Raw genomic sequence first — 72,089 nt, 5'->3', positions numbered from 1 at the left:
TCGATACATAGTTACCTAGTCCTTCGACCATGAGATCATGTAAATCACTTATACCGGAAGGGTACTTTGATTACATCAAACACCACTGCGTAAATGGGTGGTTATAAAGGTGGGATTAAGTATTCGGAAAGTATGAGTTGAGGCATATGGATCAAGAGTGGGATATTGTCCATCCCGATGATGGATAGATATACTCTGGGCCCTCTCGGTGGAATGTCGTCTGATTAGCTTGCAAGCATGTGACTTGGTCACAAGAGATGACATGCCACGGTACGAGTAAAGAGTACTTGTCGGAGACGAGGTTGAACAAGGTATGGAGATACCGATGATCAAACCTCGGACAAGTAAAATATCGCGTGACAAAGGGAATCGGTATCATATGTAAAATGGTTCAATCGATCAATAAGTTATCGTTGAATACGTGGGAGCCATTATGGATCTCCAGATCCCGCTATTGGTTATTGGTCGGAGAAGAGTCTCGACCATGTCAGCATAGTTCACGAACCGTAGGGTGACACACTTAAGGTTTGATGTCGTTTAAGTAGATATGGAATATGGAATGGAGTTCGAATGTTTGTTCGGAGTCTCGGATGGGATCCAGGACATCACGAGGAGGTCCGGAGAATAAGATTCATATATAGGAAGTCATTTTCTAAGTTTGGAAATGATCCGGTATTTTTCTGGAAGGTTCTAGAAGGTTCTAGAAGAGTCCGGAAGAAATCACCATGGAAGGTGGAGTCCCAGAGGGACTCCACCCACCTTGGCCGGCCAGCCTAAGGGAGGAGGAGTCCCAGGTGGACTCCTCCCATGGTGGCCGGCCAGCCCCACCAAAGGAAAGGGGGAGTCCCACTCCCCCTAGGTTTGGCCATATGGAAGGTTTTGGTGTTGGGGTCTTATTCGAAGACTTTTGACCTAACCCTTGGGGATCCACCTATATAATGAGGGAGAGAGGGAGGGGGGCAGCACACCTTGGCCGCACCACCCCTGCCCCCCTTGAGGCCGGCGCCCAAGCCTCTCCCTCTCTCAAACCCTAGCCGCCCCCCTTCCTCCGGCTACTCCCGCAGCGCTTAGGCGAAGCCCTGCCGGAGATCTCCACCACCTCCGCCACCACGCCATCGTGCTGTCGGGATTCCGAGGAGGATCTACTACTTCCGCTGCCCGCTGGAACGGGGAGGAGGACGTCGTCATCAACACCGAACGTGTGACCGAGTACGGAGGAGCTGCCCGTTCGTGGCACCGTCAAGATCTTCTACGCGCTTTTGCAAGCGGCAAGTGATCGTCTACATCCACCATGAGATCTGATCTCGTTAACGCTTTGCGATCTTCAAGGGTATGTTGATCTTCACCTCGTTGCTACCATCTTCTTGATTGGATCTTGGCTTGTTCTTCGTTCTTGCGATAAGAAATTTTTTGTTTTCTATGCTACGAATCCTAACAGAAACGAAGCCTGCTCGGTGGCGAGCTCCTGTACACCAGAGCCATTTGTGCGAAAATGGTGTTGTGGTAGGTGATGCACTGCAACGACGCAAAGGGTGTGGTATGCACCTCTTTTGGATGGGAAGAGACAGCTCTTCATCGTTTCTGGTGGGGCCTACACTTAGTACATGCATGTGAAGCTATGCCACTGGTGTCTGTTTCAGCTTTCCCCCGGACATCAGAACCCATGAGCTGCAATGAGGATCCAAAGTGGTGGTTGCTGGATTGTTTCATGATGATGAACTCTAAAGTGGTTCAATTTCTCCAGGCCATCATTCATACTTTATCAGCTCCAGACAACTAATCTAGATCACCGATAATGTCTGAACAAATTCTTAGGAAGATCTCGGAGCAAAAGTTCAAAAAGGGCACATAATGCGTTGGACCAAAATTGTATATATACATCAAAAGTTCCCGAGCTCACTGGGGCCCTTTTCTTCCAAACAAAATTACATTTTCAAGTCTTCAAAACTTCTAAATAAAGATTACGAGTTCATCTTAATACCTATTATGCACGACACCAATTTCGTCAAAATATATTATCCCGCATGATCTACATAGAAAAGCAAAATGTGTGGATAAAATCTAGTGGGGTTTCTTCTTTTAAGAAAACCACTTTATTATTATTTTGTACCCTACAATAGTACATATTTTGTAGGGTATCATTGAATATATGGAGGTCATATATGTGTGCATCCAGATACAAAATTTCTAAATTACGGAGAATATATTTTTTCTCTTTCCTTATAGGTCTTAAATTTGCACCTGCTCTGAACTTCTAACAACAAAGAAGCTGCCAGCATGCAACGATCTTTGGCGGGAAAATAGTGGATCAGGATCTACAACGTGTCGATCAGACACCATCATTTTCATTCAGTCTGCGGCACACCACCGCGGCTCTCTCACTCGCCATCGTCTTAGCCCAGGTGTTTATTATAGTCACCGATGCTCCGAGCAAGATTTTTCTTCTGATGAGCTTCAGAGTCTTTGACTTGACTGAACATTTTAGAGGATCTTCTGAGTTGTATGTACTAAGATCTGATATGGCACCACTAGTGTCGAAGATCCGACTCAACTAGTTAAAAGATGCGCATGGTCAATATTTCCATATCAAATCATTCTGTTAAACAAGGCCATCAAGTACACCATTTTGTGACAGTAGCTAGGGCTGGCGTGGCGGCACGCAACACCCGTTGGTAGCTTGAAAGTCAAAGGAAGCCATGATTACTAACACAAGAACCTTCCAGCTAAGCGTGTTCAAAATACTAGAGGCTGGTTGCATAGCTGATTGGGTGTTGTACTGTGACTTGACCCCTAGAGCACACCCATGATAGAACCACAGAGAACTACCAAGACGTTAACCTTTGGGCAATCAAGCCCAACCCAAAGAATCGATGCACGTATTGTGAAGCGCGTGAAGCGCATCAATAGCTCTGATGCACAAAATGTACAGGTAAGCACAACCTAGTCTCGCAAAGTAGAGACGAGTTTGTCCTACCGCGTCTGCATACAACACAAAGTGAGGAATTGATGGTAAAGACGGCCCTATAGCCGGTAGTGTGCACATTCGCGTGGCTCTCCTTGCAGCGGACCATAAACCCTTGAAAGAAATAGGCATTAGCTATGGACTGTAATAATTGTGCACATAAAACCGCAATTTCTTATGAAACTAGTACAACCTCCCATCGCATCACAAATCACCTAGCGTGGCAACCACTGGTGGAAAAACAGGCTTCGGGTGAGCCCCATAAGTCGCGATGCTGCAGGAACCGCGACTAATGGTACCTTTAGTCGCGGTTCGGGAGGAGAACCGCGACCAAAGGCCTGGGCCCAGGGCGCTCGGTGGCCAGCCGGTGCACGTGGGGGGTCTTTAGTCGCGGTTGGCCAGGCCAACCGCGACTAAAGGTGCCCGAAGGCCTTTAGTCGCGGTTGGCCAGGCCAACCGGGACTAAAGCCCCTCCCCTATATATACCCATCCAGCAGCCAACACTTAGCCATTTGGTGCCATTCTCTTCACAAGCTTCACAAGTGGGTGTTAGGTTTGCTTTTGGTTCCTCTTATGCACATAAGGTGTTTGATGAAATGCCCCAAGAGCATGAAACAAACATGATATGAAGTGTTGGAGCCACACTTGAGCTTTCTCATTTATTTTTTCCTCCTCGATCGCGGTTAGCAACTTGAACCTTTGATGTGTCGTTGATAAAATGTGCATGTGTGTGTAGTTCATTGTTTAATTTATATTGTTTGTAGCTAGTTAGTTTAACAAATGCATGATGGTTAATTATATATTTTATATTATAATAATGCAGATGAATCGACAATGGATGTACGGTAACCGACTCTCCGGCGAGTTCAGTGCGGGTTTGAAAGATTTCCTCGTAGTGGCCAATGCGAACAAGCAGGGGGGTTTTGTTATCTGTCCATGTGTTAAATGTAAGAATCAGAATGGTTACTCTTCCTCAAGAGATGTTCACATGCACCTGCTTCGGCACGGTTTCATGCCAAGCTATAATTGTTGGACCAAGCATGGAGAAAGAGGGGTTATAATGGAAGAAGATGAAGAAGGGGATGATTTCAATGATGAAAGCTATCTTGCTCATTTCGGTGATACTTTCATGGAGGATGCTGAAGGTGAAGGGGAAGGTGAAGGGGAAGGTGAAGAAGAGGCACGTGATGATCCCGTTGATGATCTTGGTTGGACCATTGCTGATGCACGGAGACGCTGCGAAACTGAAAAAGAGAGGGAGAATTTGGATCGCATGTTAGAGGATCACAGGAAGGCGCTGTACCCCGGATGCGATGATGGTCTGAAAAAGCTGGGCTGCACACTGGATTTGCTGAGATGGAAGGCACAGGCAGGTGTAGCTGACTCGGCATTTGAAAACTTGCTGAAAATGTTGAAGAATATGTTTCCAAAGAATAACGAGTTGCCCGCCACTACGTACGAAGCAAAGAAGGTTGTCTGCCCTCTAGGTTTAGAGGTTCTGAAGATACATGCATGCATCAACGATCGCATCCTCTACCGCGGTGAATACGAGAATTTGAATGAATGCCGTATGCACCTTGCATTGCGTTATAAGATCAGAGGCGATGACCCTGGTGACGATGTTGAGGGCCAGAAACCCAGGAAGAGGGTTCCCGCCAAGGTGATGTGGTATGCTCCTATAATACCACGGTTGAAACGTCTGTTCAGGAACAAAGAGCATGCCAAGTTGTTGCGATGGCACAAAGAGGACCGTAAGTCGGACGGGGAGTTGAGACACCCCGCAGATGGAACGCAATGGAGAAAGATCGACAGAGAGTTCAAAGATTTTGCAGCTGACGCAAGGAACATAAGATTTGGTCTAAGTACGGATGGCATGAATCCTTTTGGCGAGCAGAGCTCCAGCCATAGTACCTGGCCCGTGACTCTATGCATCTACAACCTTCCTCCTTGGTTGTGCATGAAGCGGAAGTTCATTATGATGCCAGTGCTCATCCAAGGTCCGAAGCAACCCGGCAACGATATCGATGTGTACCTAAGGCCATTAGTTGATGAACTTTTACAGCTGTGGGGCAGACCTGGTGTCCGTGTGTGGGATGAGCACAAAGAAGAGGAATTTGACCTACGAGCGTTGCTTTTCGTAACCATCAACGATTGGCCTGCTCTTAGTAACCTTTCGGGACTGTCAAATAAGGGATACAATGCATGCACGCACTGCTTACATGAGACTGAAAGTATACATTTGCCAAATTGTAAGAAGAACGTGTACCTTGGGCATCGTCGACTTCTTCCGAAAGGTCATCCGAAGAAAGAAAGGCAAGCATTACAATGGCAAGGCAGATCACCGGCCGAAGCTGTGGAACACACTGGTGCTGAGGTATTTGATATGGTCAAGGGTTTGAAAGTCATCTTTGGAAAGGGTCCTGGCGGACAATCAGTTCCGAAGGGAGCTGACGGGCACGTAGCCATGTGGAAGAAGAAATCTATATTATGGGAGCTAGAATATTGGAAAGTCCTAGAAGTCCGCTCTGCAATCGACGTGATGCACGTTACGAAGAATATTTGCGTGAACATCCTAAGCTTCTTGGGCATGTATGGGAAGTCAAATGATACAAAGGAAGCACGGCAGGACCAGCAAAGTTTGAAAGACCCTGATGACCGGCATCCGGAACGGTTTCAAGGTCGTGCCAGCTACGCTCTGACCAAAGAAGAGAAGGTCATCTTTTTTGAATGCCTGAGCAGTATGAAGGTCCCGTCAGGATTCTCGTCCAATATAAAGGGAATAATAAACATGGCGGAGAAAAAGTTCCAAAACCTGAAGTCTCACGACTGCCACGTGATTATGACGCAATTGCTTCCGATTGCTTTGAGGGGGCTCCTGCCGGAAAATGTTCGAGTAGCCATTGTGAAGCTATGTGCATTCCTCAATGCAATCTCTCAGAAGGTAATCAATCCAGAAGTTCTACCACGGTTACAGAACGATGTGATCCAATGTCTTGTCAGTTTCGAGTTGGTGTTCCCGCCATCCTTCTTCAATATTATGACGCACCTCCTGGTTCACCTAGTCGATGAGATTTCCATTCTCGGTCCTGTATTTCTACACAATATGTTCCCCTTCGAGAGGTTCATGGGAGTATTAAAGAAATATGTTCGTAACCGTGCTAGGCCAGAAGGAAGCATCGCCAAGGGCTATGGAAATGAGGAGGTAATTGAGTTTTGTGTTGACTTTGTTCCTGACCTTAAGCCGATTGGTCTTCCTCAATCGCGGCACGAGGGGAGACTAAGTGGAAAAGGCACGATCGGAAGGAAATCAATGATATGTATGGACGGCCATTCTCTGACTGAAGCACACCACACAGTTCTGACCAATTCCAGCTTGGTGGCTCCGTACTTTGAGAAACACAAGAATATTTTACGCTCGGACAACCCTGGGAGATATGGGAACTTGACTATGGACCCTCCTTTAGGGTCCCTTTGTTCCGGTGCAAATGGTTCAACCTAACAGGAGGTGGGGTAAAGGTGGACCAGCAATACGGAATGACAATGGTGGATTTCAACAATCTTGGTTACCTTGACGAACCATTCGTCCTAGCGAAAGATGTCGCTCAGGTTTTCTATGTGAAGGACATGAGTAGCAAACCGAGGAAACGGAAAGATAAGAAAACGATCAGTACATCATGCGATGATCCAAAGCGCCACATTGTTCTTTCAGGGAAAAGAAACATCGTGGGAGTGGAGGACAAGACAGACATGTCAGAAGATTATAATATGTTTGCTGAAATTCCGCCCTTCAAAGTGAACACCGACCCAAGCATTAAGTTAAATGATGAGGATGCTCCATGGATACGGCACAATCGTAAGCAAGCAGGGACACAAGGGAAGAAATGATGTGTAATAATTTATTGTACCAAACTTTGTTGAATGAATCATGTGAATTATATTACCCGTGATGTGTTTGGTGTCCATTTTCGAATGATTCAATTGACTCGAGATAGCACTGATGATACATGAAATTTGGAGTGACTAAGTCATACTCCTGCATACATGAAATTTGGAGTGACTAAGTCATACTCCTGCATATAGGAAATTTGGAGTGACTAAGTCATACTCCTGCATACATGAAATTTGGAGTGACTAAGTCATACTCCTGCATATAGGAAATTTGGAGTGACTAAGTCATACTCCTGCATACATGAAATTTGGAGTGATTTAGTCATACTCCTGCCTAGGCGTATAATATGCATACTCGTAGTCTTCATAGCCGCCGCCGTTGTACTGGTAGTCGTCGCCTTCTAAGTTGCCGGCGTCGTCGTCGCTCTTTATCGTCGCTGTCGTCGGGCGGCGCTCGTGGCTCGAACTGAGGGTAGCGCAGGCGGGGGATATCGCCGGCCGTGATGTAGTCCATGACGCTCTGCAGAGTCCGGCCGTACCACCATAGCCGACGGCCGGCCTCGTGGAAGTTTCCAGGAGGCGCACCGTCCTCCTCATACAGCGAGCGCCCTCTCACGCCGATTGATGAAGAAGGCGTCCCAAGTATGCTGGTTATCGGGATGCCAGCGGGGATTCATCCGCTGCTCCGGTGTGAGGTCGAGGTAGTAGTGGTTCGTGATGGCCGCCCGGCGCGCAGTACCCTGAGGGACGGGAGGGACCGGCACGCCGCCGGCGCTTAGGCTCCAGCCGGCAGGGACGCGGTAGCCGGAGGGCAAGGGTAGTTCGAGGCGCAAAGCTCCTCCACCTGCCGGTAGGTTAGAGTGGGTGCGGTGGAAGCCATGAGAGAGTGATGAGAGATTGTAGAGATGATAATGCTGGCCAAGCCGGGCTACCTATATGTAGTGACAAATGGCGGGAAAAATGGGAGCGGGAAGACAGGAGGCGGGAAGAAAGAGGCGGGGAGAAAGTGGCGGGAAGAAATTGGCGGGAAAAAATTGGCGGGAAGAAAGAGGCCGGAAGAAATTGGCGGGAAACAATTGGCGGGAAGAAAGAGGCGGGAAGACAGGGAAGAAATGGCGGGAAGACGAGGAGGGACGAGGGGTCGGCGGAAAGAGGCGGGAAGAGGGGGCCAACGAACTTTTGAATTGAATTAGTTTTATTTTTATGAATTTTTGATAATTTGTATTTTTAAAATTTTGAATTGAATTAGTTTTATTTTTATGAATTTTTTGGTATATTATTTGTATTTTTAAGATTTTGAATTGAATTAGTTTTATTTTTCTGAATTTTTTGATATATTATTTGTATTATTAACATTTTGAATTGAATTAGTTTTATTTTTCTGATTTTTTTGGTATATTATTTGTATTTTCAACATTTTGAATTGAATTAGTTCTATTTTTCTGAATTTTTTGATATATTATTTATATTTTTAACATTTTGAAATGAATTAGTTTTATTTTTCTAAATTTTTTGATATATTATTTGTATTTTTAAGATTTTGAATTGAATTAGTTTTGTTTTTCTGATTTTTTGATATATTATTTGTATTTTTAACATTTTGAATTGAAAAGAAAATTGAAAAGAAATTTGAAAAAGACCTTTAGTCGCGGTTGGCCACACCAACCGCGACTAAAGGGTCTTTCCGCGAGAACCGCTCAAATCCCGCGAAAAGACCCTTTAGTCGCGGTTGGTGTGGCCAAAACCGCGACTAAAGGGTACTTTTAGTCGCGGTTGGCCACACCAACCGCGACTAAAGGTGCCTCCCTATGAATATCGCGCGGCGCGGCAGCGCGATTCAGTTCCTTCTTCCTCCTCGAAACCGCCAGGCTGCGCGCTGCGCCCTCGACGACGCCTCGCTTAACGACGCCGCCTCCGTCGTCGTCCGCCCGGCCGCCTCTCTCGCCCGTACGTCCCGCCGCGCCGCCGCCGTGTATCTTTCCGTCATCCGCCGTGACCGCCGGCGCCGCGCCGTGTCCCAAAACGACCCAGCGCGCCGCCGTGCGCGCGTTGACCGCCGCGCGCGCCGTGACCGCGCGGCACCGGCCGGGCCGCGCCACCGTGTCGCACGCACCGTACGTCGTCACCGCCGCCGCTCGCCGTTGAGAGAGAGAGACGTACGCGCGCCGCGCGGGTGACCCCCGCCGGCCGTCGCGTTGCAGTGCCGCCGCCGGCAGCGCGCGTTGAGAGAGAGAGAGAGGCCGGAAGGAGAGGCCGACCCTTATTTTTTTTAATTAACTCGCAATTTGTTAATCAAAATTGTAAATCTAAAATTTTGTTAACTTAAATTTTTGTAAACTTAAAATTTGTTAATTACAATAGTGCTAAGTAATTAATTAACTTTTCTTTTAAATGTGTTGAAGTTTGTGTAAACAAACACCGTTAAGACCTTAGCCGGTCGATAACTTTATTAACTTAAAATCGGGCTCTTTGAGCTAGCTTATATTATCTAAAAACAAAATTTTGACATAACAAAAATTTAACTTAACAAAAAATTTACTTAACAAATTTTTGACTTAACAAAATCTTGACTTAACAAAATTTTGACATAACAAAATTTTAACTTAACAAAAAATTTACTTAACAAAATTTTGACTTAAGAAAAATTTTACTTAACAAAATTTAGACTTAACAAAATTTTAACTTAACAAAAAAATTAAATTAATTAACAAGAATTATTTTATTTTGGGATCGAGAGGGGGCGGCGAGGGTTATGTGTCCTCGGCACCGCCACCGCCCTTTCGCCACCGCCACCGGTCTCTCGGTCACGCGGTCACTACGCCCCCCCTCTCGCCTCCCTCGTCGCCCTCTCTCTTTATATGTAGAAGAGATGTGATATATAATGCATATACACAATTAATTTGTTTTGACTACATGTTTCGGGATCGACATATGGCGGACGATAGAGCTGACCCGATTCTCGGACAACTATGATCCGGACGTCGAAGACCATATGTTCGGCATCATAAAAGGCGATATTCCATATGTGCCGACCGGAGAAGAAGAAGATGATATCTCTTCTTATCTGAACCTTGAGTGTGAAGATGAAGGGCGCCGTCAGCAAGCAGATGATGCCGAAGAAACGTCGATAAACGACGATCTTCAATTGGAAGTAGCAACCACCTCCGGCGCCGAGGTATATATATATACATATTGAGCGTCTGGTGATACAAACTAACTGATTTGAATAAATGTGTGTGTACTAACGCGCGCGACTCTCTTTCTTATTTTAGCCCTCGGCCGGATCGTCGAAAAAATCGAGTACGTCGTCAAAGCGTGGCGCAACCAAGACGATGAAAGCAGGAGAAACATGCACCATCGATGTTGTCGACGAAGCAACCGGCAGGCCGCTGGAGCCCAGCAAGAACGCCACCAAGTTTGTCAGCCAATGCGGAGCCGTTGTTAGAGACAACGTCTCGATCACCCGCCAGGAGTGGAATGAGCCAAAGAAGGCACGTGTTGGTTTCACTTTTGTCGATAAGAGAGAAAAAAAAGATTGCTTCAACAAGCTTATGGAACATTTCGTTCTACCTCCGGAATACCGCAAATACGATGAGGAGGGTAACAAGATTGCGGAAAACAAGGAGAGGCGCAAGCTAGTCAAACAGTTCGCTCTTTCTAGGATGGCCAACGCATTCCGGAAATACAAGCAAAATCTAGCCCATAACTTTGTCAACCAGGGCAAGACTCCGGATTTCAAAGGACAATATGAGAAAGCGCAACATGATTGGCCAGAATTTGTGAAGCAAAAGAAATCGGAGCAGTTCCTTGAACTATCGAAAAAAATAAGGAAAATGCGGCCAAGAAGGAGTACAATCATAAAATGGGGCCAGGAGGGTATCGCTTTTGGCAGCCTAAGTGGGAGAAGATGGAGAACGAGCTGAGGGCGCGAGGAATCCGTCCAGGTACGGAGGGATGGGACCCAAGGGCCAAAAGCTGGTGGTACGGGCATGGGGGATCGCTGAACCCGGAGACAGGGGAGTGTGTTTATCAGGGCAAAATAATTACACCCACCCAAAAGCTTATTGAGGCAATGAGGGAGGCTCAAGAGGGGAGGATCAGGTTCAACAGAGAACGATGCCACGACAAAAGCCCTCGGGAATCCTGAACACGGAGGACGTATACGAGGCATGGGGCCCATTCCGTGGAAAATAGGGTTCCCCGAACGATGACCCGTACGGTTACGAAGCCGTAAGAGAAAGATGGATCGGGATGCAGATGTTGTGGCGAAGTTGGTAACGGAAATGGATGTGATGAAGAAAACCGTGAGTGTACTAGTCGCCGAAAGAGATGCAGCTCGGGCGCAGCATGCTGAAGATCATCCAATGGATCTCGGAAGCCAGCAGCGGAGAAGAAGCAGCGTGGCTTCCACGGAGGCCTCACCGGCTGGTGCACCGACGATCGAAATTACTGCACCGGAGCCTCTGGTGGTCGAAATTACTGCACCGGAGCCTCCTCGCTACCCCGTGGACGATATAAAGGAGATGAAAGCATGTCATCTGTATTATCCTATCGGGAACATGTCCATGAAGGTAGCCATCGGCAGTGCTTTGCCACCTGGAGCACTCCACCACAACAACCCCATTCAAGATGGCTATGCTCGTGTGACGGTGGAGGAGATAGTCCAAGGGTTTGAGGACCTGGACATTGACATTGCTACACCTGAAGGGGTGAAAAGACTTGGAGATGTCAAGCGCCAGTTCATTCTATGGCAGAAGAAGTTTATCAAGTTTCCAGGCGAGGCGCCAACAAGTCCACCCCCCTACGGTGGTGGTGGTGGCGGTGGCGGTGGCGGTGGCGGTGACGGTGGCGGTGGCGGCGGTGGTGGTGGTGCTTCACCTAATACACCTCCTTCACGTCAGCCGACGCCGCCCCCCAGTCCTCGTCCGGCGGGTAAGCAGACGCCGCCCCCTAGTCCTCGTCCGGCGGGTGATCAGCAGACACCGCCCCCCAATCCACCTCCGGCGAAGAAGCAGAAGCAGTCCTGGGTTATTAACCCGGACCCTTATGTACCTAAGAAAACAAAGATACCAGAGCCATCACTGAAGCCTCTCATCCCGAGGCCTTGGGAACTTAGTGTCGAGGAAAATGCAGCGGCCGTGGCTGCTCAGCATGAGAAATGGAAGGAGGAGTGCAAGAAGAAAAGAGAGGGCGAGCCCAAGCCAGTATATTCTGACAAGCAAAAGCAGTGGGCTAAGTCATTTTTGAACACACCGTCCCAAGCCGCGAAGAATCTGCCTGACGACTATTTACGTGAACTTCGTAGGCAAGCACTCGCGTTCAAGAGGAACCAAGAGTTGGCGGAGAAGAAAGCCTTGGAGGACGAGGCCGAGTCAAAATTAGAAAAGGGGAAAGAAGTTGCCCAGCTCGGGGAACAAAGTAAACAATCGATCGCCCCGCTCATAGTGCAAGCCGCCGATCCGGATGCCCCCGATATCATAGCAGCTGCGGCAGCACATGGATTGACTGTAACGAGTGCCAGAGAACAAGCGGCCGAGTTAGGTATCACTCTTCGTGCACTGCTAGGCCTTGATGAGGCGCCAATGAAGGACGTAGTATTTACATATGTGAAGAATGGCCCTCTCGTCGAGCCTGCGCAGGAAGAGGATCTACCTCGACAAATGAAAGGTCTGCTAAATTGGTACAAGGGTTACATAAAACATAAAAACGCCAAAGAGTATATCTATGCGGAAGTTAGATATGAGCATCACTTCAAACATTACTGGGTACAAATTCATCTGAGTGAATTGTTCCAGCTGTTCAATCTGCGCGACCTCGACAAATCTATCATCAGTTGCTACGTTCTGTAAGTGATTTATTAATTTCTACCCCATCTCGTTCATTGCCTGCACTGTCCTAACTATCTTGTTGTGTACGCTATTATGCAGAATGAAGAAGCGAGAAATGCGAATAAGGAACATCCATGATGTTGGGTTCATTGACCCACACATCGTTAATTCACATGTGTTAGAACACCACCCCGCCGACGTGGAGGATGACCTGTGGCGGTTTATTAGAAAACAGCAACAGAAAAGTGATATTCTATTTCCTTACCATTTTGGGTGAGTGTTTCTGTCTTGAGCACATTCTCTTTTGTTTACTCCATGCATGGTATGTGGCTAATCGATGAGTTATGCATGACTGTGCATGTATCGTGTCCGCAGGTTCCACTGGATTCTTATGGTAATTAAAGTTCAGACCTCCTCAGTTCTCGTCCACGACTCTCTGAATATGGATCCGGCGCTTTGGGGCGACATGAGAAAAATGATGCAAAAGTAATTATTTTCATTCATTTGCGCTCTATATCGATCGGCCTATTTCGTTCATCATTTCCTAATATCAAGTAACTAATTAATAACTCTCTTGTTTATTTAATTTTCTTTGCCTCGTAGGGTTTGGAGACGGTTCGTAGATACCAAGGTCGGTGAATTCAAAAAAGAGCTACATTTTAAAATGGCAGTGCGGACGACTGGGGATATTCAGCCACCGGGGACCAATCTATGTGGATACTATGTTTGTGAGAGGATCCGGAGATACTGCAATGAGCGGGACCAGACGTGTGAGAACAACATCATGAGGAATAACCTCCGGAAGACGCTTAGTCCAGAAGCTCGCTTCCGACCACTTCAAGAGGAACTAGCTGGATGGTTGGCGAGGGAAGTCATCGATCCTAGAGGAGAACACTATTACGATGACGTAGAACTTTATATGCACCAGAATTTGTAACTAACTTGTTCAAAATTGTATATGGTCATCCGATATTGAATATATATTGTATATGGTCATCCGATATTGAATATATATTGTATATTCCTCTTGAATTCTTTTTGGTTCTAATTTCAAATTTGTTTGAAATTGTACATTCATATGCATGTATGTATACAGTACCGTAGAATATGTGAAACTCCTTCAAAATTAAAACCCAAAAGAAATAAAACAATACAAATTAAAAAGAAACCAGATTTAGGGGGAGGGGGGCTAAAACCCTAAACCCTGCGGAGGCCTTTAGTCGCGGTTGGCCAGAAGAACCGCGACTAAAGGTCCTCCGCCCTGGCGCTCGCCTGCGGCCCACGTGGACGGGCCTTTAGTCGCGGTTCGTAAGGAACCGCGACTAAAGGGGGGGCCTTTAGTCGCGCTGCTTTGGTCGCGGTTGCGCCACCGCGACTAATGGCAGTTGCCAACCGCGACCAAAGCCCTTTTTTCCACCAGTGAACCGCAGCTAAACCGCTGAGAAGGTGGCTAGAGATACCCTATAAGGATTTGTTTGGTTTGTGCGAATGAAAAGGTGGCTATCGGTACCCCCGACCACGTGGTTAGGGTTAACCACTTAATATGTTTAGTTGAGTGGGTTGGAAAAGTGGTTAACTACAACTATATTTGTCTTTGACTTCGGGGGCGAAAGATGGCTAGAGTGATATGATCACCTCTTTTTTATGATGGTGAGAATATATGAGCTATGGTGCTGCCTCCATTGAGTGGTTTGTGATTGTGGGAGAAAATAAGGAGGACGCTGGATAGCGTTGCATGGTGTTTTCTTGTTTAGGAGGGAAGGTGACCGACAGAAAAAATCTCGCGGATGATTCTAGCTGCTCGCACACACGTGCTTAGCCTCAACCAGCTTTTGACCGTAATTTGGCTAGCCTCAACCATCCTACCTCCTAACTGAACATAGCATATGTTAATCATCCAAAAGATGACTACCTATAGCTATGGGGGATATCCACACATCCAAACACATCCAAAGGGCCTGCTTGAATTTTCGTATGAAATGCCGGCTGGAGCAGTGCAATATGGAGCATATCTGTGTTTTAGCATGGCCTCCGGTGGTTTGTGAAAAACATCTCCGTTTTTAGCTAAAAAACAGCAAAACCAGCGGGGCCTAAGACTCTCGCAAGGTCTTGTTTCTTGAGATGCCGTTAGAGCATCTCCAGCCGTCTCCCCGACGAGGCCCCCGGTAGCCCTTTTTTTTCTCGTCCGGACGGCGTTATTCGGACCAGCCGCGCCCCCGGCTCCTCGTTTTCCCCCCGGATTTGGCCTTTAATCCATCCGGAGAGCACAGGCCATCCCCGGCTTCCCGAGGCCCGGTCGGGGACTACGGACGAAACAAAAACGCGTGAAACGTCGGGCGGGCCCGTGTTGTCGGCGACAGAACGGGTAGTTCCCTCCATTTATTTCGTTTTCCCTCCAAAATGCGCCGCATAGAACCATTTTCCCCACCAAATTTCGGAGGAGCTACCGCCATTCCCCCCCACAGTTGCAGCTCCTCCTCTTCCCTTCCACCACCATGCCGCCGAAGAAGCTCGCCGCCGATGGCGCGCCGAAGCCAAGGAAGCCGCGGGCGCCAAAAGAGAGGCCAGCGGGCATGACAAACGCAATGTGGGCGGCGGATGTGGAGCGGCGGCGGAACGAAACTCGCGGCAGGGCGGAGAGGGAGAAGAAGCTTAATGCGAAGAAGGTGTTGGCGGCGGCGGTGGACGAACAGGCGAGGCTGGTCTCCATGAACTTCTCCCAGCCGCGCGTCGGCCAATTCCCCGTGCCATGGCCGACCCAAGGTACGACCGGATCTCCTTCCACCTTCTCGCCGGCGTCACCAGCCACGGCCATGTTCCAGGACACCTACGCCGCCGGCATGGCGGGTTTACGCCGTCACCGCCGGAGTACGACGGTCCATTCAGGCGGCGTGCATCAAGTGGCACGGCATACAGGAGGAGATCGACGAACGCCCGGTGAGCGGCGCCAACTTTGAAGACAAGGTATGCTCACTCGCCGTGGCTCCTCCGTCGACCCTGGATCGCCGATGTTTAATCTTGATTCGCCGGCCTGTATTTGCAGATGCAGCGGGCGTTCGACATGTACGCGGAAGACACCGACGGCCAGACGTTCAAGTATCTCAACATCTTCGCCTGCATCGAGAAGTGCGAGAAGTGGAAGGAGGTGCGCAAGAATCGATAACAAGGGCGAGCAGTACAACCCCGACGATCCAGCCCCTGCCGCGTCGGCCGGCCGCCCCGAGCTCGGCCAGAAGAAGCTGTAAGAGCTGAAGAAGGCGGGCCATCCAGCCGAAAGGTTGCAGGCGTCCTTCGACAAGTGCTGGGCCGACGCGAGGGCGCACGCCGCTGGGAGGGACGACAAGCACGACGTGCGGTGGAAGGAGATGCTCGCCAACCAGGGCGTCCGGATAGCCTTGCTGAAGGAAACCTCCGCGGCGAAGAAGAGGAACACCGACATGGCGTTCCTGATCGGCGGCAACGACGACAAGATGGACGAGGAGACGAGGGCTTGGTACGACGCCCATCGCAAAGACATCCTCCGGCCCCCGTCGGTTGCTTCGTCCTCCGCTTCGACGTCTACTCCCGCCTCTGCGACACCCGCCGCTGATGCTTCGCCGGTCGATGCCGCGCCAGACGAGGCTCAGGAAGGGACCGCCGATGAGCCTGTTATCCTCTAACTTCTGTTTCGATCGCTGGAATGTGGCTGATCCGATCGCCGAACTTTCGCGATGCTTTTGTGTAGCGGGAAGACGATTTTTTGAAACTATCTCCGCTGATGGGCGAATGCCGGAGTGCGACTGGAAAAATGTTGCCTCCCACGCTCTTTTTACATCTAATCCGGCGTTTGTTATTTTCGGATTTTCGCCCGGGGGCCTACGGCTGGAGATGGTCTTAGTCGAGAGGCTCATGGTCGCCTTGAACCATGTGGGTCAAGGGCCCAACTTGTGAGGTCTTGCGCTAGCTTCGTTCTGGTACATGTCGCCGGTCGACCAAAACTGGAATCAGCTGGGTTGTACTATCACATGGATAGTATCATGCTCCCTTAAATAAAAAATAAAAAAGGGATATAGGAACACACACGCATACATATGGGTTGACCAGCGTGCAAGCTCAGGTCGACGTTTCATCGTAGCTCCATTCCCTTGAACGTGAATACGTGATGACATGCGACAAGAATGCATGGAGGGGCCCCACGTCTTGGTTGAAAACATTTTAATACTCTCCCTCTGATTTAAATTAATTAACTCAACTTTACTAAAATACAAATATATCTAGATATAAATGTATCTACACTGTTTGATGATTAGATACATCTGTATCTAGATAAAGTTGAATCAACTAAAATAAATCGAAGGTAGTAGATGAAAAAGCCATGTGTAATGTGTCTCGCATCAATATGTGGTTTATATAAATATCCGATTACGCATAATACAAATGATTGTGCTGTGTCTATGCTTCAATTAATAAACACGCGTTTGGAATTTGTCATGGTCTTGATTCTTTTTTTTTTGAGTGAATAGTCTAGCTTTGGTAGTTCCGCAGGCCGCACGCATTGTGGTTGACTGTTGGCTTTGTATTGGTAGGATCGGTGTGGGGCTCCGGACTTACCAGTCCGAAATTCCTGTTATGCATACAATTTCACGATCCCAAGATCATTCCATCGTGAATACATAACCGAACTGATACCAGATTACATCATCCATTACAGTACCGAATTAAAGATATTACGTAAGTCTTACATCATAGGCCATCAAGGCCGTAGTTCAACAAACAGCAGCGGAATTTATTTGACTCCAAACAGCGGTAGAATCCAAATCAGGCATTTACCCTACAGGCGGCTGACTGGAAGAGCGTCCTAGTTCGCGTCTTCGGCGTCGTACTTGTAACATCTCAATTTTCAAATCAATGAGAAAGGTGGTTCCCAAATTTCAAATTTTAGACCTAACAAAAACTTTTTTTTGCATATAGTGCTATGCATAGAGTTTGTGCATTATTGTGTGACATTGCCATGATGGGTGTTTGCAACTCTTGCCAATGTACTCAAATCCTACCTTTGATCCTTGGAAGATCACAAAGAAGAACAAAGAAGAAGAAAAGAAAGAAAATAGAAAATCACAAAAACCCTCACATATGGTTTATGGCCATTTTTGAAATTCTTTAACCTAAGCCAATTTGGCGTGTGCCATTGGTTGGAGAATGTTACTAAACACTTATTAACACGTTTGGAATCAAAGAAACTCAAATCAAATCAAATTTGAATTCAAATTGAGCTCACATGAGATAATGGTTAAATCTGCCATTTATATCATGATGCCCACTTTGAGCCTCTGTTTTAAGAGTTTTGTAAACCAAACATTTCCAACTCTTTGCACCTCATCCAATACCTCATCAAGGAGAACAACTTTGGTCAAGACCACCCCGGCAAACTCTTTCTCAATTTCTTGTTTTCTTCAAGCAAAGTAGGTACATCAAAGCAGAATTAAGATCTTACCCCTTTTGGATTTTTGCAAACCAACTTCATTTTGCACCCCAGCACCACCTTTGTGTGCCAAATAATATATGAATCAACTCCATCAAAAAAGTTTGCAAAATTCAAAAATTTATTTCTTTCGGCCATTTGGTCGAGCACCTTGCAGGCAGGGAGGAGGATGGTGCCCATGCTGGAAAAATGGGTGGACTAAGTCCAACCCTGGCACCCCTCTGCAGCCCTGGAACCGTAGCACCTTCCTTGGCATCAGTCTTGCATAAGGGTTAACTCATCAAGCAATAAATTCTTAATAGAAGGTTTTGAAACAACACAAAGGAAGATATAAGTTTCAGCAGTTGCTTTCAACTTTAACATGTATATCTCATGGATAATTGTCAACACAAAGTAATATGATGAGTGCAAATAAGCAAGTATGTAAGAATCAATGCACACAGTTGACACAAATGTTTGCTTCTAAGATGAAAAGAAGTAGGTAAACTGACTCAACATAAAGTAAAAGAAAGGCCCTTCGCAGAGGGAAGCAGGGATTACTCATGTGCTAGAGCTTTTTATTTTGAAAACATGGAAACAATTTTGTCAACGGTAGTAATAATTCATATGTGTTATGCATAAAACCTCCTATAAGTTGCAAGCCTCATGCATCGAATACTAATAGTGCCCGCTCCTTGTCCTAATTAGCTCGGATTTCCATGGATTATCATTGCATTACATATGTTTCAACCAAGTGTCACAAAGGGGTACCTCTATGCCACCTGTACAAAGGTCCAAGGAGATAGATCGCATTTGATCTCTCAATTTTGATAGATCTCAACTTGAGGACATCCATACTGGGACAACATAGAAAACAGATAATGGACTCCTCTTTTATGCTTTAAGCATTAAACAACATATAATATTCTCATAAGAGATTTGAGGATTAATGGCCAAGCTGAAACTTCCACCATGATACATGGCTTTGGTTGGCGGCCCAAAGTTCTTCTCTAACAATATGCATACTCAAACCATTCAACTCATGGCAAATCTCCGTTACTTCAGACAAGACGAACATGCATAGCAACTCACATGATATTCAACAAAGGTGTAACAGTTGATGGCGTCCCCAGAAACTTGGTTACCGCTCAACAAGCAACTTATAAGAAATAAGATACATAAGCGACATATTCATTACCACAATAGTTTTTAGGCTACGTTCCCATGAGCTATGTATTGCAAAGACAAGGAATGAATTTTTTTTAAAGGTAGCACGCAAGCAATTTACTTTGGAATGGCAGAAAAATACCACATAGTAGGTAGTTATGGTGGACACAAATGGCATAGGTTTTGGCTCAAGGTTTTGGATGCACGAGAAGCATTCCCTCTCAGTACAAGGCTTTGGCTAGCAAGGTTGTTTGAAGCAAACACAAGTATGAACAGGTACAGCAAAACTTACATAAGAACATATTGCAAGCATTATAAGACTCTACACTGTCTTCCTTGTTGCTAAAACACTTTTACCAGAAAATATCTAGAATTTAGAGAGACCAATCATGCAAACCAAATTTCAACAAGCTCTACGGTAGTTCTCGACTAATAGGTTTAAACTACATGATGCAAGAGCTTAAACATGATCTACTTGAGAGCTCAAAACAATTGCCAAGTATCAAATTATTCAAGACAATATACCAATTACCACATGAAGCATTTTCTGTTTCCAACCAAATAGCAATAAATGCAGCAGCTTTCAACTTTTGCCATGAACATTAAAAGTAAAACGAAGAACACAAGTGTTCAAATGAAAAAGCGGAGCGTGTCTCTCTCCCACACAAGCATGATATGATCCAATTTATTCAGAGAACTAAGATAACAAAACGAAAATAAAAAACACACAGACGCTCCAAGTAAAGCACATAAGATGTGACCAATAAAAATATAGTTTCACTAGAGGTGACCTGATAAGTTGTTGATGAAGAAGGGGATGCCCGATGCTTGAGTCTTCTTGAAATATGCAGGGATGAACCACGGGGGCATCCCCAAGCTTAGGCTCTTCACTCTTCTTGATCATATTATATCATCCTCCTCTCTTGATCCTTGAAAACTTCCTTCACACCAAACTCAAAACAATCTCATTAGAGGGTTAGTGCATAATCAAAAATTCACATGTTCAGCAAGGACACAATCATTCCCAACACTTCTGGACATTACGCAAGGTTACTGAAATTTAATGGAGCAAAGAAATCCACTCAAACACAGTAAAGGAGGCAATGTGAAATAAAAGGCAGAATCTGTCAAAACAGAACAGTCCAGAAAGACGAATTTTTTCGAGGCACTTAACATGCTCAGATGAAGAAGCTCAAATTGAATGAAAGTTGCGTACATATCTGAGGATTACTCACGAATTTTTTCAAGAATTTTAGATTTTCCTACAGAGAGAACAGCTCAAATTCGTGACAGCTAAAAATCTGTTTCTGCGCAGAAATCCAAATCTAGTATCAACTCTCTATCAAAGACTTTACTTGGCACAACAATGCAATAAAATAAAGATAAGGAGAGGTTGCTTCAGTAGTAACAACTTCCAAGACACAACAAAACAGTAGCAAAATAAAAACATGGGTTATCTCCCAAGAAGTGCTTTCTTTATAGCCATTAAGATGTGCTCAGTAATTTTAATGATGCTCTCGCAAGAAATAAGAGTTGAAGTAAAAGAGAGCATCAAAAGCAAATAAGAAACACTTTTAAGTCTAATCCACTTCCTATGAAAAGGAATCTTATAATTTAACAAATCATGTAAGCATAATGCAATAAGCATAGGAAGATAAAACACGAGTAACTTCAAAATTTTCAGCATGTATAGAGGTGTTTTAGTACCATGAAAATTTATACAACCATATTTTCCTCTCTCATAATAATTTCCAATAGCATCATGAACAAACTCAACAATATAACTATCACATAAAGCATTCTTATTCACATGCATAAAAGTATCATTACTCTCCACATAAGCATAATCAATTTTATTAGTAATAGTGGGAGTAAAACTATCACAACCATCATTGTAATCGTCATAAATTGCAGGCATGGTATAATCATAATAAACTTTATCCTCCATAGTAGGTGGCACCAAAATACCACTATCATTATAATCATCATAAATGGGAGGCAAAGTATCATCAAAATAAATTTTCTCCTCCATGCTTGGGAGACTAAAAATATCATGCTCATCAAAACCAGCTTCCCCAAGCTTAGAATTTTCCATAGCATTAGCAACAATGGTGTTCAAAGCTTTCATACTAATAACATTGCCATTAACATTGCCATTAACATGCATATAAATTAAAGTTCCATAGGTTTTTTAATTTTCTATTCAAACACCTCATGTCCTAATTCAATATAAATTTCATAAAGATCTCTAATTTTTTTGTTGTTTTCCATTAAGCCTAACTAGTGAAATAAAAAAAAGAAACCAAAAGATGCAATTGCAGGATCTAAAGGAAATAGCTTCGAGCACTCACACACCAGCAACAGTGCTAGGAAATAGCTTAGTAGTCGGAGGATGTGAATACCTTTTACCTTACCTCCCCGGCAACGGCGCCAGAAAATAGCTTGATGTCTACGCACGCTTCTATTCCTGTAGACAGTGTTGGGCCTCCAAGAGCAGAGGTTTGTAGAACAGCAGCAAGTTTCCCTTAAGTGAATCACCCAAGGTTTATCGAACTCAGGGAGGTAGAGGTCAAAGATATCCCTCTCAAGCAACCCTGCAATTAAGATACAAGAAGTCTCTTGTGTCCCCAACACACCTAATACACTTGTCAGATGTATAGGTGCACTAGTTCGGCGAAGAGATAGTGAAATACAAGTAATATGGATGATTGTAAGTAGTGATTGCAATCTGAAATAAAAATGGCAGCAAGCAAACATGTAGCAGAACTTGTTGGAAACGGTGTTTCAATGCTTAGAAATAAGGCCTAAGGATCATACTTTCACTAGTGGACACTCTTAACAATGATCACATAACTGAATAAATAAATGCTACTCTTAAACACTCTCTTGTTGGATAACAAACATCATTCATTGTGTAGGGCTACAAAGCACACCTCAAGCCGGAGTGAACAAGCTCCACAACTTCATAAAGGAATCACACACGATGCGCACACTGTCACCATCACACCGTGGAGAGTGAATCCGGAGTTCATATTAAAGTAACCTCTAGAGTGCATAATAGACCGTTGCAATTTAGACCGAGTACTAACATAGCATACACACTGTCAACAATAGCTATGAAAGGGGGAATAGATCACATCAATACTATCATAGTAATAGTTAACTTCATAATCTACAAGAGATTACAATCATAACCTACGCCAAGTACTACATGATGCACACACTGTCAACTTTACATCATGGAGGAGGAATAGACTACTTTAATAACATCACTAGAGTAGCGCATAGATTAATAGTGATACAAAGCTCATGATCACATAAAGAGCACACCATGGGAGAGAGAGATGAACCACATAGCTACCCGTAGAGCCCTCAGCCTCGGGGGAGAACTACTCCTTCCTCATCATGGGAGACAGCAATGGCGATGAAGATGGCGGTGGTGTCGATGGAGATGACTCCGGGGGCAATTCCCCGTCCCGGCGGCGTGCCGGAACAGAGACTTCTGTCCCCCGAAACTTGTCTTCGCGATGGCGGCGGCTACGGAACTCTTCGTGGAATACCGTCGATCGTCTTAGGGTTTTCGGAGACGGAGGAATATATAGGCGAAGGGGCGATGTCGGTGGAGTCCCGAGGGGCCCACCCCATAGGGTGGCGCGGCTAGGGGTGGGGCCACGCCCCCCTAGGGTGTGGCCGCCTCGTGGCTCCTCTTCGTCTCCTCTTCGGTGTTCTGGAAGCCTCCGTGGAAAATAAGACCGTGGGCTTTTGTTTCGTCCAATTCCGAGAATATTTCATGTGTAGGATTTCTGAAACCAAAAACAGCAGAAAACAGGAACTGGCGCTTCGGCATCTTGTTAATAGGTTAGTCCCGGAAAATGCATCAAAATGATATAAAGTGTATATAAAACATGTGAGTATTGTCATAAAACTAGCATGGAACATAAGAAATTATAGATACGTTTGAGACGTATCACCAACTCGCCTGCGTCAGCGCCCAACCCTCTGCGCCCCTGTAGACGCGTCGCCATGATCGACCCTCTCCACAGAGCCGTGGCACCTCCAGCCGCTATAAAAGGAGGCCCTCCCCTCTCGATTCATTCACACCGCCAGCTTCCCCCCCTCTCACTCACTCTCCTCGACCCTCTCCACCTCGACATTGTCCACCAGAGCCACCCAATTGCACCGCCGGAGCCCGTGGAGCCGCCGCAGAAGGAGGAGACGATTGGCGCCACCTCCGGCGACGCCACCTGTACCAGGCGAACCGCCGTCCTCGACAACGTCGCTGCGCACATCGCCGACCATCACCGGAGCTCCGGTGAGCTCTCCGACCCCCTACCTGCGCTGCCAGTGCGCCGGTCTCTCGCCGGAGATGATGATGGCCGAGAGCCGTCCGATCCAATTCTAATCGTGCGTCCCAGAAAAGAGCATACCGTTTCGGCGTTTAAACGCGCTGACGCGTGGACCCCACCTATCAGGCGGCCCGCTGCGCTAGACGCACTGCTGGGCCGGCCTGTTCCTTTCTCTCAGTTTGGCCCAGCTTCGTTTCCCGCCAAGCCCAGCAATTCAAATCAGGGTGAATTCGTTTATTTCAAATTTGAATACTGTTGCCCACTTCAAAATTTAATAGAACAATTTCTACTGGGCCAAATTTAATAATTTTTATATATTTGGAAAGCTTAGAAAATTATCTAAACAACTACACTGGTCTCACCCTTAGATCCATTGTAGAATTACTGTGGCAAAAATAATAAGGCAGGGCCTTTTCAAACTTCAAACATTTATTAAAAATCAACCATAATTGATTTTGAGTTGTTTCCAACTCTCAAAAATCACATTTCATATTGTCTACCTGATTATGCAAAAATATTACATGGGTGTTTCATATGATCATGGGCTAGAATAAATAATGGCTATATGGCTATTTCTAGTCCATTTAATTTATCCAAAATTATTTATTAATTAGTATGAGAGGTACTATCTCATTTAAATCTGTATCTCAAGTAAGTCAACATGAGGTATTGACCTTGGTCTATATAATCTCATATTGAATTATTTGGTGATATTAAATAATTACTTTGTTAGTGTTAAATTGCATGAGGTATAATACCTCATTTAAATCATTTCCCAAATAATAATTATGAAGTGTTGACCTTGGTCAACATGTGTTCATACTATATTCTTTGAGGAAATTAAATCTTAACAAGATTTAATGAGAAGAAATTATTTCTCCAAGCACTAAATAGAAACCCCAATCAATATTTTTCAAGGAGAGGAATTTTTTTTTAACAAGAAAACAAAGTCAATCCCCAGGTTAATAAGGATGTGCTGCCAAATTAGCTTGTGTGCACTATTTGTGTATTTAGACTAGTACTTAAGAATTGTTTGGTGATTGTATACCTCGTATCCGTTGATAGACGCTAGTACCGACGAGTACCAGGAGGAGGATGTCTACTTTGAAGAAGAAGAAGAGAACTTTGACCACTGTACCAATCAAGGCAAGCTATACTCTTGCAAGTTACCCAAGTGCAAGCTCTACTTGAGCAAGGCACCCTACCATACTACTTTGTGTTTTACTTTCCAAGTCCCAGTTTTATCTCACAAAGCTTTTACTTGAATTATCAAAGCTTCCTTTTATAGTTAACTTTGGTCTAAGTATAGAGTACTACAAGAGTATCAAACTTAGCCTAAGAAAGCTAAAACTCAGTTAGCACCCCTCATGACTAGTTGCTAGTGCGAAACTAAAAGTGACTACTCTAGCTGGGAACATGTGAAAGTTTTGAATTTGAAAACCTTGGAATGATGAGTCATTCTATTGAAAGATTTTTGAAGGTGAATATGACCTAAATGACAAGGTGATTTTGATAAACACTGATGATTGGGTTCGGATGCGATACCTTTCCAATTCTTGAGTACCCCCACAATACCTGATTATGGGTAGGGCTTAACTGGAAGTTTATGTATTTTAGTATGGGTTCCCTCTGAACAAGCGTCATAGGGGTTATGCCGAGGCTGCCTCCGTGGAATGTGAAATGAAGTGAAATTGAGGTGAATGTCCTACCCAAGCCCTGTGCAGTTCCCAGGATAGCAGTTGGCTATCATTGGGAGGCCAAGCTCATGGGGAGAGGTGCCTATACTAGGGTATGTAAGTAAAAGGTTATGGTTGATGATCCGCATACTGAGTATGATTATTCAGGGCGATCCTTGACGGATGTAATCAAAAGTTGTGGCACAAGTGTACAACCTCTGCAGAGTGTAAACCTATTCGAATAGCCGCGTCCGCGGTCATGGACAGTTGGTAAGGCCATACTGTTCCGTCATCAGAACTTTTCCAAAAGGAGACTTGTGATTTGAACTTGATAGGTGACTTTGATTTTGAATCACAACCGAGTTGTGGGAATGACACTAATGTTCCCACTTGAGTTAGTTAGCATATGAGGAGTTCTTTACTAAATGTTTGTGAACTAAAACTGGCTTTATGCAAATAAACTAGAGCTTAGAATACTCTCACTAAAACTGTTAGTGCTTACACTAGTATTAGTTTGCGAGTACTTGAAAGTACTCACGGCTGTGTCCCTGGCTATTCAAATGGCCAGACTATGAAGAAGAGCAGCAGTATCAGGAGGATGGACAGCAGGACGTCTATGACAACTAGGAGCTTCTCCTAACGTCAAGCGTTGCCTGTGGATTAGATGGACTTCTACGACTTCGCTTCCGCTATGTGTTATGTAATGATCATTAGATCAAGTGTTGTAATGAGACTGGATCATGTGATCCTTTTTGTTGTAAGACTACTATGGTGTTGCAATGAATGATGACTCTATGATATTCAACTGTTATGTCTCGAAAAAACAATCTTCCTGGGATTGCGATGTATGGTATAATAGGCATCTGGACTTAAAAATCCGGGTGTTGACAAGTTGGTATGGACGTCTGAAAAACTTAGTTTCACAAACAAATGAAGTGAATATTTGCGAAAAACTTATTCACACTCTTACCCTTGAGACCTTTTCCAAAAGATGAAATTTATGCTTCACTTTGAAATTCTACATAAAATTTTGATACACTTGCACTTCTCTAACTTACTCCTCCAATTCACTTACAGATGGAGCCACTCAACCAGACCAAGTTTTACCAGCTGGGCAATGGTGGGAGTTTGGTTTTCGAGAGGGACTTGGACGCCCTGTCTGACCTTTTCGATCGCCCGCACCCGGAGTTCCACGGAACTGAAGTCAACGACCAGCCCGGAGGGGAACTTTAGTGGGTTATCACCGCTGATCTGAGGGGCAAGATGGAGCCTCCTACCTCTGAGAGGATCCTCTTTTCCATCAGGGAAAGCAACTGGCTGGACGGACTCGCTCCTGCTCTGTAGGAAGCACTTGCCCGTCTGTGCGGACAACACGTGACTGAGCTCCAGGGGACTCGCTTTGCTCACTTTGCAAGGCATGATACCATTGGAGGACCCATGGCACTGTCATCACACCCAGTGCTGAAATACCATGTGGAGCACCTGGACTTTATGCTGCACGAGACCTAGAAGGAGCTGGACAACGCTCGTGTCTACGCCAACCAGACTCACCTCCACCTGGCTCAACATGCCGATGCTATCAAGATGCTTGCGAAGGACCGCAAGTTACTCCGCCAGCAGCGTGCCAAGAAGGACGCTACCATTGCGCGCCTCCGCGCAAAGATAGTATCCCTGGAGGCAACTGTTCAGGCCCAGGAGACTCAGCTGAGGGAACTGGAAGAAGAAGGTGAAGACATTCAGGGAGGAGCAGCCTACCTGAGTGAGGATGATGACTTCGAGGAAGATGAGAACACTCATGTGGAAGACTATGAGTTCATGGAGGCCGGGGAAGATGACTACATCCCGATAGATGTAGATGATGAGTAGTTTCACTTGTTCACTTGCGTAGGTGTGAGTTTGTATCAGGATCCCTTGTATCGTAGCATGGAGAAATGGTTCTTAAAACCATTGATGTGTTAGCTTGTAATGTGTGTTGTTTGAATGAATGAAAGTGTTGTTTGAATTCAACATGACAAGAACTCAAGTTTCAAACTTTTTAAAAACCTACCCCAAAACCAACCATAGAAAATTCTCTCTTATCTCATGATCTATCTCCATGTTCAGATGGCCCCTCCAACTCGCAACAGCAATCAAGATGCAATGCTGCAACTTTTGCAAACACTGATGGCAGATAGAGAAGCTGAAAGAGCCGAAAGACAAGCCAATCTTGCTGCACTGCAACAACTAGCTCAGAACAATCAAGGCCATGGAAACGATGATCATCCTGGGTCTAAGCTGAAGAATTTCCAGAACACTAACCCTCCAATGTTCAGCAAGACTGAAGAGCCGTTAGATGTCGATGACTAGCTCCAAACAATGGAGTACAACTTGGAGGTGGCAGGAGTTGAAGCTGCAGAGAAAGTCCTGTTCGCCACCCATTACCTAGCAGGACCAGCCAGAGCTTGGTGGACAAGCACCCGTGCCATGAATGCCGGACAGATAATGACTTGGGCAGATTTCAAGCTCAAGTTCAGCAAGTATCACGTACCCGCGGGTCTGATAAAGAAGATGAGGGATGAGTTCCGGGAACTCAAACAGGGTAGGATGTCCATGGTGGAATACCGCAACAGGTTTCTCACACTGTCAAGGTACGCCCCGGATGAGATCGACACCACTGAGAAGAGGAAGGAAAGATTCCTGAACGGACTGCATGATGAGATGCAGACTGTGCTGGTCAACATTCCCTTTGCTGACTTAGAAGCCCTGGTGGACTCCACCATCCAGATGGAGGGCAAACTGCATCAAGCCAATGAGAACCGCAAGCGCCGCATGATGAATCAGAGTGGGCCCAGCAATACCCCAAGGTATCGCCCCAGCTCAGGTGGAGGATTTGCCCCAAGAAACAACAAGCCCCCGATGCAGATGTCACGTCCGAGTTTCCAGAATCGGAGTGGAGGACACCCAAGGCCAGGAGGCCACAACAACAACAACCACAACAACAACAATCACTTCAACCGTGCCCCGATGAGAGCCCCCGGCAGCCACAACAACACCAACACTGCTCCAAGAACTGGGAGCAATGCTGTTCCCATCACCCCCAAGGACAAGTCAACAATAACTTGTTATGAATGTGGAATTGTGGGTCACTATTCCAATGAGTGCCCCAAGAGGTTAGCAAAGACTGCCCCCAATACCGCTGCCCCTGCTCAGCAGCAACGCCGTGTCTCAACCGGAAGAAAGTTTGCCCCAGGCAACCCGAACAACCGCAACGGCCGCCTCTTTCACATGAGCGCCGAAGAAGCCCAGGAAGCGCCAGAAGTTGTGCTAGGTATGTTTTCTGTTAATTCAGTACCTGCACGAGTGTTGTTTGATTCCGGAGCATCGCATTCGTTTGTTACTGAAAATTTTGCATGCACTAGTAAGATTCAACCAATCAGTTTGAAGCATGTTATGATAGTTCAAATACCTGGCTCAACTACAAAAGCTAGAAAAATTTGCAAAGATGTGCCTATCAGAATACATGAAATAGATTTTTATGCAAATTTTATTGTTCTGGGAACAAAAGGTTTGGAAGTAGTACTGGGTATGGATTGGATGTCGAAACATCATGGATTGATTGATTGTGCCAAGAAGGCCATCACCATGACTAGTAGCACTGGAGTGTTAATAGAACATGTGTCTGAAAGACTGCCCAGAAAGTTTACCTGCAACCAGAGTTTAGCCAAGCCAACCTTGGATCAGATCAGGGTCGTCTGTAGATACCCCGATGTGTTTCCTGATGATCTACCCGGTATGCCCCCAGATCGGGATATCGAGTTTATCATTGAGTTAATCCCTGGAACAGGACCTATAGCCCAGAGAGCCTATAGTATGAACCCGGCAGAACTAGTGGAACTGAAGATGCAACTGGATGATATGCTAGCCAAAGGTTTGATCCAACCAAGTGCATCACCCTGGAGATCCCCAGTTTTGTTTGTGGATAAGAAGGACGGTGCCACTCGTTTATGTATGGATTACCGTAAGTTGAACGATGTCACCATCAAGAACAAATACCCGCTGCCGAAGATAGAAGACCTGTTTGACCAGCTGGCCGGTGCCAAAGTATTCTCTAAGATTGATCTTAGGACTGGTTACCATCAACTGAAGATTCGTGCAACGGATATCCCCAAGACTGCTTTCACAACCAGATATGGATTGTATGAATACAATGTCATGTCGTTTGGATTAACCAATGCCCCCGCTTATTTCATGAATCTCATGAATAAGATCTTTATGAACTTTTTGGATAAGTTTGTCGTTGTCTTCATTGACGACATCCTAATCTACTCCAAATCTGAAGAAGAGCATGAGCAGCATTTGGAAGTTATCCTGGAAACCCTTAGGAAGCATCAGCTGTATGCCAAGTTCAGCAAATGTGAGTTTTGGTTAAAGGAAGTGGGATTCCTGGGACACATCGTGTCTGCAGGAGGAATTGCTGTCGACCCCGCCAAGATCAAGACCGTTGAAGAATGTAAAGCCCCAACCACCTAGACTGAAGTCCGTGCATTTCTTGGATTAGCGGGATATTACCGCAGGTTTGTTAAAGGATTTTCAAGCATCGCAAGACCAATGACGCAACTATTGAAGAAAGACAAGAAGTTTGAATGGACAGATAAATGTGAAGAGAGTTTTCAGAAGCTCAAGAGCAGACTGACCTCAGCCCCAATATTAATCATGCCTGACATCACCAAGCCATTTGATGTCTATTGTGACGCCTCCAAGATTGGTCTTGGATGTGTGTTGATGCAAGAAGGCAAGGTGATATCATATCTGTCTAGGCAACTGAAGCAACATGAGCAGAATTATCCAACCCATGACTTAGAGCTAGCAGCAGTAGTTTTAGCCCTGAAAGTATGGCGTCATTACCTCATGGGTAATCGATGCGAGATCTATTCGGATCATAAGAGCCTGAAGTACATTTTCACTCAGAAGGAGCTGAATATGAGGTAGAGAAGATGGATTGAGTTAATCAAGGATTATGATATGGAAATTCACTACCACCCCGGCAAGGCCAATGTGGTAGCGGATGCCCTGAGTAGAGTGCCGTGTCAACTGAACTCCATGATCGCAGAAGAGCAGCCTAGTTTGCATCAAGAATTTGAGCAGTTTAGACTGGAGCTAGTTAGTGAAGGATTCCTAGCAAGCATTGAGCTCCAGCCCACTTTGATGAGTCAAATCAAGGAAGCTCAAAAGGGAAGTACCAGCATTGATGGAATCAAGAGTCAAATAGCTGCAGGAAAGGCACCTGGGTTCACCGAAGATGAAGAAGGAGTTCTTTGGTACAACGGACGCCTATGTGTACCAGCAGATTCAGAGTTGAAGCAAGTCATTCTGAGGGAGGCCCATGATACCCTGTATTCCATTCACCCCGGAGGAACCAAGATGTACCAAGACTTGAAGGAACAATTTTGGTGGCATGGAATGAAGAGAGAAATTGGAAGCTACATAGCTAAGTGTGACATCTGTCAAAGAGTCAAAGCAGAACATCAAGGACCCGCAGGATTACTGCAGCCATTACAGATTCCCGAATGGAAGTGGGATTCTGTAGGAATGGACTTTATCACTGGTTTGCCCAAATCAAGTAGAGGAAATGATTCTATTTGGGTAGTGGTTGATAGATTAACCAAAGTAGCCCATTTCATCCCCGTCAAGACCACATACCAAGGCCCAAAGCTAGCTGAGTTATATATCTCCAGAATAGTCAGCCTGCATGGAACCCCGAAGTCAATTGTGTCAGATAGAGGATCTCAATTCACCTCAAGATTCTGGCAGAAAGTACATGAAGGACTAGGAACCCGGCTGAATTTCAGCACAGCTTATCACCCGCAGACTGATGGACAGACCGAGAGAGTCAACCAGATACTTGAAGATATGTTGAGAGCCTGTGTGCTAGAGTATGGATCTAAGTGGGAAGACTACCTGCCTTACGCAGAATTCTCGTACAACAACAGCTACCAAGTCAGCTTGCAAATGGCCCCCTTTGAAGCCCTGTACGGAAGGAAGTGCCGTACCCCTTTGAACTGGTCGAAAGTCGGAGATAGTCAAATCTTCGGCCCAGATATTCTCTGAGAAGCCGAAGAGAAGGTTCACAAGATTCGTGAATACCTCAAGACTGCCCAGTCAAGACAGAAGAGTTATGCCGACAAGAGACGCCGAGAGATGACCTTCGATATCGGAGATTTCGTGTATCTCAAAGTATCACCCCTCAAAGGAATGCAGAGATTCCAACTCAGAGGAAAGCTTGCACCTAGATATGTCGGACCCTTCAAAGTTCTGAGCCGCCGAGGAGAAGTATCCTATCAGCTAGAACTACCGGAAGAAATGTCAGCGGTGCATAATGTGTTTCACATATCCCTACTTCGGAAGTGCTTAGAAGTTCCGGAGAAGACAGAGGTGTTCAAGAACATCGATCACAGAGCTGTGGATATCAACAAGGACTTGACCTATCGCGAAGTACCTATTCGCATCCTGGAAGAAGCTTTCAGAACCACCCGCACCAGGAGTATCAAGTTCCTGAAGATTCAATGGAGCAACCATACCGAAGAGGAAGCCACTTGGGAGCGAGAAGAAGATATGAAGAAGGAATTCGCAGATCTCTTTAGTACCTAATTTTCTTTAAGATCTCGGGACGAGATCTTTTGTAAGGGGGAAGGGTTTGTAACATCCCAATTTTCAAATCAATGAGAAAGGTGGTTCCCAAATTTCAAATTTTAGACCTAACAAAAACTTTTTTTTGCATATAGTGCTATGCATAGAGTTTGTGCATTATTGTGTGACATTGCCATGATGGGTGTTTGCAACTCTTGCCAATGTACTCAAACCCTACCTTTGATCCTTGGAAGATCACAAAGAAGAACAAAGAAGAAGAAAAGAAAGAAAATAGAAAATCACAAAAACCCTCACATATGGTTTATGGCCATTTTTGAAATTCTTTAACCTAGGCCAATTTGGCTTGTGCCATTGGTTGGAGAATGTTACTAAACACTTATTAACACGTTTGGAATCAAAGAAACTCAAATCAAATCAAATTTGAATTCAAATTCAAATTGAGCTCACATGAGATAATGGTCAAATCTGCCATTTATATCATGATGCCCACTTTGAGCCTCTGTTTTAAGAGTTTTGTAAACCAAACATTTCCAACTCTTTGCACCTCATCCAAGACCTCAACAAGGAGAACAACTTTGGTCAAGACCACCCCGGCAAACTCTTTCTCAATTTCTTGTTTTCATCAAGCAAAGTAGGGACATCAAAGCAGAATTAAGATCTTACCCCTTTTGGATTTTTGCAAACCAACTTCATTTTGCACCCCACCACCACCTTTGTGTGCCAAATAATATATGAATCAACTCCATCAAATTTTTTTGCAAAATTCAAAAATTTATTTCTTTCGGCCATTTGGTCGAGCACCTTGCAGGCAGGGAGGAGGATGGTGCCCATGCTGGAAAAATGGGTGGACTAAGTCCAACCCTGGCACCCCTCTGCAGCCCTGGAACCCTAGCACCTCCCTTGGCATCAGTGCAACCCTCTGCACCCCTCCCACTTGACCTCCATGACCATGACAAGGCCATGCCGTGGCATGGCATCACCTCAGCATGCCACTCTCCTCTCTGGTCAAATCCACCGTGCACCACCATGTCATCCATCTCCTTCTCACTCCCCTGAACACGCTAGACATCTTGGTCGACCGAGGAGAAGCCAGCAGCAGCCAGCACGCACGCGCCCAGTGACGGCCAGTGACAAGCCAGGACGCGCAAGGACCAGCCCTGGACGCGCCAGAGCGTGACGCTGCCCCACTGACCCTGGCCACCACTCGCTCCCTCCGCGCGCCAGCAGCTCCACCACGACACCAGGAGACGCCCAGACATGCCCATTGGACCGCGGGAACGCTGTAGACGACGCCACCGTCGCTGACGTCCGTCGCGGTACCGCAAGCTCCCGTCAAGCTCACGCCCTCATCACGGCCTCGTTTTCACCGCAATCAAGCCTGGCGTGACCGCACCGACCGCGCCAGCTCGCCTGCGTCAGCGCCCAACCCTCTACGCCCCTGTAGACACGTCGCCATGATCGACCCTCTCCACAGAGCCACGGCACCTCCAGCCGATATAAAAGGAGGCCCTCCCCTCTCGATTCATTCACACCGCCAGCTTCCCCTCCTCTCACTCACTCTCCTCGACCCTCTCCACCTCGACATTGTCCACCAGAGCCACCCAATTGCACCGCCGGAGCCCGTGGAGCCGCCACAGAAGGAGGAGACGATTGGCGCCACCTCCGGCGACGCCACCTGTACCAGGCGAACCGCCGTCCTCGACAACGTCGCTGCGCACATCGCCGACCATCACCGGAGCTCCGGTGAGCTCTCCGACCCCCTACCTGCGCCGCCAGTGCGCTCGTCTCTCGCCGGAGATGACGATGGCCGTGAGCCGTCCGATCCAATTCTAATCGTGCGTCCCAGAAAAGAGCATACCGTTTCGGCGTTTAAACGCGCTGACGCGTGGACCCCACCTGTCAGGCGGCCCGCTGCGCTAGACGCACTGCTGGGCTGGCCCATTCCTTTCTCTCTGTTTGGCCCAGCTTCATTTCCCGCCAAGCCCAGCAATTCAAATCAGGGTGAATTCGTTTATTTCAAATTTGAATACTGTTGCCCATTTCAAAATTTAATAGAACAATTTCTACTAGGCCAAATTTAATAATTTTTATATATTTGGAAAGCTTAGAAAATTATCTAAACAACTACACTGGTCTCACCCTTAGATCCATTGTAGAATTACTATGGAAAAAATAATAAGGAAGGGCCTTTTCAAATTTCAAACATTTATTAAAAATCAACCATAATTGATTTTGAGTTGTTTCCAACTCTCAAAAATCACATTTCATATTGTCTACCTGATTATGCAAAAATATTACATGGGTGTTTCATATGATCATGGGCTAGAATAAATAATGGCTATATGGCTATTTCTAGTCCATTTAATTTATCCAAAATTATTTATTAATTAGTATGAGAGGTACTATCTCATTTAAATCTGTATCTCAAGTAAGTCAACATGAGTTATTGACCTTGGTCTATATAATCTCATATTGAATTATTTGGTGATATTAAATTATTACTTTGTTAGTGTTAAATTGCATGAGGTATAATACCTCATTTAAATCATTTCCCAAATAATAATTATGAAGTGTTGACCTTGGTCAACATGTGTTCATACTATATTCTTTGAGGAAATTAAGTCTTAACAAGATTTAATGAGAGGAAATTATTTCTTCAAGCACTAAATAGAAACCCCAATCAATATTTTTCAAGGAGAGGAATTTTTTTTTAACAAGAAAACAAAGTCAATCCCCAGGTTAATAAGGATGTGCTGCCAAATTATCTTGTGTGCACTATTTGTGTATTTAGACTAGTACTTAAGAATTGTTTGGTGATTGTATACCTCGTATCCGTTGATAGACGCTAGTACCGAGGAGTACCAGGAGGAGGAGGTCTACTTTGAAGAAGAAGAAGAGAACTTCGACCACTGTACCAATCAAGGCAAGCTATACTCTTGCAAGTTACCCAAGTGCAAGCTCTACTTGAGCAAGGCACCCTACCATACTACTTTGTGTTTTACTTTCCAAGTCCCAGTTTTATCTCACAAAGCTTTTACTTGAATTATCAAAGCTTCCTTTTATAGTTAACTTTGGTCTAAGTATAGAGTACTACAAGAGTATCAAACTTAGCCTAAGAAAGCTAAAACTCAGTTAGCACCCCTCATGACTAGTTGCTAGTGCGAAACTAAAAATGACTACTCTAGCTGGGAACATGTGAAACTTTTGAATTTGAAAACCTTGGAATGATGAGTCATTCTATTGAAAGATTTTTGAAGGTGAATATGACCTAAATGACAAGGTGATTTTGATAAACACTGATGATTGGGTTCGGATGCGATACCTTTCCAATTCTTGAGTACCCCCACAATACCTGATTATGGGTAGGGCTTAACTGGAAGTTTATGTATTTTAGTATGGGTTCCCTCTGAACAAGCGTCATAGGGGTTATGCCGAGGCTGCCTCCGTGGAATGTGAAATGACGTGAAATTGAGGTGAATGTCCTACCCAAGCCCTGTGCAGTTCCCAGGATAGCAGTTGGCTATCACTGGGAGGCCAAGCTCATGGGGAGAGGTGCCTATACTAGGGTATGTAAGTAAAAGGTTATGGTTGATGATCCGCATACTGAGTATGATTATTCAGGGTGATCCCTGACGGATGTAATCAAAAGTTGTGGCACAAGTGTACAACCTCTGCAGAGTATAAACCTATTTGAATAGCCACGTCCGCGGTCATGGACAGTTGGTAAGGACATACTGTTCCGTCATCAGAACTTTTCCAAAAGGAGGCTTGTGATTTGAACTTGGTAGGTGACTTTGATTTTGAATCACAACCGAGTTGTGGGAATGACACTAATGTTCCCACTTGAGTTAGTTAGCATATGAGGAGTTCTTTACTAAATGTTTGTGAACTAAAACTGGCTTTATGCAAATAACCTAGAGCTTAGAATACTCTCACTAAAACTGTTAGTGCTTACACTAGTATTAGTTTGCGAGTACTTGAAAGTACTCACGGCTGTGTCCCTGGCTATTCAAATGGCCAGACTATGAAGAAGAGCAGCAGTATCAGGAGGATGGACAGCAGGACGTCTATGACAACTAGGAGCTTCTCCTAACGTCAAGCGTTGCCTGTGGATTAGATGGACTTCTACGACTTCGCTTCCGCTATGTGTTATGTAATGATCATTAGATCAAGTGTTGTAATGAGACTGGATCATGTGATCCTTTTTGTTGTAAGACTACTATGGTGTTGTAATGAATGATGACTCTATGATATTCAACTGTTATGTCTCGCAAAAACAATCTTCCTGGGATTGCGATGTATGGCATAATAGGCATCTGGACTTAAAAATCCGGGTGTTGACAGTACTCTTCTTCTTCGTAGTACTTTGGGGACACCTTTTCATATCACGTCACCTTTTTCAGAAGACCCTCACGCGTTGGGGACAATGCTTCTTGAAGGGGGGGATGGATGATACGGGCATGAAGGCCGATGTGAAGCCCAATTTCAGGATTCCACCAGCCTAGTTATCTTATTTTAGGTAATGGTCATATATGGGCCAATTAGGGTTTTTAATAAGTCGAGTTAGTTTTGGTTTGGGTCTGTCCAAACCAAGATAGGCAAGCCCACAAGGGCTTGGCCGGCCACCCCCTCATATAAGGGCTGGCAAGGCTAAGGTTTAGGGTTAGACAAGTTTAGGTTAAAACTTTTGCGTGTGTTCACGTGTATCATCCCTCCGGGGGTACGGCGCTGCCGTTTATCTAGTTCTAATAAAGATCCGCTGCGAAGGTTCTTGTGTTCATCAAGGATTGTCTAGCTCAGGTTTGAGGCATTTCGTTCATCGATCCGTTGTTTGCTGGATTCGTCCCTCTTCTCCAGGCTGCGTTCATCGCGTTGTTGGGAGATTCTATCTACCCGGGTTCTCGCTGTGAAAGATCGGGCAACACCCTAGGAGGATCTGCTGGGATCCCCTTATCATGTGGTATCAGAGCGCTAGGTTGATCACGGTGCAATTTGATTGTTGCTCGCTATTGTTTTTCTCGATTTGGAGTGGATACCATTGGGTAATCTGTCGCCATACTGTTGGTGAAGATCGAGGAAGCCTTCGTTCATGCGGAGGAGGTGGCGGCAGCAAGGAAGAGGAAGAAATCGCAAATTACAGAAAAATCTCGTGGAGAAGACGAGCAGATCCGTCAGGCGGCCGGCACCACGACCCGGCAGGCCGGCCCTACCACCGGCCGGGCCGGCACCACGGCCGGCAGACCGGCCTGAACCCGGCTGGTCCGGCGCCATGGCCGGCGCGGCCGGCTGCTAGACCGTGCAGGCCGGCGTATACCGGGCCCAGCACCGGTGCCCACCGGGCCAGCATCCAGGGAGTGGAGGAGTTTCACCCGGCCACCAGGCCGGCAGACCGGGCCCCAGGCCAGATGGTCCGATCCACAGGCCGGCAGAACCGGACCCCTGGCCGGCCGAACCGGCACCCAGGCCAGCAGGACCGACATCCAAGCCGGCGGCTGCATCTGCTGCTGCTTCTTGCTGTTGCTGCTGCTGCTTGTTCGTCGCGGAGGAGAACAAAATTTTCGAGGAGCAAGGCACTAGTTTCTCAGAAGGGTGCATATTCAGGTGTTTCAGCTTATTTGGATCTAAGGTGGACAGGAATTTGTTCTGTTTGTTTTGGATGATATGCATGGTGCGCTGTCAGTTGCATAAGGAAGGATGCCTGTGTCTCAATCAGGTTGATGGCGTCGAAGACCAAAGGGACGCCAAGGTCAAGTCAAGCTAGTCGAGAGGGAGGATGAGGTGTGGAAGACTGGCGAGGCTTGCGGATGAAGACCGGCGATGTTGCTTATCTGACGCCATCCTTTTTCCAGCAGACCCTCACGCGTTGGGGACAACGCTTATTGAAGGGGGGGGAGGATGATGAGGACATCCAGGCAGCTTGGTATACTAGGACAGCCCGTGATACGATGATTAAGTCTAAGGTTGTACCAGTATTGTATTGTAGTATTATTATTAGGGAATAATGTAGCCATGTCATGTGGTGGGCCAAATTAGAGTTTTAAGTGTCTGTTTGACTTGGGCCTGTCCGAGTCAAGCTAGGATAGGCCCAATAGGGGCTGGCCGGCCACCATCCCCCTCATATAAGGAAATGGTGCGGCTAGGGTTAGGGGAGATTAGATTGAATCAGAATAATGTGGAACTCCAAGTTCATATTATCACGTTCCTATGGGATCGGCGTGTGTGACGGCGTCTCGAACGTTCGTCCAGTTATCCATCAATAAAGGCGTGATAGTTCTTGAGTTTGTCAAGGGTGATCGTGCGTGCGAGAAGGTCCTCGAACTGTCGAGGGTTATCGAGCTTGGCGTGTCTATCCAGCTTGAGGTTCGGCGTTCTTCGTGGAGTTGCTCGCCGGATTGACGTTTCCCATCTTCAGGTTACGTGTATCGCTCACGTGATTGGGAGACTTATCGGTTCTATGGGATCGAGGTGGTGCACCGTGAAAGATTGGGCCAACGACCCGTATCAGTTGTGAAGCGAAGTGTGTCCATCCCAGATTTTATAGAAAAAATGGCGGGATGCAGTGGCGGGAAAAAATGGCGGGAGTATGTGGCGGGAAAAAAATGGCAGGAGTGCGGTGGCGGGAAAAAAATGGCGGGTGTGCGGCGGCGGGAAAAAATGGTGGCAGCGCGATGGCGGGAAAATAATGAAGGCGAGGCAAAGGCAGGAACCCTAGGCATTAGGGACGTGTTTAGGGAGGATAGTGCGTTGATCATGCAGATCATCGGCCTTCAGCGCGCCGGTCGGCCGACTAAACACAAATTCCGTCTCGTCTATTTTCTGCCGGCCGATCGGCCCACTAGTCTATTTCTGCTGCCGCCTAACAGCCAATCAGAGCCCCCGTCGGTTGACGGCCAGATTTGCTGATCGGCCAACAGGAAGCCGCCCGGATCCACTACGGGAAAATTATACTTTGCCGTGCAACTATTTGCACGGCAAAGGCCCCTATATGCACGGCAAAGCCTTTGCCGTGCGACGGCGCACGGCAATGCTATTGACGGCAAAGGCTTCTTTGCCGTGCGACTCGCCAACATTGCACGGCAAAGGCTTTGCCATGCGACGCCGCACGGCAAAGGTTGCTTCTTTGCCGTGTGCCAAATATGTTTTATCTAATAAAAGGCCCCAAACTAGCTAGTTTGGGATTTGAAACTAGGACACGGAGTAGGGAAAGCGTGCAACCTTGCCACTGGGCTAAGTGTTCGTTTGTTGATAACTATACCACGCCACGCCTTTTGAGTTGAGAAGAAATCCAGTTTTTACATCTTTACCGTGCGTTTACACTAGGCAAAGACTTCTTTGCCGTGCGTTTGTTAAAAACACTAGGCAAAGGCTTGCTTTGCCGTGCGTTTATTAAAAGCACTAGGCAAAGGCGTGCATGGCGATGCCTTTTGTGCTTTGCCGTGCAGCTTTCTTTGCCGTGCGCTCTCTTCCGTCGTTGCCGTGAATCGTAACTTTGCCGTGCGCTCGTGTCTGTCTTTGCCGTAGCCAAGATCTTTGCCGTGCGTTTTCCTCCGTGCGCACGGTAAAGAAATCTTTGCCGTGCGGGAGCACATGGCAAAGACAGGTTGCACGGCAGCGCCTATTTTTCCCGTAGTGATCATAGATTTGAAATAAATTTGAAGTGCGTATTATCCCTCGAATTAATTAAAAAAATTGTATAACTAATTTTTTTTTTGCCGTCTCTACCTGCAGGAACATCTGGTCACCCGGATTGCATTTTCATTTATGTCTAGTGGAGTTGATTTGTTACCTATGGGCACCGATATTATTGGTTTTTGGAAATAGAAGTTATAATACCGCACGAGATATGTGAACGAATTTATATTTTTTAAAAAATTAATAAAAAATCTTTAATTCTGAGCAGATTATATAAATATCGGTATAATTTTTTCTTAGTGGGTAACCGGAATAACCAATTTTTGATGAGAGTATTGGAATCTAGGCCGAGAAAAAATAACCAATTAATGGAACATGGAATAATTTGACACATTTCTTTTCCTTGGTTCCCATCGATTAGCTTCTGTTCCAATGAGAGACGCACACATGAGCTCCTCGCCTCGGACCGGTTGGCCGCGCTCGCGCAGTCCCTCCTCCTCAGTTCCTCGCATTATTGGGTCTCGCTTGTGCATGGTGCTCTCATTCGTTGTCTTTCGTTCCGATGACCCGCCACTGCCCCAACGATTATTTCCTTTCTGATCATGGTACCGCTTCCATTTTGTTTGGTGGCTTGTTAATATGCAAGAAACTTACGTATATGAACCGGTCAGAATACGTCTAGAGAAACGAGGCCGGACTAATCTAAGCAACGGTTTTTACCCAGCTCTCAACTTTTTTCTCTTTTTGAGGGTGACCCAGCTCTCAACTGGTTACGACATCATGTCTGGTGTAACTAAAATTTGGAGAAGTAGGCCTAACAACTAGTATTTGATCCGGAACTAAGCCCAGCAGTGAAGCAACGCGGCCCATCTATGGCATGAGCGGGGACAGGTAGGAAGACTCAGTTCAGAGTAGTATACGATCGTTTGTTTGACTAACCGGTGGCAGTGCCGTAATTTTATCAGCGAATAGAGGTAATTTTAAGTTGGATGAAAAAAGGGGAGAATCGTTACTTCCTTTTTTTTGGTAGGTATAAAGAAAACACGATCTTGAACTACAAAAAAATTAAAGGTTTGGACACGCGAGCTCCTCGCCTCGGACCGGTTGGCCGCGCTCGCGCTCGCGCACGCCCCGCCATCTCGGTTCCTCTCATTCTTGGGTCTCGCTTGTGCTTGCTATTCCCCTCTCCCAGTCTAGCTTTGGTTCTCTCATTCGCCGTCTTTCGTTCCGATGATCCACCACTGCCCAACGAGTTATTTCCTTTCTGATCATGGTACCACTTTCGTTTTGCTTAGTGGCTTGTTGATATGCAAGAAACTTACGTATATGGACCGGTCAGAATACGTCTAGAGAAGCGACGTGGGACTAATCTAAGCAACCGTGTTTACCTAGCTCTCAACTGGTTACGACATCATGTCCGGCGTAAGTAAAATTTGGAGAAGTAGGCCCAGCAGCAAGTATTAGTTCCGGAGCTAACCCAGCAGTGCAGCAATGCGGCCCATTTATGGCTTGCGCAGGGATAGGTAGGAAGACTCAGTTCAGAGTTGTATATGACCGTTTGTTTGACTAACCGGTGGCCGTGCCAAAATTTTATCGGAAAATAGAGGTAATTTTAAGTTAGACGAAAAAAGGGGAGAACACTTAGGAGCAAGAAATACAACCATTGCCAGAAGGAAAAATAATGCAACTATGAAGAAAGAAAAGACTTGCATAGACCTTAGAAGTTGCCATAAAAATGCATAACTCTTAGAATATACTCGGGGCTTCTGAACTAGTCATGCCATAGCTAATTTTGAAGTTCAGTGTAATAAGATGGATGGCTTATGAAAGAAATTGGGGAGGAGGTAGCTTATTTTTAAGCTGGCAAAAGAATTCGGCCCAAGGCAAGATCTGTTAGCCTATCACTATCATACACACCATATGAAGGACCTAACATGGATCTCCATTGGTCCAGATGTACCCAAGTCTTCTTCTACTCTTTACAAAATGCAGCCGTTGGAGAGTAAGATAAGCTCAGATCTAATCAGGAGTTAGTAGCCTGTCAGTATCACACTCCGTATGCAGCCAATTGCAGAGTAATGTAAGATCAAATCAAGTTAAGAGCCGGCAGCCTATCAGTATCATACACACCATATGCATGACCTGACGTGTACCTGTATTGACTGAGACAAACCATCGTTCGATCTGGGTGACAGTGTCTTTGCCACCGTTCGATCTGGGTACGGTGAGGGAGAGAGAGCATACAATAGAGAGAGGGCACTGGTAGAAAAAGAGGCTTCCGTCCAACCCCATTAGTCGCGAAACTGTAGGAACCGCGACTAATGAAGTCTTTAGTCGCGGTTCGGCAGGCGAACCGCGACCAAAGGCCTGGGCCCAGGGCGCTCGGTGGCCAGCTGGTGCACGTGAGGGGCTTTAGTCGTGGTTGGCCAGGCCAACCGCGACTAAAGGTGCCCGAAGGCCTTTAGTCGCGGTTGGCCAGGCCAACCGCGACTAAAGCTCCTCCCCTATATATACCAGTTCAGCACACTCACTTAGCCATTTGGTGCCACTTCTCTTCACAAACTTCACAGGGTGTTAGGTTTGCTTTTGGCTCCTCTTATGCACACAAAGTGTTTGATGAAATACCCCAAGAGCATGAAACAAACATGATATGAAGTGTCGGAGCCACACTTGAGCTTCCTCATTTATTTTTTCCTCCTCGATCGCGGTTAGCAAGTTGAACCTTTCATATATGTCATTGATAAAATATGCATGTGTGTAGTTTATTGTTTAATTTCTATTGTTTATAGTTAGTTAGTTTAACAAATGCATGATGGTTAATTATATATTTTATACTATTATAATAATGCAGATGAATCGGCAATGGATGTACGGTAACCGACTCTCCGGCGAGTTCACTACGGGTTTGAAAGATTTTCTCGTAGTGGCTAATGCGAACAAGCAGAACGGTTTTGTTATCTGTCCATGTGTTGACTGTAAGAATCAGAAGGGTTACTCTTCCTCAAGAGAAGTTCACCTGCACCTGCTTCGGCACGGTTTCATGCCAAGCTATAATTGTTGGACGAAGCATGGAGAAAGAGGGGTTATAATGGAAGAAGATGAAGAAGGGGCTGATTTCATCGATGAAAGCTATCTTGCTCATTTCGGTGATACTTTTATGGAGGATGCTGAAGGTGAAGGGGAAGGTGAAGGGGAAGGTGAATGTGAAGAAGAGGCACGTGATGAGACCGTTGATGATCTTGGTCGGACCATTGCTGATGCACGGAGAAGCTGCGAAACTGAAAAGGAGAGGGAGAATTTGGATCGCATGTTAGAGGATCACAGAAAGTCGCTGTACCCCGGATGCGATGATGGTCTGAAAAAGCTGGGCTGCACACTGGATTTGCTGAAATGGAAGGCACAGGCAGGTGTAGCTGACTCGGCATTTGAAAACTTGCTGAAAATGTTGAAGAATATGTTTCCAAAGAATAACGAGTTGCCCGCCAGTACGTACGAAGCAAAGAAGGTTGTCTGCCCTCTAGGTTTAGAGGTTCTGAAGATACATGCATGCATCAACGACTGCATCCTCTACCGCGGTGAATACGAGAATTTGAATGAATGCCCGGTATGCACTGCATTGCGTTATAAGATCAGGCGATGACCCTGGTGACGATGTTGAGGGCGAGAAACCCAGGAAGAGGGTTCCCGCCAAGGTGATGTGGTATGCTCCTATAATACCACGGTTGAAACGTCTGTTCAGGAACAAAGAGCATGCCAAGTTGTTGCGATGGCACAAAGAGGACCGTAAGTCGGACGGGGAGTTGAGACACCCCGCAGATGGAACGCAATGGAGAAAGATCGACAGAGAGTTCAAAGATTTTGCAGCTGACGTAAGGAACATAAGATTTGGTCTAAGTACAGATGGCATGAATCCTTTTGGCGAGCAGAGCTCCAGCCATAGCACCTGGCCCGTGACTCTATGCATCTACAACCTTCCTCCTTGGTTGTGCATGAAGCGGAAGTTCATTATGATGCCAGTGCTCATCCAAGGTCCGAAGCAACCCGGCAACGATATCGATGTGTACCTAAGGCCATTAGTTGATGAACTTTTACAGCTGTGGGGCAGACCTGGTGTCCGTGTGTGGGATGAGCACAAAGAAGAGGAATTTGACCTACGAGCGTTGCTTTTCGTAACCATCAACGATTGGCCTGCTCTTAGTAACCTTTCGGGACTGTCAAATAAGGGATACAATGCATGCACGCACTGCTTACATGAGGCCGAAAGTGTACATTTGCCAAATTGTAAGAAGAACGTGTACCTTGGGCATCGTCGATTTCTTCCGAAAAATCATCCGATGAAAGAAAGGCAAGCATTACAACGGCAAGGCAGATCACCGGCCGAAGCACTGCGGAACTGCTTGGTGCTGAGGTATTTGATATGGTCAAGGATTTGAAAGTCATCTTTGGAAAGGGTCCTGGCGGACAATCAGTTCCGAAGGGAGCTAACGGGCACGCAGCCATGTGGAAGAAGAAATCTATATTCTGGGAGCTAGAATATTGGAAAGTCCTAGAAGTCCGCTCTGCAATCGACGTGATGCACGTTACGAAGAATATTTGCGTGAACCTCCTAAGCTTCTTGGGCGTGTATGGGAAGACAAATGATACAAAGGAAGCACGGCAGGACCAGCAACGTTTGAAAGACCCTGATGACCGGCATCCGGAATGGTTTCAAGGTCGTGCCAGCTATGCTCTGACCAAAGAAGAGAAGGTCATCTTTTTTGAATGCCTGAGCAGTATGAAGGTCCCGTCTGGATTCTCGTCCAATATAAAGGGAATAATAAACATGGCGGAGAAAAAGTTCCAAAACCTGAAGTCTCACGACTGCCACGTGATTATGACGCAATTGCTTCCGATTGCTTTGAGGGGGCTCCTGCCGGAAAATGTTCGAGTAGCCATTGTGAAGCTATGTGCATTCCTCAATGCAATCTCTCAGAAGGTAATCAATCCAGAAGTTCTACCACGGTTACAGAACGATGTAGTCCAATGTCTTGTCAGTTTCGAGTTGGTGTTCCCGCCATCCTTCTTCAATATTATGACGCACCTCCTGGTTCACCTAGTCGAAGAGATTTCCATTCTCGGTCCTGTATTTCTACACAATATGTTCCCCTTCGAGAGGTTCATAGGAGTATTAAAGAAATATGTTCGTAACCGTGCTAGGCCAGAATGAAGCATCGCCAAGGGCTATGGAAATGAGGAGGTAATTGAGTTTTGTGTTGACTTTGTTCCTGACCTTAAGCCGATTGGTCTTCCTCGATCGCGGCACGAGGGGAGACTAAGTGGAAAAGGCACGATCGGAAGGAAATCAACGATATGTATGGACGGCCATTCTCTGACTGAAGCACACCACACTGTACTGACCAATTCCAGCTTGGTGGCTCCGTACTTTGAGAAACACAAGAATATTTTATGCTCGGACAACCCGGGGAAGCCTGAATCCTGGATTAGGAAGGCCCACATGGAGACTTTCGGCAGTTGGTTGAGAAAACATTTAATGAATGACAATGATGTTGTAGATCAGATGTACATGTTGACCAAGACACCATCTTCGACTATAACGACTTTCCAAGGGTACGAGATAAATGGGAATACATTTTACATGATCGCCCAAGATAAAAAGAGCACCAACCAAAAGAGTGGTGTCCGCTTTGATGCAGCAACCGAGAATGGGCAAAAGCTCACATATTATGGTTACATAGAGGAGATATGGGAACTTGACTATGGACCCTCCTTTAAGGTCCCTTTGTTTCGGTGCAAATGGTTCAAGCTAACAGGAGGTGGGGTAAAGGTGGACCAGCAATACGGAATGACAATGGTGGATTTCAACAATCTTGGTTACCTTGACGAACCATTCGTCCTAGCGAAAGATGTCGCTCAGGTTTTCTATGTGAAGGACATGAGTAGCAAACCGAGGAAACGGAAAGATAAGAAAACGATCAGTACATCATGCGATGATCCAAAGCGCCACATTGTTCTTTCGAGGAAAAGAAACATCGTGGGAGTGGAGGACAAGACAGACATGTCAGAAGATTATAATATGTTTGCTGAAATTCCGCCCTTCAAAGTGAACACCGACCCAAGCATTAAGTTAAATGATGAGGATGCTCCATGGATACGGCACAATCGTAAGCAAGCAGGGACACAAGGGAAGAAATGATGTGTAATAATTTATTGTACCAAACTTTGTTGAATGGATCATGTGAATTATATTACCCGTGATGTGTTTGGTGTCCATTTTCGAATGATTCGATTGATTCGAGAAACCACACTGATGATACATGAAATTTGGAGTGATTTAGTCATACTCCTGCCTAGGCGTATAATATGCATACTCGTAGTCTTCATAGCCGCCGCCGTTGTACTGGTAGTCGTCGCCTTCTAAGTTGCCGCCGTCGTCGTCGCTGCTGTCGTCGCTGTCGTCGGGCGGCGCTCGTGGCTCGAACTGAGGGTAGCGCAGGCGGGGGATATTGCCGGCCGTGATGTAGTCCATGCCGCTCTGCAGAGTCCGGCCGTACCACCATAGCCGACGGCCGGCCTCGTGGAAGTTCCCAGGAGGCAAACCGTCCTCCTCATACCTGGCGAGCGCCCTCTCACGCCGATTGATGAAGAAGGCGTCCCAAGTATGCTGGTTATCGGGATGCCAGCGGGGATTCATCCGCTGCTCCGGCGTGAGGTCGAGGTAGTAGTGGTTCGTGATGGCCGCCCGGCGCGCAGTACCCTGAGGGACGGGAGGGACCGGCACGCCGCCGGCGCTTAGGCTCCACCCGACGGGGACGCGGTAGCCCGGTGGGCAAGGGTAGTTTGAGGCGCAAAGCTCCTCCACCTGCTGGTAGGTTAGAGTGGGTGCGGTGGAAGCCATGAGAGAGTGATGAGAGATTGTAGAGATGTGATAATGCTGGCCAAGCCGGGCTACATATATGTAGTGAGAAATGGCGGGAAAAATGGGAGCGGGAAGACAGGAGGCAGGAAGACAGGGAAGAAATGGCGGGAAGAAAGAGGCGGGAAGAAAGGGAAGAAATGGCGGGAAAAAGATGAATCCAGAGCTGGTCATCTAATCTTTAGTCCCGGCTGGTGGGTGCAACCGGGACTAAAGGTGGTTTTGTATCATCTAATAAAATTGTCGGTGGGATAAGGATGTCTGGGTAAGCTTTAGTCCCGGTTGGTGGGTGCAACCGGGACTAAAGGTGGTTTTTGTGTCATCTAAGAAAACTGTCGGTGAGATAAGGACGTTTGGGTAAGCTTTAGTCCCGGCTGGAGGGTGCAACCGTGACTAAAGCTGTCGGCAGGATAAGAACGCGTGGGTGGACGCACTGCTCGATGAGATAAAGCATGTAGCGCACGACGCCCTGTCGGAGGAACAAGACAAAGCATCTCCCGTGGCGCAGCTTCTCGAAGATGTCGTCGGTGCACACGCCCTACGACATGGTCGGGAAGAACTTGTGGGAAGCGGGGGCGGGAAGACAGGAGGCGGGAAGATAGATGAGGGAAGAAATTGGAATTTTCTGAATTTTTTGATATATTATTTCTATTTTTAATATTTTGAAATGAATTATTTTTATTTTTCTGAATTTTTTGATATATTATTTGTATTTTTAAGATTTTGAAATGAATTAGTTTTATATTTCTGAATTTTTTGATATATTATTTGTATTTTTGAGATTTTGAAATGAATTAGTTTTATTTTTCTGAATTTTTTGATATATTATTTGTATTTTTGAGATTTTGAAATGAATTAGTTTTATATTTTTGAATTTTTTGATATATTATTTGTATTTTTAAGATTTTGAAATGAATTAGTTTTATTTTTCTGAATTTTTTGATATATTATTTGTATTTTTAAGATTTTGAAATGAATTAGTTTTATTTTTCTGAATTTTTTGATGTATTATTTGTATTTTTAACATTTTGAAATGAATTAGTTTTATTTTTCTGAATTTTTTGATATATTATTTGTATTTTTAAGATTTTGAAATGAATTAGTTTTATTTTTCTGAATTTTTTCATATATTATTTGTATTTTTAAGATTTTGAAATGAATTGGTTTTATTTTTCTGAATTTTCTGAAAAAAGGCCTTTAGTCGCGGTTGGCCTCACCAACCGCGACTAAAGGGTGGTTCCGCGCGGGAACAAAAAATGCGCCGAAAAGACCTTTAGTCGCGGTTGGTGAGGCCAACCGCGACTAAAGGTCGCTTCCTATAAATTTCGGCGCGCGAACCGCCGCGGCCATCTTCTTCTCCGCGCGACCTCTGCAGACCTCACGCCGCCGTCGCCGCGCCCGAGCCGCCGACCGACCGCGCGCCGCCGCCGCCCCGCCCTTCGACGACCGCCGACGCCAACGACGCCGCCGCGCCCCGCCCGCCGACCGTACGTCTCGCGCGCGCCGCCGTCGTCCGCTCGCGCCACCGCCGGCCCGCGCCGCCCGCACGCGCCGCCGCCACGCCACCGGCCGGAGGCGCGCGGCTGGCCGCCGGGCCGTACGTGAGAGAGAGAGGCGCGCCGGCCGGGAGAGGAAGAGAGAGGGCGCGCCGCCGGATTTTTTTTCTTTTTTTTTATGTTTTGTTTAATTTGTTATTTTTAATTTTGACTATACTTAAAAATAATTAATTTATAACTTAATATTTGTATAACTAAAATTTGTAACTTAAATTAAATTTCTATAACTAAAATTTGTAACTTAAAAATGAATTAAACATATTTATATAAATTTTTAATAAAATTTGTATAACTAAAATTTTCTATTTTTATTAATATTTGTATAACTAAAATTTGTAACTTAAATTAAATTTCTATAACTAAAATTTGTAACTTAAATTAAATTTCTATAACTAAAATTTGTAACTTAAAAATGAATTAAACATAGTTATATAATTTTTTAATAAAATTTGTATAACTAAAATTTTCTATTTTTATTAATATTTGTATAACTAAAATTTGTAACTTAAAATTAAATTTCTATAACTAAAATTTGTAACTTAAATTAAATTTCTATAACTAAAATTTGTAACTTAAAAATGAATTAAACATAGTTATATAATTTTTTAATAAAATTTGTATAACTAAAATTTTCTATTTTTATTAATATTTTTATTAATATTTGCCCAACACCGCCGCCCTTTCGCCACCGCCACCCTTCTATTTTTATTAATATTTTTATTAAAATTTTCTATTCCGGAATTTTGAAGTTTGGCATGTTAAGTAAAAAAAATAACGCCACCGCCCTTTCGCCATAGCCACCGCCCCCCTTTCGCCACCGCCACCGCCCCCCTTCTTCACTTAATTAATTTGTTTTTACTACATGTTTTCAGGACTGACATAATGGCGGACGATAGAGCTGACCCGATTATGAACAACTATGATCCGGACGGTGAAGCCCATATGTTCGGCATCATAAACGGCGATATTCTATATGTGCCGACCGGACAAGAAGAAGATGATATCTCTTCTTATCTGAACCTTGACGGTGAAGATGAAGGGCGCCGTCAGCAAGATGATGCCGAACAAACGTCGATAAACGACGATCTTCAAATGGAAGTAGCAACCACCTCCGGCGCCGAGGTATATATATACATTGAGCCTCTGGTGATACAAACTAACTGATTTGAATAAATATGTGTGTACTAACACGCGCGACTCTCTTTCTTATTTTAGCCCTCGGCCGGATCGTCGAAACAATCGAGTACGTCGTCAAAGCGTGGCGCAACCAAGACGATGAAACAAGGAGAAACATGCACCATCGAGGTTGTCGACAGTGCAACCGGCAGGCCGCTGGAGCCCCGCAAGAACTGAAGGAGATATGCCCTAGAGGCAATAATAAAGTGGTTATTATTTATATCTTTATGTTTATGATAAATGTTTATATATCATGCTAGAATTGTATTAACCGAAACATTAGTACATGTGTGATATGTAGACAAACAAGAAGTCCCTAGTATGCCTCTTAAACTAGCTTGTTGATTAATGGATGATTAGTTTCATAATCATGAACATTGGATGTTATTAATAACAAGGTTATGTCATTGTGTGAATGATGTAATGTACACACCCAATTAAGCGTAGCATAAGATCTCGTCATTAAGTTATTTGCTATAAGCTTTCGATACATAGTTACCTAGTCCTTATGACCATGAGATCATGTAAATCACTTATACCGGAAAGGTACTTTGATTACACCAAACACCACTGCGTAAATGGGTGGCTATAAAGGTGGGATTAAGTATCCGGAAAGTATGAGTTGAGGCATATGGATCAACAGTGGGATTTGTCCATCCCGATGACGGATAGATATACTCTGGGCCCTCTCGGTGGAATGTCGTCTAAATGTCTTGCAAGCATATGAATGAGTTCATAAGAGACCACATACCACGGTACGAGTAAAGAGTACTTGTCAGGAGACGAGGTTGAACAAGGTATAGAGTGATACCGAAGATCAAACCTCGGACAAGTAAAATATCGCGAGACAAAGGGAATTGGTAATATATGTGTATGGTTCATTCGATCACTAAAGTCATCGTTGAATATGTGGGAGCCATTATGGATCTCCAGATCCCGCTATTGGTTATTGGTCGGAGTGAGTACTCAACCATGTCCGCATAGTTCTCGAACCGTAGGGTGACACACTTAAAGTTGGATGTTGAAATGGTAGTTCTTGAATTATGGAATGAAGTTCGAATATTTGTTCGGAGTCCCGGATGAGATCCCGGACATCACGAGGAGTTCCGGAATGGTCCGGAGAATAAGATTCATATATAGGATGTCATTTTATGTGAAATAAAATGTCGCGGAAGGTTCTATGGAAGGTTCTAGAAGGTTCTAGAAAAGTCCGGAAGAAACCACCAAGGAAGGTGGAGTCCACAAGGGACTCCACCTCCATGGCCGGCCAGCCCTAGTGGGGGTGGAGTCCCAAGTGGACTCCACCATAGGGGGCCGGCCACCCCCCACATGGGAGGTGGGAATCCCACCTTTGGGTGGGAGTCCTAGTTGGGCTAGGTTTGCCCCCTCCTATGGAAGGTTTTGGTTTCGGGTCTTATTCGAAGACTTGGACACCAACACTTGGGATCCACCTATATAATGAGGGGCCAAGGGAGGGGGCCGGCCACCCCAAGACCATAGCTTGGCCGCCCCCCCTTGAGTGGCCGGCCACCCCCTCCCAAACCCTAGCTTTGCTCCTCCACTTCATATTGTCCGGTTTGCTTAGCGAAGCTCCGCCGGACTTCTACACCGCCACCGACACCACGCCGTCGTGCTGTCGGATTCAAGGAGGAGCTACTACTTCCGCTGCCCGCTGGAACGGGGAGGTGGACGTCGTCTTCATCAACAACCGAACGTGTGACCGAGTACGGAGGTGCTGCCCGTTCGTGGCGCCGGAACCGATCGTGATCAAGATCTTCTACGCGCTTTTGCAAGCGGCAAGTGATCGTCTACCGCAGCAACAAGAGCCTCATCTTGTAGGCTTTGGAATCTCTTCAAGGGTGAGACTCGATACCCCCTCGTTGCTACCGTCTTCTAGATTGCATCTTGGCTTGGATTGCGTGTTCGCGGTAGGAAAATTTTTGTTTTCTATGCAACGTTATCCTACGGTGGTATCGAGCCGTGTCTATGCATAGATGGTTGCACGAGTAGAACACAATGGTTTGTGGGCGTTGATGCTCTTGTTATCTTTAGTTTGAGTACTTTGCATCTTTATGGCATAGTGGGATGAAGCGGCTCGGACTAACTTTACATGACCGCGTTCATGAGACTTGTTCCTCGTTCGACATGCAACTTGTATTGCATAAGAGGCTTTGCGGGTGTCTGTCTCTCCTACTATAGTAAAGATTCAATTTACTCTTCTATTGAAAACATTAGTATCAACGTTGTGGTTCATGTTCGTAGGTAGATTAGATCTCTCTCGAAAACCCTAAACCACGTAAAATATGCAAACCAAATTAGAGACGTCTAACTTGTTTTTGCAGGGTTTGGTGATGTGATATGGCCATGATATGATGATGAATATGTATGAGATGATCATTATTGTATTGTGGCAACTTGGCAGAACCTTATGGTTGTCTTTAAATTTCATGTTGAGTAGTATTTCAAAGTAGTTGTAATAGTTGCTACATGGAGGACAAACATGAAGACGGTGCCATTGACCTTGGTGCTACGCCGACGATGATGGAGATCATGCCCGAAGATGATGGAGATCATATCCGTGCTTTGGAGATGAAGATCAAAGGCACAAGAACAAAAGGGCCATATCATATCACATATGAACTGCATGTGATGTTAATCCTTTTTATGCATCTTATTTTGCTTAGATCGCGACGGTAGCATTATAAGATGATCCCTCACTAAAATCTCAAGATAATAAAGTGTTCATCCTTAGTAGCACCGTTATTAAGTCTTATCGTTTGAAGCATCTCGTGATGATCGGGTGTGATAGATTCGATAAGTACATACAACGGGTGCAAGACGATTTTGCACATGCGGATACTAAGGTGGCCTTGACGAGCCTAGCATGTACGAGACATGGTCTCGGAACACGTGATACCGAAAGGTAGAGCATGAATCATATGGTTGATATGATGAACACTATGAGTGTTCGCCATTGAAATCACACCTTTTCTCGTGATGATCGGGTTTAGGTGCGGTGGATTTGGTTCGTGTGATCACTAAGACAATGCGAGGGATATTGTTTTGAGTGGGAGTTCACCTAGGGTTTTAATTATGTTGAATTAAAATTTGAACTCAATTTGTCATAAACTTAGTCTAAACTATTGCAAATATATGTTGTAGAGATGGCGTCCTCAATCAATTTTAATCGGTTCCTAGAGAAAGAGAAACTTAAGAGCAACGGTAGCAACTTCACCGACTGGTTCCGTCATGTGAGGATCTTCCTCTCTGGCGGAAATCTGCAATTTGTGCTTGATGCACCGCTAGGTGACCCTCCTGCAGAAGATGAATCCGATGAAGTAAAAGCTGTTTACGCAACTCGGAAAACTCGGTACTCTCAAGTTCGGTGTGCCATCTGTGCGATGCGGAATCCGATCTTCAAAAACGTTTTGAGCACCATGATCCTCATGAGTTGATGAATGAGCTGAAAGCTATATTCGAGACTCATGCGGCGATGGAATGCTATGAAGCATCGAAACATTTCTTCAGCTGTATGATGGAAGAAGGCAGCTCCGTTAGTGAGCACATGTTCGCCATGACCGGGCATGCGAAGAAACTCGATGACTTGGGAATAGTGATTCCTAACAGGCGGGGATTAATCGTGTCCTTCAATCACTGCCACCAAGTTACAAGAACTTTGTGATGAACTACAATATGCAGAACATGAACAAGGAGTTACCTGAACTCTTTGGCATGCTAAAAGCTGCTGAGATTGAGATCAAGAAAGAGCACCAAGTGTTGATGGTCAACAAGACCACCAGTTTCAAGAAACAGGGGCAAGTCTAAGGGAAAATTCAAGAAGGGTGGCAAGAAAGCTGCCACGCCTCCTATGAAACCTAAGAACGGCCCTAAGCACGATGCTAAGTGCTATTACTGCAAGGAGAAGGGACACTGGAAGCGTAATTGCTCCAAGTATCTGGCTGATCTAAAGAGCGGCCTTGTCAAGAAGAAGAAAGAAGGTATATCTGATATACATGTTATAGATGTTTATCTCACTAGTTCTCGTTCTAGTAACTGGGTATTTGATACTAGTTCGGTTGCTCATAATTGTAACTCGAAACAGGAACTAAAGAATAAACGACAAGCGCTGAAAGATGAAGTGACGATGCGCGTTGGAAACGGATCCAAGGTCAATGTGATCGCAGTCGGGACACTTCCTCTACATCTACCTTCGGGATTAGTTTTAAGCCTAAATAATTGTTATTATGTACCTGCGTTGAGCATGAACATTATATCTGGATCTTGTTTAATGCAAGACGGTTATTCATTCAAGTCTGAGAATAATGGTTGTTCTATTTTTATGAATAATATCTTTTATGGTCGAGCACCACAAAAGAATGGCTTATTTCTGTTAGATCTCGATAGTAGTGATACACATATACATAACATTGATGCTAAGCGAATTAAACTAAATGATAATTCTACTTATATGTGGCACTGTCGTCTTGGTCATATTGGAGTGAAACGCATGAAGAAACTCCATACTGATGGATTACTTGAATCACTTGACTTTGAGTCACTTGATAGATGCGAAGCATGTCTAATGGGAAAAATGACAAAGACTCCATTCTCTGGTATGATGGAGCGAGCTCCTGACTTCTTGGAAATCATACATACCGATGTATGTGGACCACTGAGCGTAGCATCGCGTGATGGTTATCGTTATGTTCTAACCTTCACAGGATGATCTGAGTAGATATGGGTATATCTATTTCATGAAACATAAATCCGAAACTTTCGAGAAGTTTAAGGAATTTCAAAGTGAAGTAGAAAATCAACGTAACAAGAAGATCAAATTTCTACGATCTGATCGTGGAGGTGAATATCTGAGTTATGAGTTTGGCATGCATTTAAAGAAATGCGGAATACTTTCACAATTGACACCGCGGGAACACCTCAACGAAACGGTGTGTCCGAACGTCGTAATCGAACTCTCTTAGATATGGTTCGTAGTATGATGTCTCTTACTGATTTGCCGTTATCATTTTGGAGTTATGCATTAGAGACAGCCGCATTCACTTTAAATAGAGCACCATCAAAATCCGTAGAAACGACACCGTATAAATTATGGTTTAATAAGAAACCTAAGCTGTCGTTCTGAAAGTTTGGGGTTGCGAAGCCTATGTAAAGAAGTTACAACCGGACAAGCTAGAACCCAAAGCGGAGAAATGCGTCTTCATAGGTTATCCTAAGGAAACTATAGGATACACTTTCTATCACAGATCCGAAGGCAAAATCTTTGTTGCTAAGAACGGAACCTTTCTTGAGAAAGAATTTCTCACTAAAGAAGTGACTGGAAGAAAAGTAGAACTCGATGAGATTGATGAATCTATACTCGTTGATCAGAGTAGCGCAGTACCGGAAGTTGTACCTGTACCGCCGACACCGGCAACAGAGGAAGCTATTGATCATGATCATGAAACTTGAACGAGGAAACTACTGAACCTCGCAGATCGACAAGGGAACGTGCCACTCCTGATTGGTATGATCCTTGTCTAAATGTCATGATTGTGGATAACAATGATGAGGACCTGCGACGTATGAAGAAGCGATGATGAGCCCAGATTCCAACAAATGGCAAGAAGCCATGAAATCCGAAATGGGATCCATGTATGATAACAAAGTATGGACTTTGGTAGACTTACGATAGCCGAAAGGCTGTAGAAAATAAATGGATCTTCAAGAGAAAAACAGATGCTGATGGTAATATTACTGTCTAGAAAGCTCGACTTGTCGCAAAGGGTTTCCGAGCAAATTCAAGGAGTTGACTACGATGAGACTTTCTCACCTGTAGCGAAGCTGAAATCTGTGAGGATTTTGTTAGCAATAGCTGCATTTTTCGATTATGAGATTTGGCAGATGGATGTCAAAACGGCGTTCCTTAATGGAGACATTGAGGAAGAGTTGTATATGGTACAACCCAAAGGTTTTGTCGATCCTAAAAATGCTGACAAAGTATGCAAACTTCAGCGTTCAATCTATGGTGAAGCAAGCATCGAGAAGTTGGAACCGACGCTTTGATAAGGTGATCAAAGACTTCGGGTTTATACAGTGTCATGGAGAGGCCTGTATTTACAAGAAAGTGAGTGGGAGCTCTGTAGCATTCCTGATATTATATGTAGATGACATATTATTGATCGGGAATGATATAGAACTTTTAAGCAGTGTTAAGGGTTATTTGAATAATAGTTTTTCAATGAAAGACCTTGGTGAAGCATCGTATATATTAGGCATCAAGATTTATAGAGATAGATCAAGACGTCTAATAGGGCTATCACAGAGTACATATCTGGACAAGATTCTAAAGAAGTTTAGAATGGACGAAAGTAAGAAAGGGTTCTTACCTATGTTACCAGGCAAGGTATTGAGTAAAACTCAAGGACCGGCTACGGCAGAAGAAAGAGAAAGGATGTGTAACATCCCCTATGCCTCGGCAGTAGGATCTATCATGTATGCCATGCTATGTACTAGACCGGATATAGCACATGCTGTTAGTTTGACTAGCAGATATCAAAGTGATCCAGGAATGGAACACTGGACAGCGGTCAAGAATATCCTGAAGTACTTGAAAAGAACTAAGGATATGTTTCTTTGTTATGGAGGTGACCAAGAGCTCGTTGTAAACGGTTACACCGATGCAAGTTGGAACACTGATCCTGATGACTCTAAGTCACAATCTGGGTACGTGTTTATATTGAATGGTGCTGCGATGGCTGGGCAAGCTCGAAGCAGTGCACGGTGGCGAAGTCTTCAACAGAATCAGAGTACATAGCGGCTTCAGAGGCTTCATCAGAAGCGGTATGGATGAAGAGGTTCATTGTAGAGCTCGGTGTGGTTCCGAGTGCATTGGACCCATTAATCATTTACTGTGATAACATGGGTGTAGGATAACGTTGCATAGAAAACAAAAATTTTCCTACCGCGAACACGCAATCCAAGCCAAGATGCAATCTAGAAGACGGTAGCAACGAGGGGGTATCGAGTCTCACCCTTGAAGAGATTCCAAAGCCTACAAGATGAGGCTCTTGTTGCTGCGGTAGACGATCACTTGCCGCTTGCAAAAGCGCGTAGAAGATCTTGATCACGATCGGTTCCGGCGCCACGAACGGGCAGCACCTCCGTACTCGGTCACACGTTCGGTTGTTGATGAAGACGACGTCCACCTCCCCGTTCCAGCGGGCAGCGGAAGTAGTAGCTCCTCTTGAATCCGACAGCACGACGGCGTGGTGTCGGTGGCGGTGTAGAAGTCCGGCGGAGCTTCGCTAAGCTACGCGGGAAATATGAAGTGGAGGAGCAAAGCTAGGGTTTGGGAGGGGGTGGCCGGCCACTCAAGGGGGGCGGCCAAGCTATGGTCTTGGGGTGGCCGGCCCCCTCCCTTGGCCCCTCATTATATAGGTGGATCCCAAGTGTTGGTGTCCAAGTCTTCGAATAAGACCCGAAACCAAAACCTTCCATAGGAGGGGGAAACCTAGCCCAACTAGGACTCCCACCCAAAGGTGGGATTCCCACCTCCCATGTGGGGGGTGGCCGGCCCCCTATGGTGGAGTCCACTTGGGACTCCACCCCATCTAGGGCTGGCCGGCCATGGAGGTGGAGTCCCTTGTGGACTCCACCTTCCTTGGTGGTTTCTTCCGGACTTTTCTAGAACCTTCTAGAACCTTCCATAGAACCTTCCGCGACATTTTATTTCACATAAAATGACATCCTATATATGAATCTTATTCTCCGGACCATTCCGGAACTCTCGTGATGTCCGGGATCTCATCCGGGACTCCGAACAAATATTCGAACTCCATTCCATAATTCAAGTGCTACCATTTCAACATCCAACTTTAAGTGTGTCACCCTACGGTTCGAGAACTATGCGGACATGGTTGAGTACTCACTCCGACCAATAACCAATAGCGGGATCTGGAGATCCATAATGGCTCCCACATATTCAACGATGACTTTAGTGATCGAATGAACCATACACATATATTACCAATTCCCTTTGTCTCGCGATATTTTACTTGTCCGAGGTTTGATCTTCGGTATCACTCTATACCTTGTTCAACCTCGTCTCTGACAAGTACTCTTTACTCGTACCGTGGTATGTGGTCTCTTATGAACTCATTCATATGCTTGCAAGACATTAGACGACATTCCACCGAGAGGGCCCAGTATATCTATCCGTCATCGGGATGGACAAATCCTTTGTTGATCCATATGCCTCAACTCATACTTTCCGGATACTTAATCCCACCTTTATAGCCACCCATTTACGCAGTGGTGTTTGGTGTAATCAAAGTACCTTTCCGGTATAAGTGATTTACATGATCTCATGGTCATAAGGACTAGGTAACTATGTATCGAAAGCTTATAGCAAATAACTTAATGACGAGATCTTATGCTACGCTTAATTGGGTGTGTCCATTATATCATTCACACAATGACATAACCTTGTTATTAATAACATCCAATGTTCATGATTATGAAACTAATCATCCATTAATCAACAAGCTAGTTTAAGAGGCATACTAGGGACTTCTTGTTTGTCTACATATCACACATGTACTAATGTTTCGGTTAATACAATTCTAGCATGATATATAAACATTTATCATAAACATAAAGATATAAATAATAACCACTTTATTATTGCCTCTAGGGCATATCTCCTTGATCTCCCACTTGCACTAGAGTCAATAATCTAGATTACATTGTAATATACCTAACACCCATGGCATTACGGTGTTGGTCATGCTTTGCCCTAGGGAGAGCTTTAGTCAACGGATCTGCTACATTCAGATCGGTGTGTACTTTGCAAATCTTTACTTCTCCATCTTCGATGTACTCGCGAATCGAGTGGTAACGCAGCTTGATATGCTTCAGCCTCTTGTGTGACCTTGGCTCTTGTGCATTGGCGATGGCACCCATGTTATCACGGTAAATGATTAATGGGTCCAATGCACTAGGAACCACACCGAGCTCTACAATGAACCTCTTCATCCATACCGCTTACGATGAAGCCTCACGAAGCCGCTATGTACTGCGATTACGTTGAAGACTTCGCCACCGTGCCTGCTTCGAGCTTGCCCAGCTTACTGCAGCACCATTCAATATAAACACGTACCCAGATTGTGACTTAGAGTCATCAGGATCAGTGTTCCAACTTGCATCGGTGTAACCGTTTACAACGAGCTCTTGGTCACCTCCATAACAAAGAAACATATCCTTAGTTCTTTTCAAGTACTTCAGGATATTCTTGACCGCTGTCCAGTGTTCCATTCCTGGATCACTTTGATATCTGCTAGTCAAACTAACGACATGTGCTATATCCGGTCTAGTACATAGCATGGCATACATGATAGATCCTCTGCCGAGGCATAGGGGATGTTACACATCCTTTCTCTTTCTTCTGCCGTAGCCGGTCCTTGAGTTTTACTCAATACCTTGCACAGTAACATAGGTAAGAACCCTTTCTTACTTTCGTCCATTCTAAACTTCTTTAGAATCTTGTCCAGATATGTACTCTGTGATAGCCCTATTAGGCGTCTTGATCTATCTCTATAAATCTTGATGCCTAATATATACGATGCTTCACCAAGGTCTTTCATTGAAAAACTATTATTCAAATAACCCTTAACACTGCTTAATAGTTCTATATCATTCCCGATCAATAATATGTCATCTACATATAATATCGGAATGCTACGAGCTCCCACTCACTTTCTTGTAAATACAGGCCTCTCCATGACACTTTGTATAAACCCGAAGTCTTTGATCACCTTATCAAAGCGTCGGTTCCAACTTCTTGATGCTTGCTTCAGTCCATAGATTGAACGCTGAAGTTTGCATACTTTGTCGACATTTTTAGGATCGACAAAACCTTTGGGTTGTACCATATACAACTCTTCCTCAATATCTCCATTAAGGAACGCCGTTTTGACATCCATCTGCCAAATCTCATAATCGAAAAATGCAGCTATTGCTAACAAAATCCTCACAGATTTTAGCTTCGCTACAGGTGAGAAAGTCTCATCGTAGTCAACTCCTTGAATTTTTCGGAAACCCTTTGCGACAAGTCGAGCTTTATAGACAGTAATATTACCATCAGCATCTGTTTTTCTCTTGAAGATCCATTTATTCTCGGCAGCCTTTCGGCTATCAGGTAAGTCTACCAAAGTCCATACTTTGTTATCATACATGGATCCCATTTCGGATTTCATGGCTTCTTGCCATTTGTTGGAATCTGGGCTCATCATCGCTTCTTCATATGTCGCAGGGTCCTCATCATTGTTATCTACAATCATGACATTTAGACAAGGATCATACCAATCAGGAGTGGCACGTTCCCTTGTCGATCTGCGAGGTTCAGTAGTTTCCTCGTTCGAAGTTTCATGATCATTATCATTAGCTTCCTCTGTTGCCGGTGTAGGCGGTACAGGTACAACTTCGATCTTTGCGCTACTGCGATCAACGAGTATAGATTCATCAATCTCATCGAGTTCTACTTTTCTTCCAGTCACTTCTTTAGTGAGAAATTCTTTCTCAAGAAAGGTTCCGTTCTTAGCAACAAAGATTTTGCCTTCGGATTTGTGATAGAAAGTGTACCCTATAGTTTCCTTAGGGTATCCTATGAAGACGCATTTCTCCGCTTTGGGTTCTAGCTTGTCCGGTTGTAACTTCTTTACATAGGCTTCGCAACCCCAAACTTTCAGGAAACGACACTTAGGTTTCTTATTAAACCATAATTCATACGGTGTCGTTTCTACGGATTTTGATGGTGCTCTATTTAAAGTGAATGCGGCTGTCTCTAATGCATAACTCCAAAATGATAACGGCAAATCAGTAAGAGACATCATACTACGAACCATATCTAAGAGAGTTCGATTACGACGTTCGGACACACCGTTTCGTTGAGGTGTTCCCGGCGGTGTCAATTGTGAAAGTATTCCGCATTTCTTTAAATGCATGCCAAACTCATAACTCAGATATTCACCTCCACGATCAGATCGTAGAAATTTGATCTTCTTGTTACGTTGATTTTCTACTTCACTTTGAAATTCCTTAAACTTCTCGAAAGTTTCGGATTTATGTTTCATGAAATAGATATACCCATATCTACTCAGATCATCTGTGAAGGTTAGAACATAACGATAACCACCGCGATGCTACGCTCATTGGTCCACATACATCTGTATGTATGATTTCCAATAAGTCGATAGCTCGCTCCATCATACCAGAAAATGGAGTCTTTGTCATTTTACCCATTAGACATGCTTCGCATCTATCAAGTGACTCAAAGTCAAGTGATTCAAGTAATCCATCGGTATGGAGTTTCTTCATGCGTTTCACTCCAATATGACCAAGGCAGCGATTGCCACATATAAGTAGAATTATCATTAAGTTTAATTCGCTTAGCATCAATGTTATGTATATGCGTATCACTACTATCGAGATCTAATAGAAATAAGCCATTCTTTTGTGGTGCTCGACCATAAAAGATATTATTCATAAAAATAGAACAACCATTATTCTCAGACTTGAATGAATAACCGTCTTGCATTAAACAAGATCCAGATATAATGTTCATGCTCAACGCAGTACATAATAGCAATTATTTAGGCTTAAAACTAATCCCGAAGGTAGATGTAGAGGAAGTGTGCCGATTGCGATCACATTGACCTTGGATCCGTTTCCAACGCGCATCGTCACTTCATCTTTCAGCGGTTGTCGTTTATTCTTTAGTTCCTGTTTCGAGTTACAAATATGAGCAACCGAACCAGTATCAAATACCAGGTACTAGAACGAGAACCGGTGAAATGAACATCTATAACATGTATATCAAATATACCTTCTTTCTTCTTCTTGACAAGGCCGCTCTTCAGATCAGCCAGATACTTGGAGCAATTACGCTTCCAGTGTCCCTTCTCCTTGCAGTAATAGCACTCAGCATCAGGCTTAGGGCCGTTCTTAGGTTTCATAGGAGGCGTGGCAGCTTTCTTGCCACCCTTCTTGAATTTTCCCTTAGACTTGCCCTGTTTCTTGAAGCTGGTGGTCTTGTTGACCATCAACACTTGGTGCTCTTTCTTGATCTCAATCTCAGCAGCTTTTAGCATGCCAAAAAGTTCAGGTAACTCCTTGTTCATGTTCTGCATATTGTAGTTCATCACAAAGTTCTTGTAACTTGGTGGCGGTGATTGAAGGACACGATTAATCCCGATCTGTTAGGAATCACTATTCCCAAGTCAACGAGTTTCTTCGCATGCCCGGTCATGGCGAGCATGTGCTCACTAACGGAGCTGCCTTCTTTCATCATACAGCTGAAGAAATGTTTCGATGCTTCATAGCATTCCACTGCCGCATGAGTCTCGAATATAGCTTTCAGCTCATTCATCAACTCATGAGGATCATGGTGCTCAAAACGTTTTTGAAGATCGGATTCCAGACTGCACAGGATGGCACACTGAACTTGAGAGTACCGAGTTTTCCGAGTCGCGTAAACAGCTTTTACTTCATCGGATTCATCTTCTGCAGGAGGGTCACCTAGCGGTGCATCAAGCACAAATTGCAGATTTCCGCCGAGAGAGGAAGATCCTCACATGACGGAACAGTCGGTGAAGTTGCTACCGTTGCTCTTAAGTTTCTCTTTCTCTAGGAACTGATTAAAATTGATTGGGGACGCCATTTCTACAACATATATTTGCAATAGTTTAGACTAAGTTTATGACAAATTGAGTTCAAATTTTAATTCAACATAATTAAAAACCTAAGTGAACTCCCACTCAAAACAATATCCCTCGCATTGTCTTAGTGATCACACGAACCAAATCCACCGCACCTAAACCCGATCATCACGAGAAAAGGTGTGATTTCAATGGCGAACACTCAAAGTGTTCATCATATCAACCATATGATTCATGCTCTACCTTTCGGTATCACGTGTTCCGAGACCATGTCTGTACATGCTAGGCTCGTCAAGGCCACCTTAGTATCCGCATGTGCAAAACTGTCTTGCACCCGTTATATGTACTTATTGAATCTATCACACCCGATCATCACGAGGTGCTTGAAACGACAAGACTTGGCAACGGTGCTACTAAGGATGAACACTTTATTATCTTGAGATTTTAGTGAGGGATCATCTTATAATGCTACCGTCGCGATCTAAGCAAAATAAGATGCATAAAAAGGATTAACATCACATGCGGTTCATATGTGATATGATATGGCCCTTTTGTTCTTGCGCCTTTGATCTTCATCTCCAAAGCACGGATATGATCTCCATCATCTTCGGGCATGATCTCCATCATCGTCGGCGTAGCGTCAAGGTCAATGGCGCCGTCTTCATGATTGTCCTCCATGTAGCAACTATTACAACTACTTTGAAATACTACTCAACATGAAATTTAAAGACAACCATAAGGCTCCTGCCGGTTGCCACAATACAATAATGATCATCTCATACATATTCATCATCACATTATGGCCATATCACATCACCAAACCCTGCAAAAACAAGTTAGACGTCTCTAATTTGGTTTGCATATTTTACGTGGTTTAGGGTTTTGAGAGAGATCTAATCTACCTACGAACATGAACCACAACGTTGATACTAATGTTTTCAATAGAAGAGTAAATTGAATCTTTACTATAGTAGGAGAGACAGACACCCGCAAAGCCTCTTATGCAATACAAGTTGCATGTCGAACGAGGAACAAGTCTCATGAACGCGGTCATGTAAAGTTAGTCCGAGCCGCTTCATCCCACTATGCCATAAAGATGCAAAGTACTCAAACTAAAGATAACAAGAGCATCAACGCCCACAAACCATTGTGTTCTACTCGTGCAACCATCTATGCATAGACACGGCTGCGATACCCTTTGTAGGATAACGTTGCATAGAAAACAAAAATTTTCCTACCGCGAACACGCAATCCAAGCCAAGATGCAATCTAGAAGACGGTAGCAACGAGGGGTATCGAGTCTCACCCTTGAAGAGATTCCAAAGCCTACAAGATGAGGCTCTTGTTGCTGCGGTAGACGATCACTTGCCGCTTGCAAGCGCATAGAAGATCTTGATCACGATCGGTTCCGGCGCCACGAGCAGGGCAGCACCTCCGTGCTCGGTCACACGTTCGGTTGTTGATGAAGACGACGTCCACCTCCCCGTTCCAGCGGGCAGCGGAAGTAGTAGCTCCTCTTGAATCCGACAGCACGACGGCGTGGTGTCGGTGGCGGTGTAGAAGTCCGGCGGAGCTTCGCTAAGCTACGCGGGAAATATGAAGTGGAGGAGCAAAGCTAGGGTTTGGGAGGGGGTGGCCGGCCACTCAAGGGCGGCCAAGCTATGGTTTTGGGGTGGCCGGCCCCCTCCCTTGGCCCCTCATTATATAGGTGGATCCCAAGTGTTGGTGTCCAAGTCTTCGAATAAGACCCGAAACCAAAACCTTCCATAGGAGGGAAACCTAGCCCAACTAGGACTCCCACCCAAAGGTGGGATTCCCACCTCCCATGTGGGGGTGGCCGGCCCCCTATGGTGGAGTCCACTTGGGACTCCACCCCATCTAGGGCTGGCCGGCCATGGAGGTGGAGTCCCTTGTGGACTCCACCTTCCTTGGTGGTTTCTTCCGGACTTTTCTAGAACCTTCTAGAACCTTCCATAGAACCTTCCGCGACATTTTATTTCACATAAAATGACATCCTATATATGAATCTTATTCTCCGGACCATTCCGGAACTCCTCGTGATGTCCGGGATCTCATCCGGGACTCCGAACAAATATTCGAACTCCATTCCATAATTCAAGTGCTACCATTTCAACATCCAACTTTAAGTGTGTCACCCTACGGTTCGAGAACTATGCGGACATGGTTGAGTACTCACTCAGACCAATAACCAATAGCGGGATCTGGAGATCCATAATGGCTCCCACATATTCAACGATGACTTTAGTGATCGAATGAACCATACACATATATTACCAATTCCCTTTGTCTCGCGATATTTTACTTGTCCGAGGTTTGATCTTCGGTATCACTCTATACCTTGTTCAACCTCGTCTCCTGACAAGTACTCTTTACTCGTACCGTGGTATGTGGTCTCTTATGAACTCATTCATATGCTTGCAAGACATTAGACGACATTCCACCGAGAGGGCCCAGAGTATATCTATCCGTCATCGGGATGGACAAATCCTTTGTTGATCCATATGCCTCAACTCATACTTTCCGGATACTTAATCCCACCTTTATAGCCACCCATTTACGCAGTGGTGTTTGGTGTAATCAAAGTACCTTTCCGGTATAAGTGATTTACATGATCTCATGGTCATAAGGACTAGGTAACTATGTATCGAAAGCTTATAGCAAATAACTTAATGACGAGATCTTATGCTACGCTTAATTGGGTGTGTCCATTATATCATTCACACAATGACATAACCTTGTTATTAATAACATCCAATGTTCATGATTATGAAACTAATCATCCATTAATCAACAAGCTAGTTTAAGAGGCATACTAGGGACTTCTTGTTTGTCTACATATCACACATGTACTAATGTTTCGGTTAATACAATTCTAGCATGATATATAAACATTTATCATAAACATAAAGATATAAATAATAACCACTTTATTATTGCCTCTAGGGCATATCTCCTTCAATGGGTGCCATCGCCAATGCACAAGAGCCAAGGTCACACAAGAGGCTGAAGCATATCAAGCTGCGTTACCACTCGATTCGCGAGTACATCGAAGATGGAGAAGTAAAGATTTGCAAAGTACACACTGATCTGAATGTAGCAGATCCGTTGACTAAAGCTCTCCCTAGGGCAAAGCATGACCAACACCAGAATGCCATGGGTGTTAGGTATATTACAATGTAATCTAGATTATTGACTCTAGTGCAAGTGGGAGACTGAAGGAGATATGCCCTAGAGGCAATAATAAAGTGGTTATTATTTATATCTTTATGTTTATGATAAATGTTTATATATCATGCTAGAATTGTATTAACCGAAACATTAGTACATGTGTGATATGTAGACAAACAAGAAGTCCCTAGTATGCCTCTTAAACTAGCTTGTTGATTAATGGATGATTAGTTTCATAATCATGAACATTGGATGTTATTAATAACAAGGTTATGTCATTGTGTGAATGATGTAATGGACACACCCAATTAAGCGTAGCATAAGATCTCGTCATTAAGTTATTTGCTATAAGCTTTCGATACATAGTTACCTAGTCCTTATGACCATGAGATCATGTAAATCACTTATACCGGAAAGGTACTTTGATTACACCAAACACCACTGCGTAAATGGGTGGCTATAAAGGTGGGATTAAGTATCCGGAAAGTATGAGTTGAGGCATATGGATCAACAGTGGGATTTGTCCATCCCGATGACGGATAGATATACTCTGGGCCCTCTCGGTGGAATGTCGTCTAAATGTCTTGCAAGCATATGAATGAGTTCATAAGAGACCACATACCACGGTACGAGTAAAGAGTACTTGTCAGGAGACGAGGTTGAACAAGGTATAGAGTGATACCGAAGATCAAACCTCGGACAAGTAAAATATCGCGAGACAAAGGGAATTGGTAATATATGTGTATGGTTCATTCGATCACTAAAGTCATCGTTGAATATGTGGGAGCCATTATGGATCTCCGGATCCCGCTATTGGTTATTGGTCGGAGTGAGTACTCAACCATGTCCGCATAGTTCTCGAACCGTAGGGTGACACACTTAAAGTTGGATGTTGAAATGGTAGTTCTTGAATTATGGAATGAAGTTCGAATATTTGTTGAGTCCCGATGAGATCCCGGACATCACGAGGAGTTCCGGAATGGTCCGGAGAATAAGATTCATATATAGGATGTCATTTTATGTGAAATAAAATGTCGCGGAAGGTTCTATGGAAGGTTCTAGAAGGTTCTAGAAAAGTCCGGAAGAAACCACCAAGGAAGGTGGAGTCCACAAGGGACTCCACCTCCATGGCCGGCCAGCCCTAGTGGGGGTGGAGTCCCAGAGTGGACTCCACCATAGGGGGCCGGCCACCCCACATGGGAGGTGGGAATCCCACCTTTGGGTGGGAGTCCTAGTTGGGCTAGGTTTGCCCCCTCCTATGGAAGGTTTTGGTTTCGGGTCTTATTCGAAGACTTGGACACCAACACTTGGGATCCACCTATATAATGAGGGGCCAAGGGAGGGGGCCGGCCACCCCAAGACCATAGCTTGGCCGCCCCCCTTGAGTGGCCGGCCACCCCCTCCCAAACCCTAGCTTTGCTCCTCCACTTCATATTGTCCGGTTTGCTTAGCGAAGCTCCGCCGGACTTCTACACCGCCACCGACACCACGCCGTCGTGCTGTCGGATTCAAGAGGAGCTACTACTTCCGCTGCCCGCTGGAACGGGGAGGTGGACGTCGTCTTCATCAACAACCGAACGTGTGACCGAGTACGGAGGTGCTGCCCGTTCGTGGCGCCGGAACCGATCGTGATCAAGATCTTCTACGCGCTTTTGCAAGCGGCAAGTGATCGTCTACCGCAGCAACAAGAGCCTCATCTTGTAGGCTTTGGAATCTCTTCAAGGGTGAGACTCGATACCCCCTCGTTGCTACCGTCTTCTAGATTGCATCTTGGCTTGGATTGCGTGTTCGCGGTAGGAAAATTTTTGTTTTCTATGCAACGTTATCCTACAAGAACGCCACCAAGTTTGTCAGCCAATGCGGAGCCGTTGTTAGAGACAACGTCTCGATCACCGTCCAGGAGTGGAATAAGCCAAAGAAGGCACGAATTGGTTTCACTTTTGTCGATAAGAGAACAAAAAAAGATTGCTTCAAGAAGCTTATGGAACATTTCGTTCTACCTCCGGAATACAACAAATTCGATGAGGAGGGTAACAAGATTGAGGAAAACAAGGAGAGGAGGAGGCTAGTCAAACAGTTCGCTCTTCATAAGATGGCCGACGCATTCCGGAAATTCAAGCAAAATTTAGCCCATGACTTTGTCAAGCAGAACAAGACTCCGGATTTCAAAGGACAATATGAGAAACTGAAACATGATTGGCCAGAATTTGTGAAGCAAAAGAAATCGGAGCAGTTCATTCAAATATCGAAAAAAAATAAGGAAAATGCGGCTAAGAAGGAGTACAATCATATTATGGGGCCAGGAGGGTATCGCCTTTGGGAGCCTAGGTGGGAGAAGATGGAGAACGAGCTGAGGGCGCGAGGAATCCGTCCAGGTACGGAGGGATGGGACCCAAGGGCCAAAAGCTGGTGGTACGGGCATGGGGGAACGCTGAACCCGGAGACAGGGGAGTGTGTTTACCGGGGCAAAATAATTAAACCCACCCAAGCCCTTATTGACGCAATGAGGGATGCTCAAGAGGGGAAGATCAAGTTCAACAGAGAGAACGACGCGCTGACAAAAGCCCTCGGGAATCCTGAACACGGAGGACGTGTACGAGGCATAGGGCACATTCCGTGGAAAATAGGGTTCCCCCAGAACGATGACCCGTACGGTTACAGAAGCCGTAAGAGAAAGATGGATCGGGAAGCAGATGTTGTGGCGCGGTTGGCATCGGAAATAGATGTGATGAAGAAAACCGTGAGTGTACTAGTAGCCGAAAGAGATGCAGCTCGGGCGCAGCATGAAGATCATCCAGCGGATCTCGGAAGCCAGCAGCGGAGAAGCAGCGTGGCTTCCACGGAGGCCCCACCGGCTGGTGCAGATGCACGGACGATCGAAATTACTGCACCGGAGCCTCTGGTGGTCGAAATTATTATTGCACCGGAGCCTCCTCGCTACCCCGTGGACGATATAAAGGAGATGAAAGAATGTCATCTGTATTATCCTATCGGGAACATGTCCATGAAGGTAGCCATCGGCAGTGCTTTACCATGTTTACCTGGAGCACTCCACCACAACAACCCCATTGAAGATGGCTATGCTCGTGTCACGGTGGAGGACATAGTCCAAGGGTTTGAGGACCTGAAGATTGACATTGCTACACCTGAAGGGGAGAAAAGACTTGGAGATGTCAAGCGCCATTTCATTCAATGGCAAAAGAAGTTTATCAAGTTTCCAGGCGAGGCGCCAAGGACAACAAGTTCACCTACACCTCCGTCACGTCAGCCGACGCCGCCCCCCAGTCCACAACGTCCGGCGGGTGATCAGCCGCCGCCCCCCAGTCCTCGTCCGGCGGGTGATCAGACGCCGCCCCCCAATCCACCTCCGGCAAAGAAGCAGAAGCAGTCCCTGATTATTAACCCGGACCCTTATGTACCTAAGACCACAAAGGTACCGGAGCCATCACTGAAGCCTCTCCCCACAAGGCCGTGGGAACGTAGTGCCAAGGAAACTGCCGCGGCCGCGACTGCTGATTATGAGAAATGGAAGGCGGACTGCAAGAAGAAAAGAGAGCCCGAGCCCAAGCCAGTATTTTCTGATGACCAAAAGAAGTGGGCTAAGTCATTTTTGAGCACACCGTCCCAAGCCGCGAAGAATCTGCCTGACGACTATGCACGTGAACTTCGTAGGCAGGCACTCATGTTGAAGGAGAAGAAGGAGAAAGAATTAGCAAGTAAAAAAAGCGGGAAACAAGTTGCACAGCTCGGGGAACAAAGTAAACAATCGATTGCCCCGCTCATAGTGGAAGCCGCCGGTCCGGATGCCCCCGATATCATAGCAGCTGCGGAAGCACAGGGATTGACTGTAACGAGTGCCAGAGAAAAAGCGGCCAACTTAGGTATGACTCTTCGTGCAGTGTTAGGCCTTAAGGAGGCGCCAATGAGTGAACCAGTAATTACATATGTGCTGAATGGGCCCCTCGTCGAGCCTGCGCAGGAAGAGCATCTACCTCAACAAATGAAAAATCTGCTAAATTGGTACAAGGGTTACATAAAAAATAAAAACGCCAAAGAATATATTTATGCGGAAGTTAGACATGAGCATCACTTCAAACATTACTATGTAACAATTCATATGAGTGAATTGTTCCAGCTTTTCAATCTGCGCGAGCTCGACAAATCTATTATCAGTTGCTACGTTCTGTAAGTGATTTATTTCTACCCCATCTCGTTCATTGCCTGCACTATATATATGTCCTAACTATATTGTTGTGTACGCTATTATGCAGAATGAAGATTGAGGAATGCAGAGTAAAGAACATCCATGATGTTGGTTTCATTGACCCACACATCGTTAATGGATATGTGTTAGAAAAACACCCCGCCGACGTGGAGGAAGACCTGTGGCGGTTTCTTACAAAGCAGGAACTCAAAAGTGATATTCTATTTCCTTACCATTTTGGGTGAGTGTTTCTGTCTTGAGCACATTCTCTTTTGTTTACTCCATGCATGGTATGTGGCTAATCGATGAGTTATGCATGACTGTGCATGTATCGTGTCCGCAGGTTCCACTGGATTCTGCTAGTAATTCAATTTCACGACTCCAGAGTTCTCGTCCATGACTCTCTGAATATGGATCTAAAGCTTTGGGCCAACATTAGAAAAATGATGCAGAAGTAATTATTTTCATTCATTTGCGCTCTATATCGATCGGCCTATTTCGTTCATTTCCTAATATCAAGTAACTAATAACTCTCTTGTTCATTTAATTTTCTTTGCCTCGTAGGGTTTGGAGACGGTTCGTAGATGAAAAGGTCGGTGAATTCAAAAAAGAGCTACAATTTAAAAGGTCAGTGGCTGGGACTGGGGATATTCAGCCACCGGGGACCAATCTATGTGGATACTATGTTTGTGAGATGATCCGGAGATACACCTCTGAGCGGGTTCCGACTGATAACAATGTCAAGAGGAATAACCTCCGGGAGATGCTTAGTCCAGAAGCTCGCTTTCGACCACTTCAAGAGGAACTAGCTGGATGGTTCAGGAGGGAAGTCGTCGATCCTAAAGGAGAACACTATGTAGAGGACGTAGAACTTCATATGCATTAAATTATGTATGGAAACTTGTTCAAAATTGTATATGGTCATCCGATGATATTGAATATATATTGTATATTCCTCTTGAATTCTTTTCGGTTCTAATTTCAAATTTGATTGAAATTGTACATTCATATGCATGTATGTAGTAACGTAGAATATGTGAAACTCCTTCAAAATTAAAATAAAACACAAAAGAAATAAAACAATACAGGTTGGCCAGGAGAACCGCGACTAAAGGTCCTCCGCCCCGACGGACTGTTGGCGGCCACGTGGATGTGCCTTTAGTCGCGGTTCTTATTTGGTCGCGGTTGCGCAACCGCGACTAATGGCAGTTGCGAACCGCGGCCAAAGCCTCTTTTTCTACCAGTGGGGTGAGAGAGACGATAAGGGAAAGAGAAGAGGATAAGTGAGACATAATTCATGCCATTGTCTTTGGCATGGTGGGGATTGATGACATGTCATCGATCTGCACCACTTCCTGGCTTTGCCCAGTGTATTCAAAATAACACTCGGCAAGGACATTTTTTTGTTGTGTTGTGTTGTGTTTTATTTTATTTTTCTTTCCGGTATCTCCGAATTTTATGTACTCTAGAAATACAAATTTCTATATTGACCGTAAAAATAAAATACATATTTTCTACATCCGCTTTCTCTAACATGCAAAGCAATCTTCACCACAAATTTAACTTGGGCAAACTAGCTCGGGTGCTACTCGTCCACGTTGGACTCTATCTTGACCAGTTCCTTTGCCATATGATAGCTGGCATCAATGATTTGTGGCAGCTATTCCATTAGAATTGCCGTTCTGGCAGACAGCGTCTAGGTTATGATGCATCTCTGGCGGTGAAAAGAATGCAACACGTCACCATACCGTTTGATGTATATCAGGTACGATTAATTAGAGTACCATAAACTTGTTTAGATTATCCTACCCTAGAATATAATTGGCTTCTATGTTCGACCATTTGGTGTACCATAATTTTTTTTAGATTAGCCTGTTCTAGATGATAACTAGCTTCTCCGGTCAACTTTTCGTGACATGCACATGGGCCAGCTCGGCCATAAGAATAAGATTTTTTTTTCTTCAGCTCATCATAATAAAGAGTACGGTGAATCATATTTCACGAGAAAAGCAGCCAGGTGTGGTAAGGCAACCTCTACGTGAACCACAAACGGATATATTATGTCCGTTGATATCCGTGTGGCCTAAACACGATCCCACCGGCTGACCATAAACGGACCGTGTTCAGCGGATGTGTTTGTTTTGAACCAAATTTAATTCAAAATTGGAGTAGATTCCTAGACAACGCGCGGATAGCTACGGCACCCCTCCTATGGCCCGCAACTGAGCGAAAGAAAGGCCATTTAATTGATTTTTTTGGTGGCTACATCGACACATCCATAATAAAATAGGAATTAGACTAAACTAGACTATGGCGGGCCATGTTCAGTGTCGGCATACTTGGCTTGCCCCTTACTGCCTTCGCCTCTGCCGACACCCGCTCGATGATCTACTCGGCTGCTCGGTGGGTTTCGAACTTGACCCAAGCACGATGCTCTGCCGCCTTGAACCGGTGGCCGCTCTCTTCCAAGACCATCGTCTAGAGAGAAAGCTCGAGGAGGCCAGGGTCGATGTAGTCGTTCAAGGCTTCCATGCCGTACCTCTAGAAGAACTTGACATGCGTCAATCCTTGACAACAGGCGGGAGAGGTCAACATGCGTCGGGCCGCTGGGCGCACACCCCATCTTAAACGGATCGTGGCCCACTATCTATCCGCATGCCGACCTATTCAGACCAAATCAGGCTGCAGTTATGGGTCACTTGGTCGGAGATACCCTAAGATTTCCGGTAGTTTCAATAGACCTGATTGGTTTTTCATAATTTATGTAGCGTCTTT

This window comes from Lolium perenne, chromosome 6, assembly GCF_019359855.2.
Source record: "Lolium perenne isolate Kyuss_39 chromosome 6, Kyuss_2.0, whole genome shotgun sequence".
NCBI classification, from domain to species: Eukaryota; Viridiplantae; Streptophyta; class Magnoliopsida; order Poales; family Poaceae; genus Lolium; species Lolium perenne.
The sequence above is the reverse complement of the archived record's forward strand: the minus strand, read 5'-3'. Positions refer to the sequence as shown.